The 72,089-nt window shown below is 38.5% G+C and overlaps 1 protein-coding gene across 1 annotated transcript; it reads right to left on the bottom strand.

Moving 5' to 3' along the window:
* Positions 1 to 21,950: 21,950 nt before the first annotated feature.
* On the bottom strand, positions 21,951 to 59,378 carry NAMPT (nicotinamide phosphoribosyltransferase). Its single transcript, XM_050782707.1, has 11 exons — positions 59,016 to 59,378; positions 51,277 to 51,433; positions 49,197 to 49,300; positions 46,795 to 46,923; positions 41,501 to 41,659; positions 40,787 to 40,923; positions 36,060 to 36,285; positions 34,326 to 34,445; positions 27,957 to 28,097; positions 26,617 to 26,751; positions 21,951 to 24,936 (listed from the first exon to the last, which is right to left on the bottom strand). Exons 1-11 carry the CDS (start codon positions 59,070 to 59,072, stop codon positions 24,826 to 24,828), a joined length of 1,476 nt encoding a protein of 491 aa, XP_050638664.1. The 5' UTR covers positions 59,073 to 59,378; the 3' UTR covers positions 21,951 to 24,825.
* Positions 59,379 to 72,089: the final 12,711 nt, after the last annotated feature.

Raw genomic sequence — 72,089 nt, 5'->3', positions numbered from 1 at the left:
TGGTGGTGGTATGAATATGAATATATATTTTGAGATAACAGAAATAAGGACTTTGAACCTTTACCTAAGAATATCCCAAATTAAGCAAAATATAAAATACACATTTTTTAAAGGTGAAGGAACCATATTGGAGTAGTAATTCCCAAGCTTTTCTATTTATCACAGTTATCCCAGTAGGTCCTCAGTGTGGCCTTTTCAATTCTGGTTTTTGAAAAAGCTCCACTGATGTTTCTGATAGGTTCCACTCCAATATAATAGTAATTTATGTTTTCTAATTCAACCTCTGCCAGCCCTGGCTTATCAAAATGTGATGTTATTTGTTCTCATTAAATCAAATTATTTTCAATATTATTTATAAACTACAAGCTGAACTTATTTCATTCATGCTTTTTTTTTTTTTTTTTTTTTTTTTTTTTTTTTTTTTTTTTTTTTTTGAGACAGTCTCACTCTGTTGCCCAGGCTGGAGTGCAGTGGAGTACAGCTCCCTGCAGCATTGGACTACCAGGCTCTCAAGGGATCCTCCTGCCTCAGCCTCATGAGTAGCTAGGACTACAGGGGTACACCACCACACTCAGCTAATTTATTTTATTTTTGCAGAAACAGGGTCTCGCTATATTGCCCAAGCTGGTCTTGAACTCCTGACCTCAAACGATACTCCTGTCTCAGCCTCCTAGAGCACTGAGGTTGCAGGTGTGAACTACCATGCCCAGCCTATTCAGTGCATGCTTTTTAAAAATTTAGACTAATTTACCAAATCTTAGCTAAGGTATTGTCTTGCTCACGGGCAAAGTAATTTCTTCTACCTCCCTTGTTTTTGTTTAACTCTTTAATTCTCTTATAGTTAAAAAAAATAGCCTTTAGCAGGGAATAATTTGAGAAAAATCATTTCAATGGCCATGCACGTGTGATTTTATATATGCAGCTATGTAAGTCTGGGTTTTTTTGGGTTGTGGCATCAGAATCCACCTCACATAAGCTCAAGCAGAAGATGAATGTATTGGCTCCTGTAGCTACAAAGTCCAAGGATGCAGCTGCTTTAGCTAGAGTCAGAGATTTCATTAATCACCCCACTGCCTTCATAACCTAAGCTCCCTTTTCTCCCATTGCAAATAGGTTTCCTCCATATGGCTAAGAGAAGTGGCCACCAGCAGCCTGAGATTTACAACCCACAGCTAAGCAACCCCAATAGAAAAATCTCCCTCTGAATATCTGTATATCAGCTATAGGAAAGGCTCCATTTCACATCCTAGAAAGATGTGATCCTTCTAGGGTCACATCTCACTGGTGGTGATGGTGCACAGAGATTGATGGCACCACCTAGACCACACAGAGCGGGGAGGTGCTCTTCAGAGAAAAGATACAGTCATCTGTGGAACAGGGTTTGGCACTTTTCTGCAAGGGGCCAGGCAGCAAATATTTTAGGCTTTATGAGCTACATACCATCTCTGCTGCAAATTATTCTTCTCTTACTAAGCTTGCTTAGTACTACACCGAGGAACAAGTACTGGGAGCAGAGTCAAAATTGTGCAGAAAAGGACAATAGGGACAAAGGAAAGAAGGAGAGAAGAAGAGCGAGGGGTGGGAGGTGCAGAAGCGCATATTTTAGAAAGTCTTAAGGCCACCTTTCTCATCACAAACAACAAAACAAGAAGTTGTAGAGATAGGAACCTGGAAAATCTATCCTTGGCCATCCATCCTTTGCCAGAAAAAAAAAAATTATTTCACTTAAACATAGCCACAGGAAAAAGAAAAAAGGACATGATCAATGTCCATACAAAGTTCTTATTTTTTAAAAAATGTGATAATAAGGAGCAGAAATAACATTCCTTTAGACAATGAAAGCACATAAGATGCTCACAAAAGACATGAAAACCATAACCTAATATTCTAAAACAAGCTAAAATAAAGCAAAGTGATAAAAGCTATGGAAAAACAACATAAATCAAAGGTAGAAGAACTCAGAAATGATGTGTTTGGATAGTAGGAATATTCAAAAATAGAGGTTAACAGAACTATCTTTAGAAAAAGAAATTTAAAAAATCATTTCAGGAATTAAGATTAAACTACATGAAATACTGGAGTAAATAAACATTCATTTTTTAAAAAGGAGATTAAAAGAAGGAAAATTGTAAAAATCCAAAAGAAACGAAGAGAGAATTTGAGAGAAAATAACAGCTCAGAAAGATATCCAAAGATGTTCAAACATATGTAAAACAGGAGGTCCTGAAAAAGAAAACCAATCAATGGAAAAGAGCAAATGCTAAAAAATTTTAATAAAAAAAACCCCTTATCTTAAAATATGAACCTCAAAGTGACATCTTGAAAGGACACATTGTGTTTCTGGGGGAAAATGACTCAGAACAGAATTCAATGAGACATATTCTTGTAAAATTATTGGAATTTAAAGGAAAAAAATTCTTTGGATATTCAGACAAAAGAACCAGACATTTAGAGAAAGAGAACTCAATCACCATCACACTTTTTTTTTTTGACTGCAACGGTTTATGCCAGGAGAGAAAAAATGTGAATCAATAACTTTAATCAAACTGACATTAAATTATAAATGCTTCAGACAAATTATTCTGAAGATGTGAAAATTCAGGAAATAATATTTCAAAAATCTTTCCTTGGGAATCTGTTAAAGAAGGATTTTCAGACAAAATGACTGGAGAGACATTGACATAAAGACTGTTGGTAAGCATTAAATGTCTATTAGTCTATAGAATAAAATCTAAGTGAAGATTGTAAAGTTCAGTGTGTAAGTGCGGTGCATGATGGCTGTGTGTTCTGGTAGTATAATGCAACTATCAAAACCTGAGGGAAGAATAGATTGAGTATATGAAAAACAAATTAAGTTCATAATAGATATTAACTGGGAATAAAACATTACTTCAAATTGGATGCTGGGGAATGCTCATGGTAGAAACGAATAGACAACAGTAAAAAATCAGAGCTCTAAACGTATTAAGTAAAGGTATTAGTATAAAGGTAATGGCTAGAACACAAATAGAAACCTTTCTAAATACCAAAAGATATACCCATAAACATATTTGCTTATATTAATGATATAGCAATGCAGGACTAAACAATTACACTTAAAAAATGTTTATGCTTGGAAGAGGAGGAAATGGGTAAAGGGAATAGGGATAGTAGTTAAAATTATTTGAGTATACCTTGTTTTATAGATTTGACTTTGGAACTATGTATATATTTTATCTATTTATAAAACAAAAGTAGGGTTGGGCACAGTGGCTCATGCCTAGAATCCCAGCACTTTGGGAGTCTGAGGTGGGTTGATTACTTGAGACCAGGGGTTTGAGATGAGCCTAGCCAGCATGGTGAAACCCCATCTCTACTTAAAAATACAAAAATTAGCCAGGTGTGGTGGCAGGTGCCTGTAGTCTTAGCTACTTGGGAGGCTGAGGTAGGAGAATCACTTGAACCCAGGAGGCGGAGGCTACAGTGAGCCGAGATCTCGCCACTGCACTTCAGCCTGGGCTGCAGAGCAAGACTCTGTCTTGAAAACAAACAAACAAAAAACAAAACACCAAAATAAAATTTTAAAAATCAACTCCTAAAAACCAAAAATGAAATTAAACCTCACTGCCTATCAACATAGAGGCAAACCCACATAGAGAAAGATTTTTTTTCCTTTTTCTTTTTTTTTAGTTTTAATTTTTATTAACTTTTAGGTTTGGGGGTACGTATGAAGGTTTGTTACAGTGGTAAACATATGTCATGGGAGTTTGTTATACATATTACTGCATCATCCAGATATTAAGCCCAGTGTCCAAGTTATCTTTTCTGCTCCTCTCCCTCCCCCACCTCCCCCATCAAGTAGACCCCAGTGTCTGTTGTTTCCTTCTTTGTGTTCATAAGTTCTTATGTAGCTCCCACTTATAAGTGAGAACATGTGGTATTTGGTTTTCTGTTCCTGCATTAGTTTGCTAAGAGTAATAGCCTCCAGACTCATCCACGTTCCTGCAAAAGACATAATCTTGTTCTTTTTTATGGCTGCATAGTATTCCATGGTGTATGTGTACCACATTTTCTTCATCCAATCTGTCATTGATGGGCATTTAGGTTGATTCCATGCCTTTGCTATTGTGAATAGTGCTGTAATGGACATTCACGTACATGATTTCTATTCCTCTGGGTATATACCCAGTAATGGGATTGCTGTGTTGAATGGTAGTTTTCCTTTTAGCTCTTTGAGGAATTACCGTACTGCTTCCCACAATGGTTGAATTAATTTACATTCCCATCAACAGTGTGTAAGTGTTCCCTTTTCTCCACAACCTCACCAGCATCTGTTGTTTTTTTGACTTTTTAAACAATAGCCATTTTGACTGGTGTGAGATGGTATCTAATTGTGGTTTTAATTTGCACTTCTCTAATGATCAGTGATGTTAAGCTTTATTTCATATGCCTGTTGGCCACATGTATGCCTTCTTTTGAGAAGTGTCTGTTCATGTCCTTTGCCCACTTTTTAATGGGGCTGTTTTTCTCTTGTAAATTTAAGTTCCTTATGGATGAGGGATATTAGACCTTTGTCAGATGCATAGTTTGCAAATATTTTCTCCCATTCTGTAGGTTGTCTGTTCACTCTTGATAATTTATTTTGCTGTACAGAAACTTGTAAGTTTAATTAGATGTCACTTGTCAATGTTTGCTTTTGTTGTGATTGCTTTTGGTGTCTTTATCATGAAATCTTTGCCCATTTCAATGTCCAGGATGTTATTGCCTAGGTTGTCTTCCAGGGTTTTTATAGTTTCGGGTTTTACATTTAAGTCTTTAATCTATCTTAGTTGATTTTTGTGTGTGGTATAAGGAAGGAGTCCAGCTTCAATCTTCTGTATATGGTTAGCCAGTTATCCCAGCACCATTTATTGAATAGGGAGTCTATTCCCCGTTGCTTGTTTTTGTCAGCTTTGTCAAAGATCAGATGGTTGTAGATGTGTGGCCTTATTTCTGGGCTCTCTGTTCTGTTTCATTGGTGTATGTGCCTGTTTTTATATCAGTATCATGCTGTTTTGGTTACTGTAGTCTTCTAGTATAGTTTGAAGTCAGGGAATGTGATGTCTCTAACTTTGTTCTTATTGCTTAGGATTGCCTTGGCTATTTGGGCTCTTTTTTGATTGCATATGAATTTTAGTTTTAGAAATAGAAATAGTTTTTTCTATTAATAGTTCTGTAAAGAACGTTGGTGGTGGTTTGACAGGAACAGCATTGAATCTATACATTGCTTTGGACAGTGTAGTCATTTTAATGATTTTGAGTCTTCCTACCTGTGAGCCTGGGATGTTTTTCCATTTGTTTGTATCTTCTCTGATTTCTTGGAGCAGTCTTTTGTAATTCTCATTGTAGAAATCTTTCATTTCCCTGGTTAGCTGTATTCCTAGGTATTTTACACTTTTTGTGGCAGTTATGAATGGGATTGCCTTTCTGATTTGGCTCTCGGTTTGGCTGTTGATGGTGTATAGAAATGCTAGCGATTTTTGTACATTAATTTTGTATCCTGTAACTTTGCTGAAGTTGTTTATCAGCTAGAGGACCTTTTGGGCCGAGACTATGCGGTTTTCTTTTTTCTTTTTTGAGACAGAGCCTCGCCCTGTTCCCCAGGCTGCAGTGCAATGGTGCGATCTCAGCTCACTGCAACCCCCGCCTCTTAGGTTCAAGCGATTCTCCTGCCTCAGCATCCCAAGTAGCTGAGATTACAGGTGCCCACTACCACGCCAGGCTAATTTTTTTGGTATTTTTTGTAGAGATGGGGTTTCACCATGTTGGCCAGGCTGGTCTCAAACTTCTGACCTCAGGTGATCCACCTGCCTCAGCCTCCCAAAGTGCTGGGATTACAGGCGTGAGCCACCACGCCCGGCCCGGAGTTTTCTGATACAGCATCTTGTCATCTGCAAACAGAGATAGTTTGATTTCCTGTCTTCCTATTTGGATGCCCTTTCTTTCTTTCTTTTGCCTGTTTGCTCTGGCTGGGACTTCCAATACTACGTTGAATAAAAGTGATGAGAGAGGGCATCCTTATCTTGTGCAGGTTTTCAAGGGGAATGCTTCCAGCTTTTGCCCATTCAGTATAATGTTGGCTGTGGGTTTGTCATAGATGGCTCTTATTATTTTGAGGTATGTTCCTTCGATACCTAGTTTATAATATAATATAAAGGGGTGTTGAATTTTATCGAAAGTTTTTCTGTGTCTATTGAGATAATTATTTGGTTTTTGCCTTTAGTTCTGTTTATCTCATGACTCACATTTATTGATTTGTGTATGTTGAACCAATCTTACATCCTGGGGCCTACTTGATCATGGTGCATTAGCTTTTAGATGTGCTGCTGGATTCAGTTTGCAAATATTTTGTTGAGAATTTTTAAATTGAAATTCAAGGATAATGGCCTGAAGTTTTATTTTTTTTGTACTGTCTCTGCCAGGTTTTGGTATAAAGATGACACTGGCTTCATAGAATGAGTTGGGGAGGAGTCCCACTCCTAAATTTTTGGGGATAGTTTCTGTAGGAAAGGTACCAGCTCTTCTTTGTACATCCGATATAATTCAGCTGTGAATCCGTCAGGTCCTGGGCTTTTTTTTTTGGTAGTAGGCTATTACTGATTCAATTTCAGAGCTTGTTATTGGTCTGTTTAGGGCATCAATTTCTTCCTGGCTCGGTCTTTGGAGGGTGTATGTGTTTAGGAATTTATCCATCTCTTCTGCATAGAGTTGTTCATAATAGTTTCTGATGGTTGTTTTATTTCTGTGGGGTCAGTAGTAACATTCCCGTCATCATTTCTAATTGTGTTTATTTGGATTTTCTCTCTTTTCTTCTGTCCAGCTAGTGGCCTATCTTATTAATTAAACGAACAAACAAACAAACAAACAAAAAACTCCTGGATTTGTTGACCTTTTGAATGGTTTTTCATACCACAGTACTTTGACTGTATATTTCCAGTGAGATAAACTCTAAGGATAAAAGGAAGTGTAAAATATTGTATTTTCAATGATTATATCATTGGCAGCAATATTGGTATTGTTATTCTAACTCTGTTTTTTATGTATGGAAGAATAAAACAAAATTTATGTGTATATATATACTTTTTCTTTTGTTTTTTTGAGACAGGGTCTCGCTCTGTTGCCCAGATTGGAGTACAGTGGCATCATCTTTGCTCACTACAGCCTCTGCTTCCCAGGCTCAAGCGATCCTCCCACCTGAGCCTCCCAAGTACCTGGGACTACAGGCACACACTACCACACTGGGCTAATTTTTGTACTTTTTTGTAGAGAGAGGATCTCACCATGTTGCCCAGGCTGGTCTCAAACTCATGAGCTCAAGCATCCTCCTTCCTCGGCCTCCCAAATTGCTGGGATTACAGGCATGAGCCACTGTGCCTGGTTGCTAAATAACAATTTTGATGGTATTACTGAGAACAGGATTTTTGACAAGGGAGAAAGGAAATTAAGTGAAATCAATGAGGTAGCTATCAATGAGCTTAAGTAAAAATCCAGCATTTTGGGTATTAATATTAATTTGATATAATTTTTCATTTAAAAAATGTTCAGAATCCCAATTTCTGGAATGGTGAAGTAGAGCCCTTCAAGATTCTTCACCTCCATAAAAGGAGTGAGAACAATGGCAAAAATCGCCAAAAATAAATGTTTTCAGAATTCTGGAAATTGAAAGCATGCAACAATTTGAGGGGTTTCATTCAATAAATATGTCTGAACAGCAAGCTTTGTTTTATTTTATTTTTTTTGAGAGAGGGTCTCACTCTGTCCCCCAGGCTGGACAGAGTTGTGTTCACAGCATACTACAGCCTCAATCTCCCAGGCTCAAGTGCTCCTCCCACCTCAGCCTCCAGAGTAGCTGAGACTTACAGGCAAGTGCCACTATGCCTAGTTAAATTATTTTTAATTTTAATTTTATTTTTAGTAGAGATGAGGTCTTGCTCTGTTGCCCAGGCTAGTCTTGAACTCCTGAGCTCAAGTGATTTTCCCACCTTAGCCTCCCAAAGTGTTAGGATTACAGGCACGAACCACCATGCCTGGCCCTAAGCTTTATGTTTTGATTTGCCATAATTTCATTCGTCTAACACCTACCCCAGGGTTACCATGTAACAGCCTCACAACTATAATAGCTATGAAAACTAGCAGCTTGGTAGGCACTGGAGGAGGCAGAACATGTTTGGGGCTCCCAAAAAGCTCATTCCTGGAGAGTTGCCACTATTTGGCCCATCTGAAAACTCTCTGGACAGATTCACTCTCAGAGCATTCCTTCTGTGACCTGACACAGAGCTCACGCTGTGTGAACAACCTTGCCCTCAGGAAATTTGTTAAAAAACGATCAACAACAATTGTTGAACAATGCAGCTGCCCGGGGCAGCAGTACCAGTTGGAACTAAGAACAGGCTGACTAAAAAAAGGAAAAACTAGGGAATGTGGCTTTCAAAACAGAATAGAGCTTTGAAAAACTTCAACATATTCCATGGAATCTAGAAGGCCACATGCTTGTGCAGGGCTGTGCATAAATCCAGGAAAGAAAGAGAAGGCTCTGTGGACCCCAAGGCTTTGCATGGGCAGGAATGAAGGCAAAGGCAATGTTGCAAAATGTCCTCTGGAGCACTGAAGCTGTGCTCAGACACACAGAGTTCTCAGCAGAGGTTAAGGGGTTGATTGGCTCAGGCATGAATAAATCTCTGTCCAGTCATTAGTTGACCACTAAGTGAAACAAGCAGAGACTTCGGGGTCCACACATGACAAAGAATACAGATTTTACAGAATTAGTCCAGAAAAGTCACTAAATAAGCACACAGCAGCAGCAATAACAATAAACAGCAATAAAAGAAAAATGCATGGACTGGGCTTGGTGGCTCATGCCTGTAATTCCAGCACTTTGGGAGGCCGAGGCAGGCAGATCATGAGGTTGGGAGATAGGGACCATCTTGGCCAACATAGTGAAACCCCATCTCTACTAAAAATACAAAAAAAAAAAAAAAAAAAAATTAGCTGGACGTGGTGGCATACACCTGTGGTCCCAGCTACTAGGGAGGCTGAGGCAGGAGAATCACTTGAACCCCGGAGGTGGAGGTTGCAGTGATCCCAGATCGCACCACTGTACTCCAGTCTAGCGACAGAGTGAGACTCCGTCTCAAGAAGGAGAAATGGTTGATGTGGGGAATCTGCTTTTCATATTTGCCACATTATATTTTTTACAATGCCTATTTTTTCAACAAAAAGTTGTAAGACATGCAAAGAAACAGGAAAGTTTTCTTAATTTGTCTACTGAAAAGACATAGAAACATTGGTCAATCCAGTAGCAATAAGCATCCCTACTGCCAAGATTGTGGTCTCTAAATAGTATTTCCTACATCAAGAAATAAAAACAGGCTGGGTGCAGTGGCTCACACTTGTAATCCCAGCACTTTGGGAGGCCGAGGCGGGGCGGATCATGAGGTCAGGAGTTGGAGACCAGCCTGGCCAATATGGTGAAACCCCGTCTCTACTAAAAATACAAAAATTAGCCAGGCATGGTGGTGCGCAACTGTAGTCCTAGCTACTCGAAAGGCTGAGGCAGGAGAATCGTTTGAACCCGGGAGGCGGAGATTGCAGTGAGCCGAGATTGTGTCACTGCACTCCAGTCTTGGCTACAGAGCGAGACTCTGCCTCAAAACAGAAACAAAAACAAAGGGTTTTTTGGAGAAATGGTTGATTGCAGGTTTGAGGAAGGAAATATACAAAATGAGAGTGAAAATTCTTGTAATACCAGAAAAAAGAAAAGTATCAAAACCAAGCACTGTCATGTTAAAAGGACTCAGAAGCCATTTGAATACACTCCAACTGACCAAAGGTGGGATGATTTGAGTTGATAAGGGTAATAATTGCAGTAGATCAAAAGTCATCAAACATAGTTAAATTTATCTGAATTCAGGTGCATCCCAAAAGAAGACCATGAGACAATGAACTGAATGCCAGTGGTTTACTTGAAAGGAGATCCCAAGAAACAACACAAGTTAGACAGCGAGAAAGTGAGACAGGGAAGGAAGAACGGCACAATGTGCATGTGACTTGAGAGCCCTCTCCTAGATGATGTAGCGTGTCTCTAAAAATTGTCCTGCCGAGGGAAGGTGAAGCCACCCCTCATGGTTAAAGTTGTCTTTTGAGGCATTGAATCTCTGTCATTTCTGGGCTGCCCATCGGTGGGCTCAGCAAGTTCCTGTAGCTTTGGAGAAAGCTCTCAAAGAAGCAAAAGGAGGGTGATATGAGAAGCTGTCAGTATGCATTGTTACTGTCCAGCACAAATGCAGGTGAAATCTGAGGTGAGCCCAGGGGATATGGGGTTGGACATCAACAGCATCTGCTAAATATCTTTGAGTTCATTATGATGATACTAAAACAAAGAAAGAAGAAGAAACACACCAGCTCATTGTTCTGAAAACCAGTAAATGCAGAGTCAGATATTTACTGTGCTTTTCCTATATGATATATACCTAGAGGAAATCATATCATTGATGAAAGAATGTTTCTTTTATGGATGTATCCCTGATAATATAGAGGAATAATGGAATTCAAATATCACCATTTTAAAACCCCAGCACTATTAATGATCTAGGCAAAGATCATAAATGTCTGCTACCATTACAAAAATAGCCAGACATCATGCACCTCTTTGTGGAAGTACACAAATGCTCCAATAAAAAGGCATTTGACCAAGCTCCTAAATTTAACTATCATTTACAGAAAATATAAGAGGTCCAAGGAACATATTAAAAAACAGGGAGACAATCGACACACTCTAGATTGCAGGAAGGTCTCCAAGACAAAAGAAACAGTTTACTTAGCAAAATAGCTGCGATGAAAGGGGAAAAAATTTTCTCTCATCTTGTTAGGGTGGCAAATATCTGAGTCTCACAGTACCAAATATGTTACCAGCGGAAGATACCTGAGTTACTGGCAGCGAATCCGTATGGGCCTGCAGCAACCCCAATTCTTGCCTCCTCAGAAGAAAGAATTAAACTGAGGGGTATAAGGCAGAAAAAGAGACCAAGGCAAGTTTCAGAGCAGGAGTGGAAGTTTATTTAAACAGCCTTTAGAACAGGAAAGAGAGGAAGAAATGCAAATGGGCACATGAAGGTCAAGTGCAGTGTTTAACCTTGATCCTAGGACTTTATAGGCTGGCCCCTTTCCCATAATTCTTCCCTTAGGGTGGGCTTCCCGCATGTGCAGTGCCCTCCTTACCCTTGGGAGGTGAGCATGCGCAGTGTGTTTAGGAAGTTGTAGTCACGCCCATCTGAGACTTTCTTCCCTTTTCAGATGGAGTGTACCCAGAAGGTCATACTCTGCCATTTTGTCTCTTAAGGCACATGCCCGGGAAGTTGTGCCTCCCTGGCATCTGCATTCAATTAACATTTTAGTGCAACAGGTGTGGACCATCAGGAAATGGCCTCTCCTTGGTCTGGCTGCCAATTTATTACTTTTAGAGAGGCAATGTGATAACTTCCGAACCATCACCCATCATTCCTAGTGGGTGGGGAAGAGCCCTTTTCTGCCCCACTCATGACCGACTAACTACCTGCCACAACATTACCCTGAAAAACAGAGAAAGCCAGATAAACTAGTTCCTTTTAGTCTTCTTAAATTAAAACAAAATATTGTTTGAAAACTCATGATTTGTTCTTTTTGGCTAGAGTTGCTTTAAGCAAAGGTGTGAATTCCTACAAACAGAGGAACTGAAAGATAGTTTTTTCTGCTGTGAGTCTCAGAGGGAAACTGTTAGGTAATCTCTTCATACATCTCTCTAGATATTCCACATGTCCAAATATATTCCATTTATCTCTACATAACTACAATTTTTCTATATATATTTAAGTCAATCAATACAAGAAAATCTTTAAAAGTTAGATTGGGTCAGGATAAATGCTGAATTGGCACCTGGGCAGTTATGACTTCGAGTCTTCCAACACTTTCCAGCTAAAGGAATTTGTCTTATGTCTATTAGGCTGCCTCCTTTCCCAGGCTGTGAGTATTGGATACTTCTAGCGCATGGCCTAAGTAAGTTCCTCCCAGTTTCCCGTGGTACTATGTACGTACACCAGAAAACTTTTGAGCAAAGTTCAAATAGGAAGGTCAAGGAGGGGAGGCAGTCTCTGGTTCTTTTTGTGCCTTATAAGTGGTTTTGCTCTTAAGAGTTGGCTGCAGACTTGTCCAGGTGTCCCCTACCTCCTTCTTTATGTTCTCTGCTCTCTTCTCTCCCACAGCCTTTGATGACCAAGGTGGCAAGCTCCATTGCTGGTCGGGGTAGCCGTTTGCTCTTTATTTCCCCATCTGGAAAGCTCTGCCTACGTGATTTCTAATTTTCAGCCCTTGCCCCAAAGCTCCTGGCAGTCAGCTGCCTGAGAAGCGGTTTGGATGAGGCTGATACCTATCTTCCTTCCCAGTTCCTTCTGCCTCCTCAGCCAACAGTCTAGGTCAGTGACTGAGGGAACTAAAAATAGCTGAACATGCTCTAGCTAGTCATTCTTTAGTGGCTGGGTCAGATGAGGCACCGGAAAAGGGAATCGTGGAACCTGATGTACAACCCCAAGAACTGCAGGTGCCTATTTACTGAAAGCCAGCGTGTGATTTTGGCAGCAGAAGAGCAATAGAATATACATTCACACACATACTCATGTGTACTTGATACTGTGCACAAGCTGCACACACAATGACCAAGCACTGCAAAACCTCATGGAGAAAATACAGTGCTACCTGCAAGTCTAGAGGCTGACAAGCATGGCTTGGAGGGACCTTCCTGGAGGAAGTGACTAGAAAACCAGATCTGGAGTGAAATGCTGAATGTGGACAGACACAGGAGAGTAAAGAGGAAAGCACTGTTTCCTACATAGTTGGTACAACAGTCAGGAAGATGAGAGTGGTGGGCTCTATGGAGTTGGACAGCCGTGCTGGAAATCTACTTTGTTCCTTACTAGCTGTGTGGCTTTGGACATGCTCCTTTACATCTGTACTCATCCATTTTTTCATCTGTGGAGTGGGGATGATGCTTACCATAGGTGGTTGTTGAGGGGATTAAGGGAGGCCATTCATATAAAGACCTCGCATGCCCACCTGGCACAGGGTTGGCACATATAAATTCTTTCCCTTCTAATCTACCTTTCTTTATATAGGAAATGGCACAGAGAGCAAGTCAGTTTATTCACTGCATTCTGAAGCGCATCTGGTTGTAGCTGGAGCCCCTAGGTTTGGCTTAGGCACCAGCTTGACTTGGGGCTTCCTGAAGAACTATGATCTTGTAAATATGAGATCAAGGTGGGTGATGCTATACTAGGTCAGTTTAGGTCAGGGTTTTTGGACTGCAGGTCATAACCATTAGTGGTTCAAGAAATCAATTTTATGATCTGAAACCAGCATTAAGAAAAAAATAGAATAGGTAGAACAGAACTGCACAGAGGAGATCCGGCAATATCAGACTGCATGGCACAAAGAGCTTCGCTAATACATGTGTGTGTATGTATGTGTGTGTCCTGGGTTGCAACGTGAACCATGTTTCTTACTGAGGCTTGTGGTCAAAAAAGTAAAAACAAAATTGTGGTCTAGAGGATGAAAGCTTTTGTTGAGGGAGTTCTAAATACTTGAAATCCAGGCCCTCTAAATGGTAAATTCCTGAAGAGTTTCATGCTGCTTGTAGCAGTTTTGAAGGCCTGTCAGGGAATTATCTACTTGGACCTTTTCTGGGTAAAGCAGATGGAAATGTTGGTCCAGAATTCCTCACAAGGTGCAGATGACTGAGAGCTGCTTGATTTGTTAAGGAGTTCCCACTGATCACTTTTGACTGTAAAAAGCACCAGCATTTGGCTCGATGTAAGGAGGTGGAGGTATGGAGTGGAAGCGGGTAGAGAATGACATGTAGCTTGACAGTGGGTGTGGTGAGAGGTAGAAGTGAGACTTCTTTTATGAAACTTCCTTTGCTCAACACATAACTCCTGAGTGTCTACCGTAGGCCAGGCCTGTGCTCAGGCCCTGGGAATACACAATAGGTGTCAGGCATTCTTCCTGCCCTCCTAGTATTTAGTGGTAGAAACCAGTAAGGGCCTGCCAAAGAAATAGTTTTATTCAGTGAGTTAAAATTTTTGCTTATCAAGATTTTTGGCCAGGCGCGGTGGCTCATGCCTGTAATCTTAGCATATTGGGAGACCAAGGCGAGCAGATCACTTGAGGTCAGGAGTTTGAGAACAGCCTGGCCAACATGGTGAAACACCATCTCTACTAAAAACACAAAAATTAGCCAGGTGTGGTGGCACGTGCCTGTAATCCCAGCTACTCAGGAGACTGAGAGGCAGGAGAATCACTGAAACCCGGGAGGTGGAGGCTGCAGTGAGCCAAGATGGCACCACTGCACTCCAGTCTGGGTGACAGAGTGAAAAAAAAGATTTTAAGTATCCCTGGGCATAATATGGGACTGCAATATGCTTTTAAACTATTTGTGCTATATATCATTGTTTTATTCTGTGCTCCTAGTTTAAAAACTAGTTGAGAAAGAACGAGGTATTTCTCTCTTCTACATACATACTTATGAATACACCCATACATACACAATCATACATATACATACACATATTCACACACAAAATGCTAAATTCAATTGCTTTTGGTTCTGTGGCCCTGGTTTTTCAATGGGCCAGTATTCTTTAATAGCAGAAAGCTCTCTTTGCCCACTTCAGGACTGAGAAAACCCCCTGATTCCCAGGAGTCCTGGACACCCCACTCTCTTGACTTGTAAGACCAGAATTTGTAATTTTGTTTATAGAAAGTGCTTGTTGTCATTTCTTGATAATAAAATATGTGCACATTATGAAGTATTTGGACAGGTTAATCAATTTGCAGAGGCTGGAAATGATATGCAACTGTCTCCTTTTCCCAGAGCTAAATCATTCTCCTTTTTGCTCCTGTAGGAAAAATACAGAGACCGTTCCTTCCCCAGGCAGGCTAGGGTGATGACAAGTTGTATAAACCTCACAGAACCATTCTTGGCCATCCGTTGTGCCTTGCTAAGCAGAAGGGAGAACACTACTAATGAAGTTTAGAATGGAGGTCATATGGTGTAGAAGGCACTTAGGGATGAAGTCTTGCATCCGTATTTGGATAGTGGTTTATATAGAGCAGCGGTTCTCTACTGGAGATGATATGTGTTTAAAAAATCTCTGGTGGTTTATCTGAACTACAAGGCCCTTTCCATGGTCATATATCCTGGCGTCTATCAGATTTTCAGGAGTACGTGTATGTGGTTCAGAAAAGCCCCACAGCTAATTCTGATCCTCCCCCTCCCTCCTCTCCCTACTGATACAAAAGATAAAGCACCTAAACCCTGATAAAAGATACAGAGAATGGGTGTGAAAAATATAAAAACTGGAACACTCCACAGCAGGTACTATTTCTCAGAATGCATCTTTCCCTGCACGGAACAGTCCTCTGACAGTTCTAAATGTGGCATCCTGTGCAGCATTGTGATCTGAGGGCAGACAGAGAACTCTTTGCCCGAGGCACACGTTATCCCAAAAGCTTGGTAAATAAAGCCACGGCATCGCGCTGGAACGCTCTGTCCTTTTAGAGTGCCGCACGTTGTTGGCACACTGTTCTGGAGCCCAGGGATACAATGCATTGTTTCAGCCAGCCCCAGTCAGAAACCCTGAGCAAACAAGTCATCTGACTGGAAGGAAAATGGCAGCAATTATTTCCAGGAAATTGCTCATTTAAAAATATTTCCAATCTTTTTGCATCTTGTTTTAGATGTGTCTCTTGTAAGTAGCAAATAGATTTTAAAATTTCTTTTAACTGATTTTTTTTTTTTTGTTTTTTGTTTTGAGATGGAGTTTTGCTCTTGACACCCAGGCTGGAGTGCAGTGGCATGATCTCAGCTCACTGCAACCTCTGCCTCCCGGGTTCAAGCAATTTTCTTGCCTCAGCCTCCCTAGTAGCTGGGATTACAGGCATACGCCACCAGGCCTGGCTAATTTTGTATTTTTCGTAGAAATGGGGTTTCTCCATGTTGGTCAGGCTGGTCTCGAACTCCCAACCTCAGGTGTTCCACCTGCCTCAGACACCCAAAGTGCTGCGGTTACAGGTGTGAGCCACTGCGCCTGGCCTCAACTGATTTTATGTGTGTGTGTGGGGATATATGGATCATTCACATTAGTTACACAGAATTTATGTATTATTATCTTTAATTTTTTGGTATTTGTCCCACCTGTTGTTTTGCCTGTCATTTTATTTTGAAATATTTTAACCATTCCACCACTTTTTCCTGTTAGTTTGAAAGTAACATACTTCATTTCTACATCTACTAGTGCAATAGAGTAAAATTAATCACTTTACTTCCTCCTGACAATTGAAATGTCTCAGAACACTTAATTCAATTTACCCTTCTTCTAATATATGCTGTCCTTGTATATTTTGAATATTGTTTAATTTCAATCCATAAGACATTGGTTTACAATGTTTTAGTTTGCTCATACACACTTACTACCTTGATGGCTCTTTATTCCTTCATCCTTTAGAATTCCCTTTAGTGACAGCATGCTAGTGTCGAACTTTCAGGTTGTGGTGGTCTGAAAGTGTCTTTATTTCATCTTCTTTCTGAGTTTTAGGGGAACAGCGTTCTCTCTTGGCAGTTATTTCCTTTCAGGACTTTGCACTGTCTTCTGGCTCCCAGTGTTGCTGCTGAGAGTTGAGCAGTCAGTCTCCTTCCTCAGATTACAGTCTTTTTTTCCCCTCTGGCTGCTTTTAGGATACTTTGTTACTTGTGATTTGCAGTTTCACCACAATGTATCTGGATTTAAATTATCTTGCTTGGGATTCATTGAGCTTTAATCTTTAGATTGTTGCTTCTCATCCGTTCACGTAAATCCTGAACCCTTCTCTCTTAAAATATAGCCTCTACTCCACTTTCTCTTTCCTCTTCTTCCATTGCTCTGATTAGACATATGTGAGGCCTTCTGTTTCATGTTGCTTAACTTTCATTCCATTTGCTTTGTGTTGCATTCTGAATTTCTTCTGATCTGCCTTCAAAGTCATTGGTGCCCTTTATAGCTGTCTAATCTGGTTGTTAATTTCAATTACGGAACTTTTTGTTTTCACAAATTCTATTAATCCCTGTAGCAAATTTGTAAGGCCTTTTAAAAATTTTCCTGTTAGCTGCAGATAGATATTTAAGCGTACGCTTCATTTTTCTTTCTTTTTTTTTTTTTTTTAGGCAGAGCCTCACTCTGTCACCCAGGCTGGAGTGCAGTGGCGCAATCTCAGCTCACTGCAACCTCCGCCTCCCCAGTTCAAGTGATTCTCCTGCCTCAGCCTCTCCAGTAGCTGGAATTACAGGTGTGCGCCACCACATCCGGCTAATTTTTGTATTTTTAGTAGAGACAGGGTCGCACCATGTTGGCCTCAAACTCCTGACCTCAAGTGATCCTCCCGCCTCGACCCCCGCAGAGTGCTGGGATTACAGACGTGGGCCACGGCAGCTGGCCTCATTAAAAAAAAAAAGCACAATGATTTTATGTTTCATAATTTCAGTATCTGAACCCTTTGTGAATCATTTTTCTGCTGCTCTCATTCATGGTGTCTTGTTGCCTATGTGATTATTCTGTGAGCTGTTCATTTTCCGTAGAAAATTATTTTGGGAATTCTTTGGGGTGTAGGATGAAAGTATCCCTTCAGGGAGAATTTGCATTTACTTCTGTCGGGCATTTAGGGAACCCTGGACTCTGCCAGTCCAGTTTAATTGAAGTTTATAGTTTAAGGTTTCTGTAATATGTAGGGGAGGTAAATTTGGACTGCAAGGGCCAGCTTGCAATGTCAATTTCTTAGATTTTTCTTGATTTGCTCAAGCTAAAGCAACTCTTCTTGCAGTTCCTCAGAGGTGTGGGGACAGAGTAGCACTGGTTCATCCTCCTCCTGAAGCGGAGCCTTTTGGGAGACCTGCTTTATGGCAGGAGAGTCTTTGATTTCTGTTCATCATGTCCTTTCAGGCCCTAAAAAGTGAAGCTCATAGTCCCCAGGTTTGGTAAATACTCTAGGGCAAAAGCATCGTCAATGCCTGGTTACCTCTTGGGGTTCCATTTTCACTTGGATTTGACCTAGCCTGTTTATATTTCTGGAAACAGAATTTTCTAGTTATAAGAAAGAGAACCTTCTAGTTATAAAAATACAGAGAAAGTTTTTGTCAAAAGCTTGGTGTTGCTGGTTTGTACAGAAGATTCCTGGGTTTATTCTTAATCTTCTTTCATCATATGGCCAGATTTCTTAATTTCACTTCCTAAGCTTGTTTCTCCACCTACAAAAAAAGGCATTTAAAATAGCCACTAAGTTTGAAATCTGCATCAGTGAAGTCTGTAGAATCTTTGAAAGTGGAATTAAAATTATATTTATGTTGACTTGTTCCAAAAACAATTTAAATTAAAACCTTAAAATTATTAAGACTACTACTAGAAGTTCAGACAGAGAGGAACATTTGCTAGAAACAGCCCTGACATCTAATCTCTGCTCTGTCATTAACTTAAGAGTTCTCAATTAGGTGCCTGTGAAATGAACCTCCTCAAATTTTAGGCAAATTTGTTGTTTATTCACAAGTGAGAATTTTTCTGAGAGGAGAGGCACAGCTCTCATCAAATTCTCAGAAGCCTAAGACCCAAGAAAAATTAGGAACTACTGAACTACATACAGGGTAACCTCAGGCAAATACCTTCTCTATACCATAGCTTTCTAATCTGTGTTTTGATGAAACACCTGTACTTCATGAATTTAAGAATTAAAAAAGACAGTAATATGTGAATATCCTTTAACATGTTCAGGGTACTTGCATTACAGAGAAGTTATCAAAACACCTTAAAAGTGTTTATTTTAATGACATTCATTTACTCAGCAGACATTTCAATGTCTACTATGTGCTGATGAAGGAAATATAGATGAATGTCTCATATAGGACACAGACCTTTAGACCGTAAATGCTAGAGATACATTCAACACCTACAGAGGCCAGAGGAAGGGCATGTGAAGTGGGGATGGCAGGTGAGTTGTTGAAGGCCTCTTGGAGGTGTTATCACCTAAATTGCGTCCACCTTAAGGCATTGTCACCTAAAATAAGTACCACCTACAGGGAAGGCATTCCTGGCCGAGGAGTTAGAATACACAAAGGCAGAGAAACGCAGAAAACGGTGTACAGAATGTGTGCATGTGTGAGTCTAAGGTACAGCAAATCAGTGATGCTGGACAGGAAATGGAGTGGACATGAGGCTATATACGCAGCACAGGCCAGATCGGGACGGGTCAGGCTGGATACTGAGCAGCATCCTGCAGGCTAAAGGAACACTGAGGTGCTTTCAGCAGGGGACTGACACTGATTTTGTTAGAATACTCTGGTAGCAGAGTGGAGGGAGGCTGGATTGGAGTTACAAAAACTAATTAGATAATTTCTGTATTACAAGTTGAAGTAATACAGAAATTACTTTCTGAAATGCTTGGGACCAGAAGTGTTTTAGATTTCAGATTTTGGAATATTTGCATTTACTTACTGGTTGAGCATCCCTAATTAGAAAATCTGAAATCCAAAATGCTTCAAAGGACATTTCCTTTGAGTGTCATGTAGGCATTCAAAACTTAATTGCATGTTTTGGAGTTTTTCAGATTTTGGATCTGGGATGCTCAGCCTGTACTTCAGGAAGAAATTTGAGAGCCTGAAGTAAGAGTTGGAGAGGACACAGATTATACATTACTCAGTAGGTAAATCAATAGGATTATGTGGCCGATTAAATGTATAGGGTAATGGAGAGGGAAGTTTCATGTTGGGGGCTGGCTGAGCTGCCAAATGAGAGAATCAAAATAAATACAGTAAGTTCTGGGGGAATATGGTAAGCTTGGATTTGTTGCATCTGAGTAGAAACCTATCACTGACAGGTAGAATAATCATTCTATTTTGAAGTCTAGGCTGGAGACATAAATGCATGGAGGCTGTAGTAGATAGCTCACAGCTGACACCACGTGAATGGCTGACAACAGCCAAGATGAACATGGAGATAAACGGGACATGCCAACATTTAAAAGTGTGTGAAGAAGAGACCAAGAGAGAAGGGACAGTCCATAGGGATTAGAAGACGCAAAAACATCATAGAAGAAAGTAGTAAATAAATGAATTGTTAGTAGTGGCAAATGCAGGAGAGCCCTCAGATAATATAATAACTAAATTTATTCATTGGGCAATTAGAAGGTCACTGCTTTGCCCAATAAGGGGTGAGAACCAGATGGAAGATGACTGAATGGGAGTTGAGGCAGTAAATGGAGAGAAGTCTGATGTAAATGGGAGAAGGGAGGCTAGAGCTGGTGTTATCAAGGGAGTTCTTTAAAAAGGGTGTGAGAAAAAGGAACATGTTTGTTAGCTGAAGAGGAAGGGACAGAAAGTGAGAGGCTCAGAGATCTGGTAGAACTCCTCTGGCGAGTCAGGAAGACCTAATCAGAATTAAATGTGTAGCCAATTCTAGAGAGTTTGTAAGCGAGATCGTTAATCCATCTCTATAAAAATTACAACATGCATTCCCTACTTCATGTCAAAGAAATAATAGCTCAGTATCCAATTACAGAATTAAAAAAATAAATAAAGCAGGTCAGGATAACTGTGTTTCTAACTGAATTCTGTTGCTAACCATGAAGAATGGCGCTTCTCTGGGGTGAACATAAATGAATGAGTAATAAACCATGTACAAGTGGGATCTGGCCTCTGACTTCACAGAACACCCAAGTAGACACCTGCTCCCATCTTCTCCTTTCTTCTAGAATAGAAGGACCCCTATCATTTAAGGCCAATACCCTACCAAGTGCTTTGGATCTTACCTTTCTCCACCGTCTCTGGAACACCAAATCATCACTGATCTCTTTTTGCTTTTATTTTCAACTCCTTCCTCTTTCCTGGACCTTTTTCAGAGGTAAGGCTACAGCTAGAAGGACAAAGATACTATTGCCTCACTCTCTCCTCCCTTTTCACACCCCACATTCAAAGAGGTATATAAGGAAGCTTCTTTCAGAAATGAGCCTCTTCTACTATCTGGAAAGGAACATGTCTAAGGCACCAATTATTTCCAGGTGGCTAAATCCAGTAGCTGTTTTAAATTCTTCACCCTATTTGATCTCTCGGCAGCATTCAACACCTGGGCTGAAAAATGTTTCCTCTGGCTTTTGAGACTTTACTCCTGGTTGGAACTTTCATCTCTTTAGCTATGCTTGTCATTTGGTCTGCTCATGTTCTGCCACTTAACCTTCAAGAGTTACTCATGGTTTAGCCCTAGATTCTCTTTATACTCTATAGCAGAGATCAGCACTTTTCCTGTAAAGGGCCTCACAGTAAATTATTTTAGTTTTTGCAGCCATAATTTCTCTGTTGCGACTAATCAGTGTTGCCACTGTGGCATGAAAATAGCCAAAGGCAATAACTAAATAAATGGGTGTGGCTATGTTCCAATAAAATTATTTACAAAAACAGATGGTGGGCTGGATTTGGCCCATGGCCTGGGGTTTGCCAACTCCTGCTCTATATTCTCCCTAGAAAAGTATCCTTTACTGTGTGCTTCCAATGACCTTGTGCTTCCAAAGATGTATACCTTCCAAGGTATACATCAGTCATACCTTGAGGCCCTTCTATCCACAAACCTGTATCATCAATTGCCTACTTAATACCTGCATTTAGATGTGTCAAAGGCATCTCAAGCCTTACCACAGGAATCATGCTCTTTTCTCTCAAATCTGGTGTCCCTCCAGTGTTCTTCCTTAGTAAGAGGCACTGTCATCTATACAGTTGCACAAAGCAGAAAAGAGGAGTCAGCTTTGACACTTGCCCTTCTCTCATCTTCTAATTCTTTGAACTGGAGGAATACTTAAAACAGGTAGGCCTGAAAATGGCATTACTTGAAGCACACAAATTTAACACTTCACTAATAGAGCTAAACTTTATTTCCATGTTTATTACATGTTTATAACTTGATGTTGAGTACATATTAGAATAGACTTAACATACAACTTGGGAGAAAAGCTGACATTCTCCACTGACTGGGTTAAAAAGGAATGTAAAACTACAACTACTTAGGTTTGAGTTCTAAATTATGGCAAACAGAACAATAAATACCTTGCCATTTTTCTTTCTAATTTTCCAAGATAGATTTCATTATAAAAATTGTTTGATAACAATTTAAGAAGGGAAAATAAGGGATACTCATAAAAACCATTTTACTTTAATTATAGGGTACAAGTAAGAGTCTTAACACAGAAATCCTACCTCCTATTTAAAATATAAATACTTGATGATATAATGAATCAAGGGGGATTAATTAATGTCAGTTTAAAATCTAATGACTTAAATCCGTAAATGCCATTTGCTTTTATCGGGAAGAGTTAGGCTGATTTAAGGGTGACACACAGCAGAGTTCTACTTGACATTCACGTTAACCGTTTGGTGCTCAGAATGGAGATGGCCAAATACCAAGTGCTTAGTGACAGAAAGTCAGAATTAATCAGTTCCAAGTGACTAAGAGCCAATAGAATTAATCTCCATCTCCTGATTTATGGTTGTGAACAAATGGATAGCTTTTTTCACTGCAAGTTTCAAAGTTAAACTCTATTCTGAAGCTGCTGAAATTCACAGAACACAGAGAATACTGTCTGTAGAATAATTTCAATGTTTAAATGGTTTAAATACAAAATTACGGGTGATTATCAAAACTATTACTGGTAATAGTTTCTTTTGATTCTTTACACGCCCCTTAGCACATTTTGTGAAGAAATGTGTGTTCTTTTTAATACTCATCATTACTCAAATACATTAAAAAATCATTTTAAAATTATTTTCTACCATAGATTACAGAAGGCTCTTACTAAAAGTGAATAATGCTTATTGTTCTCACTAAATGTTTAAAGCATCATCTGAAAAACATATTCTTTCTAATACCACTTACAAAAAACATTTAATGAAGATAACTCACTTCTAATTAGGTTATTCTAGTGATAAAATATTTTCTCAGGTAACTATTTAAAACATGATTTATGGCTTTTCAATTTTTAAAATTTCACATTTAATGTCATGTTAAAACTTTTCTAAATCAGTCTTCCAGAATCAGATTCTTAAATGAGAAAAAAAGAGGACAAAAGAGGAAAATTCCTTATCAACTATTTAGCCTCCTCCCTTCCCTAGAAACCAATATTTCCCTTTAAATGCAAGGCACACTCCTTTTCTTAGAACAGAGATCAGGAAACTTTTTGTGTGATTTTGTGTAAAGGGCAGGTAAATAAACATTTTGGGCTTTATGATTCTCATTTGGCTTCTTATGATTCTCATTTGGCTTCTACTGCAGCTGTTTACCTTTGGCTGGAGTAGTGGGAAAGCAGCCATAGACAATCTGCATTTATAAAAAGGAGTCCGAATTTGGCCTTTGGGCCATAGTTGGCCAACCGCTGCCTCAGAAGAACAGAGTTAAATATATAAAAGAATCATTCGAAAGAAACTGGTCTCTAGATGTGATGTCTGATTCAGAATCTAGTAGCTAATCACTCTATAACATTTTGATGTCAAGCACTTTGAATTTAGCCAACTTAAGATTCTTCTATTGAAACACGTCATGCTTTTCACTGGAGATAATTTATCTTCATTTAAGAATGTGCTTCAGTATTACTTATTGAGGGGATTCAGTTTAAAATTAACAAATGATGTCCATACAATTTAATATCCAATTTAATTTTTAAAAAACTTAATAAAAAATATAACAGAATCAAAACATTTAAGATAAGTACACTCACTACCCACTCCAGTAATTCATTTAAGTCATACCAACTATAGAATATGAAAAATAAATTCAGAAGTGTAATTACTTTAAAATACATTACTTCCACTTTTGTCAGTATTTTACATTTATGTATATATTCTATAGTGGAAGCAGAAATTCTCTCTAAAAACATTATCTCCTTAAAATCTTGAGGTGCATATTAGAGCCACAGGCAATCTCTGACATACAAAATTGCAGTACAGGCCTTTCAAATTTGGCATTTCACTGGTACAATACAACGACCAAGATATATAATAACTGTACAGTGCCTAGACATTCCAGTAAGAACCATTATTTTCTTTAATGTAGAATGATTAATACATATTCTACAAGGGGCAGTGAGGTTAGTAATTCTACAGGGTATGTCCTGACATAATTTTCAAATTGTACAATAACACAAACAACTTTGTTAAGGCCATGTTTTATTTGCTGATTAATGGACAAAAGGCAATGTAATTTATTTTCAAGTATTTTCTTGAAAGTCTGTGCTCATAAAAATCATGAAAAGTTGGAAAGACTGTTAAATCACTGAAACTTTAAATATATCTTACACAATCTTGTTTGTACAAAAATACAAGTTAAATATAAACATAAAGCAATCATGGTAATTTTATGCAAATCTGTTTTATGTGATCAGTTATATATAAAAGTTTCTCAGTTCTGTTATTTGTGAAAAGATCAATACCACATTGAGTGACTACCTACTGGCAAAAGGCCCTAAAAAGCTTACTTTAGCACTGATCTTTTACATGGTTAAGTGCATTTCCTATTTTGATATCACCTAAACACTGGAAAAAAAAAAAAAGGGCAGTATGTCCATAAACCAACAAATAATTTGGCTGCAATGTATCATAAAACACAAAGAAACCCCACACATCTGTACAATGAACATTATGTATTACATACACACAGGTGTATGTGTGTGTGCATGCACATATACACACACACACACACACAAAAACACCCAGTCATAAAACAAAGCCTAATGAGGTGCTGCTTCCAGTTCAATATTCAGCTGTGCATTTTTTCTTACTTCATCAAATGAATAGCTTTTTGTCACCTTGCCATTCTTGAAGACAGTATGAAGAAGATCCTGCATAAATGGAAATTTCATGATTAGATTACATTATGAAGCAAAATACCTGAATCCTGGTGTGATGAATTAGACCAACCAATCAAATACACAACAGATGCCAATGGTGTTCAAATTGTGAGATGATTTGATGCATAGAAAATGCTAGTGGACCAAGGTAGTATCTAAAATGGCCAATCACTGAGTTGCCTGGTATGTAGAAATATTTAACTTTTATGAAAAGGAATGACCTCAATACCACATTCTTAAACCAGTTTTCTTAAAGGAAAATCAAGAAACCTAGCTGACCAATCTTTTTTTCTTTTTTTCCTTCAAGTTGAAGGAAGATGCCTGGGTGTCAAGGAGAACTGTGGCTGTCACTGACAATCACTCTGATGGTGCAGCAAAAAAGCCTGGTAAACCTTGCTTTGTTCCTGGCCAACAAACTCAACAGTGATTAAACTTATCAACTGGAAGTTTAATAAATTTGCTAGTCACTAAATTTGGTCTAAAAAACCCACAAAAAGCCCAAAACCAATCCCAAAACAGAAACAAAGAAAAATAGGTATTGCGTTCTTGACTAACGCACAGTGACTGGGTTAAAGTTTCTGTTTACACTAAAAAAGTTGATGATAAAGGTAATCCACTTCATCTATACAGAGTAGCAAAGACAGACTGAAGAAATTAAATTCCCTTTGGGTCTGGTAAAGCTTATCTGCTTCTGGTTTCTCTCCGAAAAGTCCACAGAAGTAATCTCAATTTTCCATCTAGTCTGAAGATTGAGGTGCATATGACATTACTAGTATTTTTGTCATCGTGTTGCTTCAAACCACAGTGCTTTAGCTGTAGCATTTTCTTTCATAAATTTAAATATAAGGGAATACTAGTTCCTACTCTTAAATCAAATTGCCTAGATGATTATAAATTGATTTTCTAGTTTATTCTAGTATCATTCACATACTCTTTTTTAAAAATCACACTTAGATTTTTACTTTTAGTTTGAAGTGAGTTTAGCTCATCTGGGATAAACTAAATCTGCCAAAATCTTAGTAGGTACAAGAGTTATTTTTTCATTAACGGTAACAAAATTATTTCAATTCTGGCTCAAAACATTAAAAAATATAAAAGTAACATGTTATAAGCAGCAATTGTGATGTTGTATAAAGAATCAAAATAGGACGTAATAGTACATTCATGTTTAGTATTTTTTCTGATAATATGAATATTCATAAATAGTTCTGTCTAAAGTTTTTTTGATCAAGTGGCTTAAAAACCAAAATTTTTTTAACTCGAGTTCACAAATATAAATGTACTTTTGTATGCTAAAGACCATTAGATCATTTGAATCAGAAAACTTGGTTAAATCAAGGTTTCACCATTTATTATGTAATCCAAATCAAGTCACCTTGTTTTCACATTTTATATTAAGATAACACAGTTTGCTTTTAGATAAAGTATATACAAACTTGCTGTCAATCACTATACTTACGAAATATTTCTCCCTGTGTATACACAGGCCCCATGTTTATGACGTAGAAACTTGTTTTGTATCTTATTTTGGTAGGCCAGGTCAGCAATTGGACATTTTATAATAAAATATAATACTTTGTCTTCCACAAAAACAATAACATAAGAACCTCCTTTCTTATTAATTGGTGAGCCAACCTACTACTGTTGAAAAAAAACAGCATAGATACATACATGACCATATTCCTCAAGGTCTCCTTTTCCTTCCTCCAGTGTAACAAAATTCCCTGCTGGCGTCCTGTGTAAAGATAATCGGCCCTTTTTGGACCTTTTGTTGGGATCAGCAACTGGGTCCTTGAAGACATTAATCTGAAATCCAAATTAAGAAAGTTAGAGAAATAGAAGACTAATCATCAGAAATGTCTAAACACTCCCTTACAAGAAAGCATATACATAATTTACATTTAAGTTTTAAGAACTTAATAGGTGTAATTGAACCAATCCACATCTGGCTTTTAGAAACATAACACTTTAACCTGTTTTGAAGGATAGTCATTTGTAATAAAGAAAAAGTATGACATCTTGGATATCCTTTTTGCCACTGAAGAACACCTAATACTCCATTTGTAGGAAGTCTGTGAGCATTCTAACACGTGACCCTTAAGGTATCTCTTTTTATATTACAAACTGCCTTTAAACTGATAGTAAGCAAAGCACGTACATGCTGTTGAAAAAAAGCCCAACTATACCAACTATGCCAAAACCACACACACAATCTTTGGAGAGGGAACAAGAATATTTCTAAGGTAAAGGCTTTCCTATTTCATAACGTATCCCTCTTTTGGTACTTTTTACTTTTGCCTTGTTATTGTCAGAAGCAAAAGACTTAGAGAACCTCAGGAGAGCAGAGTGTTTCTGCATCAGAAAGGTAGGCAGCAAAGCCACAGAAACAAGAGGCAATGGAACAAGCAGCAACAAATCAGTCAATCCCAGAACTCTCCAAAGAACGATGGAAGAGTAAAGCAGGGAATCAACTCAGGTGTTCTCAATTCTTAGCATCCTCCTGCCTCTGTCCCTTGCTCTATAGAATCTCCAGCTCTCAAGACGTTACAAAGAAGCGAGGGGGTGGTGGTTCAGTTGCCTAGCTGTTCTATGGCTACTAGAATATGATTGTGGTATAACAATCCAAACCTCATATTCTACCTTCCTAAAACAGTTTGGTCAGTGATTATATACTTGCTTGTCTTTAATATATGATGGCTAGGTAAGCTGATGTTCCCAAATATTACTTTTTGATCCAAAGGTATAAACGAAGGCAGTGGGAAATGACTGACCTGTATTATCTCTCTTAAATGTTTTTCCTTATTGGTCTTACTTTTTCCGAATCTGTCTCCTTATGTCTGTTATTACCTAATATCTCCCTTCTCCTTGTTTCTGAGTTAAGGTCAGCAACACCCAACAACATATTAACAGTCCAGGGCCACATCAATCTTTGACAATTGCACTCAATAACCACATTCTACCTAGATATATAAGGAAGGTACTAACACAGAATTAATTAAAAGGTGACATACCCCAAGGCCATTAGTTACAACGTAACTACACTTGAAGGAACAATTCAAGAGATCTCTTGTTAACTTCTGTAGCAAAGCTCCACCAGAACCGAAGGAAACATTTTCAATACTCCACTTTTTTTGTTTCATGCCTTCTACAATCTAGAAGATTAAAACCAAACAAAACCAAACAAAACCTTACTTTGGAAGACAATGGAGATTATTTTCAAAGGACAATATTGATGAAGCATCCAAGAGCTGTTTTATAACACAGTCAATAAATAGATAATCATAGCCTGCATTTTGTTTTTAAAGACCCACCCACCCCCAAAAGATGGATATGTGTGGAAGAAGAGGATTTCATTCATAGTTTCTGAATCTGTATTACTGTCACTGTGGTTCTGGTAGGATTCAGGGAGTGAAGGAAATGAGAGAAAGTGAGAAAAAAATAGCTATAAATATCTAAGACTACTTGAGTCAACTTCTCTCATTCACCTCTTTAAGTTATTGTCCAGATGTCAGCAACAAAAGCAATGGGAGCCAATTTACTAGACTCTAGGAATGACTGTAATCATCACAAATAAGTCACAATACACCATATGATTACACGTCATATATAATGGAACATGTAAGAATCAAAAGATATTGGTGGCAAAAGAATATAAAATACTTCTCCTATATAACAGTTGATATACTGGTAGAGTCATTTTATTATGGCTGGTGCACCAGTGCCAGAAACAAAATTATGGACAGATGCTCTGGGTGTTAAGATTTATTACTGTATTATTTTTGGGAGAATGATTAGTTATAAACCAGCTAGACAGACCTGTATGAACAGTTCTAAAAGAGTTCTTTCAAGGGACATACAACTTTAAAGATGTGTTTATTATCAATGTCATTTGTATTTCTTTCACCAAAGTCAAGTTTATTTACCTAGCACCTGCCTTCTTATTTAACATATTCAATTAGTTTGATGACAGAATGTGGCAAGTGAAGTTTGGTAACCATTTATTTCATGAGAATAGTCGAACAGGAAGTAACTGGAAACGCTGGCACTGTTTTAGTTAAACAGAACTTTCAGAAGTTATTAGGAAATCTTAACAGCCTCATGTGTATCAAAGTTACCACATTCTCACCAAATAGTCCCAATTTGACTTTTTTTTTTTCAACATTGCAAAGGAAAAAACCCAACAAATCCCAAGCAACTTCATTTTTTAAACAAATCTACATTTAGAAATGCAACTTTCTTTTTAAATGCCAACCATCTAATTTGAATCAAGATGAATCTAGAAGAATCAAGATGAAAACATACAAAACTTATTTAAAAGTGATTCCTTTAGGATGTACACAAATCCAGTCTCAGTCTCATGTCTTTATTGTACCTGAACCTAAAGGTACCCAAAGCCCCTGAATTTAGGTTTTCCTTTAAATTTGTGAACAAAGTGAATTTCAATACAGAAGAAATGCAAAGAGTAGAACAGAAAAGGGGAAGAAAGGGAAACAGGTAGATGGAGGGTAAGGTAAAATATAGAGAAAAGAGTTTCTGACCGGTCACCTCATTTTAGATATGCTTCAGAAGCAAAAACAAAATGAGGAAATAACAAAGAACAGTATCATCTAATATCATATCACTGTATTTCAGGCTAACTTTCTTTACCAAAAGTTTTAAAATTTAGACAATTTGGAGTTAAAGTGAATTTTGAGTCTGGGAAGAAAAACATTTAATACATGTGAGACTTGAAAGAAAGCTTCCTCTTGCCAACTCTGAGAATGCAATACTATGTTAATGTTTTAATAAATCACTCGAATAGAGGTTTCAATGATACCCAAGAAGATTGAATCCATAACTGAAACACAACAGAAAAAGTAGACACTCTGTATTTTGTCCAACATGAGAGATTTTTATTTTCCTAAATAAGCAGTTTCATTTTGGTACACAGTGCAAAGTGAAAAACCTAGAGCAGGGTTACACTGTAAACCTCATGGGATGTCACAGGGGTGACAGGTTGAGTAGCAAAGTCCAAGAGTGAGGCTGACAGTCAAAGAAGAAAGTAATTGTTCCAAACAAAGCAGATTTTTCATTTTATCAAAACTACAGCATCTAATTTAGTGTACGTACAGAGCAAAACTGAATTCTTTTTCCTGCTTCTAAGAACATATTTTTCATACCAATGTAAAGAAATTACAAGTACAGATGTTCCCAAACATACAATGGTTCAACTTAACAATGGTGTAAAAGTCATTTGCATTCAGTGGAACATCAATAAATTACTTGAGATATTCAACACTTTACTATAAAATAGGTTTTGTGTTAGAGGACTACTCAACTGTAGGCTAGTAAGTGTTCTGAGCACCTGTAGGGTAAGCGAGGCTAAACTACGAGGTGTAGGTTAGGAATAATAAATGCATTTTCCACTTAATATTTTCAACTTAAAAGTGGGTTTATTGAGATGCAACCCCATGCTAACTTGAGAGGAACATCTGTATTATCCTTTAGGTACACCTATAGGCCCAGCTTTTTTTTTCTTTTAAAGACATTTTTCTGGCCGGGCGCAGTGGCTCATGCCTGTAATCCCAGCACTTTGGGGGACTGAGGCAGGCAGATCACCTGAGGTCAGCAGTTCGAGACCAGCCTGGCTAACATGGTGAAACCCCTTTTGTACTAAAAATACAAAAAATTATGGGCGTGGTGGCACACGCCTGTAATCCTAGCCACCCGAGAAGCAGAGGTTGCAGCGAGCTGAGATCGTGCCATTGCACTTCAGCTTGGGCAACAAGAGTGAACTACGTCTCAAAAAAAAAAAAGAGACATTTTTCCTTCCTGAGTACATCTGCATTAACACAAAACGATTCAATGCCCTATTTGTTCTGTTTAAGTTTCACTAATGCCAAAGAGTATTTATCTCAATATTTAATTCTTGTTTATGTAGTTTTTATTCATGTACAGTTTTGGGCTGATTCTCAACTATAAAGATGCACATACGGGCTGGGAATGGTGGCTCACACCTGTAATCTCAGCACTTTGGGAGGCTTGAGTCAAGGAGATTTTGAGGCCAGCCTGGGAAACAGCGAGATCCCCATCTCTACAAAACATAATACTTCTCACTCCCAAATCAATCTTTGGAAAACTGTAATTTGGGAACTGACCTTACTTTACCACCACCGAACTTTCAAACAGAAAAAATCCTGTGTTTCATAGCTGTAGATACCATCTGAGATTGGTATACATCAAAATGTCAGTGGTTTCTGAATGTGGACGGCCTCCATTATGTTAGTGATATTCTACAGAGTATTTTAGATGTTAGTTATGATGAAATTATGGCTCCTAGGAACTTTATTTAGTAAACAAGAGGCAAAAATTTTAAGACAATACAGACATACTTTGAAAATACTGTGGGCTTGCTTCCAGACCACTGCAATAAAGCAAGTCAGGGGAATTTTTTGGTTTCCTCCTGCATATAAAACTTATGTTTACACTACATTGTAGTCTATTAAGTGTGCAATAGCATTATGTCTTAAAAATACTTTATTGCTAAATAATGCTAATGGTCACTTGAGCCTGAGTCATCTTTTTGTTGGTGGAGGCCCTTGCACTGTTGATGGCTGCTGACTGATCAGGGTTGCTGAAGGTTGGGTGGCTGTGGCAATGTCTTAAAATGACAACAATGAAGTCTGTCGCATCAATTGACTCTTCCGATCACGAAAGATTTATCTGTAGCATGCGATGCTGTTTGGTATAATAGCATTCACCCACACAAGAACTTCTTTCAAAATTGGAGTGCATCTTCTCAAATCCTGCTTTGGTTTTATCAACCAATTTTATTGATATTCGAAAGTCCTTTGTTGTCATTTCAACGATGTTACAGCATCTCTGCTAGAAGTAGATTTCATCTCAAGAAATCACTTTCTTTATCCATCAATATGAAGCAAATCCTCATCTGTTCAAATTTAATCATGAGACTGCAGCAATTCAGTCATACCTTCAGGCTCCACTTCTAATTCTAGTTATCTAGCTATTTCTACCACATTTGTAGTTACTTCCTCCACTGAAGTCTTAAAGTCAAATCAAGACTCAGTTATCCGTGAGGGTTAGAATCAATTTCTTCCAAATTCCTATTAATGCTGACATTTTAACATCCTCCCATGAAGCCTGTTCTTAAACGGCATGTAGAATGGTGAATCCTTTTCAGCTATACACTTAAGACTATATTTCATCTTTTTTCTTTTTTTGCTGAGATGGAGTTTTGCTCTGTTGCCCAGGCTGGAGTGCAGTGGCAGGATCTTGGTGCACTGCAGCCTTCGCCTCCCGGGTTCAGGCAATTCTCTTGCCTCAGCGTCCTGAGTAGCTGGGACTACAGGCACGCATCGCCCCGCCCGGCTAATTTTTGTATTTTTAGTAGAGACGGGGTTTCACCGGGTTGGCCAGAAATGGTCTTGATCTCCTGACCTCGTGATCTGCCCGCCTCGGCCTCCCAAAGTGTTGGGATTACAGGCGTGAGCCACCGCACCTGGCCAAGAATATATGTCCTAAATAATAATATTTGAAATTACTCTTTGATGGATAGGCTGTTGAATGGACATTGTGTTAGCAGGCACGAAAAACAACATTAACCTCTTTGTACATCTCCATCAGATCTTAGATGCCATCTGCAATAATATTTTGAGAGCAATCTTTTTTTTTTTTTTCCCCTGAGCAGTGGGTCCAAACAGTGGGCTTAAAATATGCAGTACACTATGATGTAAACAGACATGCTGTCATCCAGGCTTTGTTGTTCCATTTATAAAGCACAGGCAGGGTAGATTCAGCAAATTCTAAGGGTCCTAGGATTTTCAGAATGATAAATGAGCACTCTCTTCCACTTAAAGTGACCAGCTGCATTATCCACTAACGAGAGTTAGCGTGTCCTTTCAAAGCAGGCGTTGACTCTTCCTCTCTAGTTATGAAAGTCCTAGATGGTACCTTCTTCCAATGGAAGGCTGTTTCCTCTACACTGACCATCTGTTGTTCAGTGTAGCCACCTGCATCAATGATTTTAGCTAGATCTTCTGGGTAACTTGCAGCAGCTTCTACATCAGCACTTGCTGCTTCATTCTGCACTCATGTTACAGAGATGGCTTCTTTCCCTAAATCACAGGAACCAACCTCTGCTAGCTTCCAATTTTTCTTCTGCAGCTTCATCACCTCTCTTAGCCTTCACAGAATTGAAACGAGGGCCTTGCTCTGCATTAGGCTTTGGCCTAAGGAAATGTTGTGGCTGGTTTGATCTTCTATTCAGACCACTCAAACTTTCTCCCTGTCATCAATAAAGCTGTTTCACTTTCTTATTCATATGTTTAGTGGAGTAGCACTTCTATTTTTCTTCAAGAACTTTTCCTTTGCATTCACAACTTGGCCTACTGTTTGCCTTAAGAGGCCTATTCTAGCTTTCAACATGCCTTCCTCACTAAACTTAATCATTTCTAGGTTTTGATTTAAAATGAGAGGGATGTGACTTTTCCATTCACTTGAACACTCAGAGGCCATTGTGGGGTTATTAACTGACCTAATTTAAATACTGTTGTGTCTCAGCGCATAGGCAGACTTGAAGTGAGCAGAGAGAGACAGGGAATAGGTAACTGGTGAAGGAGTCACACCACACACAGTATTTATCAATTAAGTTCACTGTCTTTTCTGGGTGTGCTCTGTGGTGCCCTAAAACAATTATAGTAGTAACATCGAAGATCACTCATCACCGATCACCGTAACAGATATAATGACAAAGTCTGAAATATTGTGAGAATTTACCAGTAAGTGTCACACAGACACGAAGTGAACACATGTTGGAAAAATAGCACCAACAGACTGCTCAACACAGGGTTGCCACAACCTTCAATTCGCAAAAAATGCAATGTTTGCAAAGCACAATAAAATGAGGTATGCCTGCATAACACTTACACTATTTGGCTAAAACTAATAGTGATGACAGTCAATACTTAATTTCGAAGAGGTGACAGCTATTCTATAATTTCTGAAAAAGCACCCATTAATATGAGTTTTACAGATTTGTGAAGCTCCGGTCTATGAAAACTCACACCTATGCCAGCAGAGTCAAGGTTTGGTTTTATATTCCAAGGAATATTTCTTGACTGACATTTTCTTGTTTCACAGTGATACTTCTTTAGATTCATCATTCAGGGTGGCCAATGACAACTGGAAGAGTAAGTATGGCTTGGCTGGCACTTCTGTATTTTAAACTAATATTTCTAAACTTTAAGCAATGCACAGAGATTTATACCAACATAAACACAAAGACTTAAAATTGTATTTATGTTGTGTTCTTTATCCAACAAATATAAACAAGCTTAATTATAAGAATTGCCTTATTGAAACTTTTAATATAAAACACATACCTCTTGTAAGGTATTAATATCTACTCCATCCCCTTGAATAACTCTAAGATAGGGTGGCAGCAACTTGTAGCCCTTTGAGTTCTCAGTAACAGGAAACTTCTTACCTAAAATCTCTAAAACCTATATGGAAAAATATACATGCAACATAAATAATTAAAGCTGAAAACAAGTATAAGAGCTTTTCAAAGTTAAATGATTTTGCTTTGATAATCGAGAATATAAAAAGTAACTATTTAAAAAATTTTATAACACTACGTATACGCCTTCTAAAATTTGGTCCAAACCCTTTAAAGTACATTAAAAACAAGCATGTTATTTCCTATGAAGTGAATTCACATCATAAAGTGGCTCAAACCCTTAGACCTTTCAAATTATACGGATTCAAGAAAAAAAAACCTTAATATTAGATTAAGTACATTTTAAAGAAGTATATAAAGCATTTAACAAACTCATGATTATACTTTTGATTTGGATTTATTCTGCTTGTGCCCAATGACTTTGGTTTTTGTCTGATGTAACTCCAACATGAATCCAGTTCAATCACAAAGTTCAGAGAAACTGTGATAGGCAGACACAGCATCTAGAACCCATAGTCTCTAAGTTCTCCTTTGCTCTTAAAGCCAAATTGCACAATACGCAAACCGTCTTACTAACTACTAAAAGTTTTGTACACCAATTTAAAATTTCTCAGATAAACAAAAGAGTAAATACTGACATTCTCTTCCCACAACAATCATTTCCTTTTCCTAAATAAACTGATTAAAGATTCTAACAATGAGAAAATTCCATATTGATGAAATCAGTTTCTCATAACTAGCTGTGTAGAATTTTTATGGGGTAACAGTAAAAATATGAAACCTGTCAAGTTTGCTAAAACCAAATATTGCAGGCTAAGACAAGACCTTCAGATTGGCCTATCATTTAATAGAGTAAGAAAGTGTCTCCCTTTCTTAAGGGGTAAGTACTCTATCATTAAGTATCAAACAGTGTGGTCAAGTAGCAAGGCTGCAGCCGAAAGACCTACACTGGATATCTGGCTCCTTATCTTCCATGTTGTGTGACCTTGAGCAAGTTACTTTAACCTTTCTAAGCCTCTGTTTTTTCTTCTATAACACAGACAGTAATATTTATCATTGTGTTTTTTTGTAGAGATTAAATGAAACATCTTATATAAAGCACCTAAAATATTTTTCTAGTAGTAGGCATCAAATAAGTCTGCTATTATTACTTTTTGAAGAAGATAAACCAAGTCCTTGAACATTAACAACAAAAAGCAACATTGCTACATTATGAATCAACAGTATTTCTAATGAACCTCCACTTGAGTATTTTTGAATTATTTTTATTCCACATCACCCTGTTCCTATTTCTTCTGTGCTAACAACTTCAATGGTCTAGCAGTGACTTATGCTGAAAAAGAAAGAAACTGCAAATAAGTTTGGTGCCCAAATCATAGGATTAATTAAAATGGCAATGCTGTTAAGTTTGCAGGTAAGCAGAAAAGAAAATATCTATTCAACTGTCTAACTGACAGTAAAATAATCCGTAACTCTTGGTATCCTTCTGTGCTATTACTGTGTGACCTCAGGCAAATTTATTACTCTGTCTGGGCTGCAACTCTAAAACAAAGGGGACGGTCCAGACAGCTCTGAAATTGTGTGTAAATGAAAAGTAGTGTTGATGCAACTGGGCTACACAGGCATTCTAATAATCAAGTTACATATGAAAATTTACCTTTAACACAGTGTCAAGAGGGTTTCCAGAATCAGGTCTGATTATTAGTGGTGCCTCTGTACTTCTCGATACAATTAAATGTCTTAGATCCTCACCCCATATTTTCTCACACGCATTATAAATGTCATAGCTATCGCTGACCACAGATACAGGCACTGACGAAAACTGTGTTACAATATGTTCAAAAGCATCTTTTTCATGGTCTTTCCCCCAAGCTGTTATGGTACTAGAAAACAAAATGAAAATACAGATTTACTTAGGCAGACACATGATCTATCCCTGAATCACCTTTAACCACATCTCATGTGTGCTATACCAAACCATCAACATCACAGAGGTGAGTGACTTAGTTTAACGAATACACATTGTAAGGCAAATGAATATCTGGGTCAACCACACCTTACCCAGTTAGTTTTTAACACTATTAAGTAGCCTTACTCCTCTTCAACAGTTAAGTTTCTAACCTCTTATTTTCAACCAATTATCTGTGTGTGTGTGTGTTTTGTACTCCTGAATCTACTCATTTAAAATCAGTCTAACTAAAACGCACTTGCTGAGTGCCCTTTATACTATATGTCAAGATGTCAGAATGACTACATACTCCCATTATTTTGTTAGGCAATGAGAGCACCTGGCTCTCTTCTGTGAATTTGTGAAACTATATACCAATAATAGTACAGACATACTTTTTTTTTTTTTTTTTACCTTTCAAAATCTTATACTTAGAGGCAATTATTTATACTATACTATACATACATATAGTCAACTACCAACTGTTATATCTTCAAATGGCTAGTAATAGGAAGTCATACATTTTGTTTGTAGATTATCTACTATGAATTAATATATGCCCAGGGAATAAGAATTCAAATACTTAGTTTAAGCCAAACATAATTAAGATGGAAAATAAAGTATGAGAGTTTCTACTGGATAAGAATGGTTATAGTGATTTTTGCAATGTCCTTAATTTCAGTTCTTTTTACAGGATAGATTCATATTTAATATGTAATCATAGATTGGGTTTCACTTATTTGAAATGCTTGGACCGGAAGTATTCTGAATTTCAAATTTTTTCAGATTTTGGAATATGTACATTATACTTATCAGGTAAGCATCCCCAGTTCTGAAATCTGAAATGCTCCAATGAGCATTTCCTTTGAGCAAAAAGTTTCAGATTTTGGAGCATTTTGGATTCGGGATGCTCAACCTGTATAAATATTTGTTAATATATAATGTAAATAATTTTAAAAGATCTCAAACAACTTAATAATTTTGAAAATTACCATTGCATTATGCCAAGCAATTGGTCATTCTCCCTAATTTTCTAGTCTGTCTCTAATCTGTTCTCCTCAGGAAATAATAAAAAGATAGCACATTCATTTATTATAAAGCCCAACTAGGTATAAGTTTAACTTATAACTGAAGAGTCAGACTTTATGTCTGAAATTATCACTTTATACAACGTGTGTGTTTTTCTTTTTAAAGGACTAGAGTTATAACCTTTTCCCATACTGTCAATGGTACACCTGGGGTAGTGCAGCATGTACATTTCAAGATTGTAAAGACTACTACCCAGAATCCAAAATTGAGAGAGAACCTGTTTATATAAAACTCATTAGTGAACACTCTTCTTAACAGCTACAGAGGCTGCCAGTAGCTATGTCGATTGTCTACTTCATGCATCTGTAGGCTAAATGAAAATTAAGATATGACTGAAGAGAAGCTCCTCTTCATATTCAGATCTGCAACCTTCCTCTTTAAAAAGGAGAGAATTAAGATCAGTGAATACCAATACTGGAGAACTTTACAATGTATGAAGTAACTCCTACAGTTAAGGGGTCATTGCTTATAATGTTGTATCAACAAGTCATCTAACAATCTAGTTGTATCATGTCTAGCAATTTTCCTGATGCTTTCTTTCTCTTGACTTCAATGACATCTCCCATGTTTCACCTTTTTTCCCCCCATTTCTATGGTTCCCTTTTCAGTCTTCCCCAGATGCTGTGCTCTCCTTCTTCAATCTAACATGTCAAATGGCAGTATTTCTCATGGTTCTAACTTAGGCACTTGTCTTCTGTAACATCTTGTGTGAAACACTCAAAAGCTTAAAAAAAAAAAAAAAAAAGTCCCTGCATGAGAGTTTCCAGTATGTGTATCTTAGCCTCTGTTTTTCTTCCGGGCTTTGGATCTACTTTGTTAGATGGAAAGTTGAATATCTTCATCTCAGCGTCCCACAGACACTTGCTCTGGCACCCTCTGTCTAGTCCAATCATAACCTCTATTAGTCTAGTACAGTATTTGATATATGAAGATCATAAATAATCATCAATGAATTCTACCAATGCCATAAATCCTAATTTCAAGCACCAAATTAAATTTGATAACTTTCCAAAGTTTGAGAAAAAAAGCTTCTGTAATTAAGTATTTCTAGGTGCAGACTCGTCTATTAAGATACATATGATAATGGTAAACCTCTAAATGTATAGAGTTCTCTATTTTAAAGTTATTTTAGATGTTAGCTCATTTATCATCAACGACCTTGTCATGTTGGAGATGTAAAACTTCAGCTCCTCCTTTTGTTTGGTTGGATGGAGGAAATGAAGAACAGAGAGATAAGTGACTTGAGAGAGATAAGTGACTTGCCCAAGGCCACCCACTATGTCAGCCGGAAGGTAACCCAGATTTCCCAACTTTCAGTCCAGTCCTCTTTTTGCTATACTATGCTGTTGTTTAAAAGACATTCTATTAAGAACATGTGAAGCATTTGTATATATTAAGGAGTCAAATTTTACAAATGCAATGAATATGAGACCATAAAAATAAAATGGATTTTTATCCCATGCCCACATACAGTATCCTTTTCATTTTGACAAGAAAGTCCTGAAGAAGATAGCCCTAAAGAAGATATTATCTTTGTTCTCCTTATCATGATGTTACTACTTTGAAATAACTATCAGTGGAGAGTCTAATATGTGCGTACTACATTAGAGTTTTAAAAGATGTATATACATCTAAGGTCAAACAAAAAATAACTCTTAAAACTTTTTGACACTCTTATTTTCCCAGTTTCCTAGTCTTGAAAGTTGTTTGTAAAAGGTTCAACAAGGCCTTACTAATACAATGCTCATAAACATCGGCTGAATCTATTTTCTACTGAGTCCCAACTCAAATCACCAACTAAATCACCAACTTTGAGCAATTTTATCTCCCAAGCCATTGCTCATCTTTACCTATTTCTTTCCATTTATTTAGTACCTTAGTCTGGGCTTCATCACCTTAAGACTGTTGGAATAGCTTCCTATAAAGACTACCTTCTGGTTTTTCCTTTTTTCAATCCATAGGATAGATATCCTGCTATAAAAAAGTCCCTAAGATATTTATCTCATAACATCACGTCTTTGCTCAAAAATATCAGTGTCTGCTTCCATTTGAAAATGCCTAATTTAAAATAACCTAGCACGACGTGCACATAGTTAACATTCCATGCCAAAATATGAGGGCCCTTTCTAACCTGAATCTGTCTTCTCGGTCTCCCCTATGCTCCCGACAAAATCTGTGTTTCAGCCCTTATTCTCTCAACACATTCACTCTCTCCCTATTCTTGCCCTTTCACCACAATGCTTGACACAAGATAAGCATGCAATAAATATTTACTCAGAGAATGAGTAAGTGCCCAATGTTGGCTATTAAATTTTACCAATCCTTCAAGAAGTGAAGATTTTGCATATTTCTATAAAAGCTTTCTTGATCCTGCTAGTGAAATATGATCCTTCCTTTCCTATAGGAATATGATTCTTCCTCTCCTTCCCTTGCAACACTAAAGCATTTTAATTGTACCTTCTTCCAAGGAGTTAACCAACCAAGCAGACTATTACTAGTGTATTATTCTCATCCTGAGGATAGGGTCAGTTTTTAAAAAATATCCTTCTATCCCTTGTTGCATCCAGTAGACTGCCTTGCATGACCACCAGCCAACTAATATGCCTCAAATAGTAGTACCAATAAAGCTTAGCCTGATTCTAAACTCACTGTTGGTTTTAGCACTCTGCAATTTTAAGTATTAGCAGAACTTAAATATTCCCTAATGATTATAGTAAATAATTTTGTTATAAAAACCAGTGATAAGGTTTGACAAACATTTTAAAAACCTGATTTACTTTTAACAAAGTTAGCTCTAGGACCAGAGCGGCCGCAGTTTAGATTATAATTTTTTTCTTGGGTAACTGGAGATGGTTTAGTGAGAGCAAACAAGGAAGCATAAAAAGAATCTGAACACCCTTTCTTTCCTCAATAGGTCCTGCTTTCTCATCTGCAACTGAAGATACTGTACAGATGATAATTTGTAGGGCAAATATAGATAAGGTCATGTAGGAGGACAGGGAAAAGGCAAAAAGTGGCTGGTACTTACAGTGAGTGCTTCTAAATTTAATGAATAAAATCTATCTACATATGACAATACAGTCATTGAAAAAAAATTCCTTAAAACTTCTATGGCAATATAAGTGTTGGAAAAAAGCTCTTATACTGTTTCTTCTAGGATGGATAAAATTTCTCTACCTCTCTAAGACTAATGTTTACACTTCTGTATAAATACTGAATTTAGGTTGCTCAAGTTCATGAAGATTTATTGTAGGTACCTGGCTCTGCAGTTAAGTAAAATGTCACTGAGTTACACACACACGAGTGAAAACATTTAGTAGTTTTAGAAAACAAACAGAATTTTTTACCTGTGTTCTGCTGCTGGAACAGAATAGCCTGGAACAGGATCTTTCGTTCCATAATATTTTTTAATTAGAGCAATTCCTGCTACTGTATCTGTTCCTTTGAAGTTAACCAAATGAGCAGATGCTCCTATGCCAGCAGTCTGGAAAATCAATCATAAACCAAAATCCAAAAAAGAAAAAGAAAAACCCACATTAATAATAAGACCAGGATGCAGTCAACCACATTTAAGGTATATAGCATAGCTCCCATGAGAATTGTCTTTATTCTTAGGAAAGTATTTATCAGCGATAACAGTTCCTAATGACAAAGATTCAGTTTTTCCTAAATATTTAAAAAATCAACTATTATCTCCTCAAAGAGACCTAGTTAACAGTGTCCCACCCCCACTTTTTATCACTCTCTCTTCCCTTACCCTGCCTTGAGCTTCTTTATGGCATTATTTCACACCTGATATATTTATTATATCTGTTTCTGTCTATCCATCTGTCCATCCATCTAATATATAAAGGACAGGGACATCTGTTGAAGGACATATCCCATGTACCCTGAACATAGTAGTAGGTACTAAATACGTATCTGTTGGTTGAATCTTTGGAATTTCAAAATGTGGCCTACTTAGAACCAAGATCAATCTCAGTAACATCCCCAAAAGTTTATAGTGGTACTCTAATCAACAATCCACACTACATTAAATGAGGTTGGTTTCAGTTACTTACCTCTTGGGAAGAGACTCCTCTGTAGCCAAAATCATGTAACTTGTATTCCAGACCATCTAAGTTACCAGAAGTTTCTAACAAATATTTGGCCAATATTTTCTTCTGCTCTCTAGAATTTGTGGCCACTGTGATTGGATACCAGGACTGAACAAGAATAGTCTGTAGTAACAAAATTAATCACAAATATTAAGACATAAAATACTGCATTCTTTCTGAGGAAAATCCTAGTTTTTTTTTTTTTTTTGGAGGTATGTCCTGAACTTCCATATTATTAACTAGACACACAACTGCACAGTAGGATGCCTGCCGTGTGCACTCCAGATATAGTACATAGCTCAGCTCTCAAATCAGCAACAAAGAGGATAAGCACACCAGGCCCACATAGCAGAGAACTTCACATTACCAAGTTTCTATACAAAGCTCCAAAGAAGCAAATAATATTTTGAAAGGCTATGTGATAAAAGGAAAAATTTTTTACAAGTTTCATTCTGTCATGGATCAACAGTTTATAAAGTACACTGAAACTTGGATGTTGAGGCAATGTCAAATTGCCCCAAGTTTCTAAATGCTTACTCTTCATTTCTGTACTTAATGCGGACTTGGATCAAACAGGGCATGGACCAGCACTGGTCCGTGGACTGCATTTTGATTAGTATTGGTCTAAAGCAGTTGTTCATTTACTCCTCAAGGTAGTCTCAGATCTAATTTTCTCTTGGATTCAATATGACAACTAAATTATATACTTGAGGCACTTTAGCTTACTACTAGAAAATTCTATTTACTGAGTTATGGTTATGTGCTTAGCTTTTATCAAATATATAAGTATTTGATAAAATACTTATGTAAGTTACAGGAAACACTTCTGCTTATGTTGTATAATCAAGGTCACTGTCTACTTTGTAATTCAGTGACTATTAAGTTCCCAAAAGAGAAAACTGAAAGAATTGTTGGGTTCCTACTTTCTGATGAGAACAGTTCCTTGATTTCCCCTTTTTTCTTGGTTGTCAGGAAGCTCCACAGAAAAGTCTGTCTAATCGCAGCAACCATAATAATTATCATGGGTTAGAAATTCACTTCTTCATTCTAAGATCATAATTTTCTATTTTCATTTTATAAACCAGATAGTATGCCATTAGAAGCAGCTTCAAATCTGTTTGAAAAAGAGCTGCTAAGATGTCTGTGCTGAACCAAAAAGATATTTATTAACTAAATTTTACAAAGCAAGCTTTTACTGAATACCAGCTAAGTGATACATAAATAAAACAAAAAGATTAACCTTGAACTTGCCAATCTAGTCACCTTTTTAAAAAACCCTGTAGCATTAGACTCCTGTGACTGATTAAATATGGCCTTTGCAGCTCTTCTCATCAAGAGATGGAATCTACTTTCTAATCTCTTCATTCTGTGCTGCCCTTATGACTGGCTTTTGACAAACAGAATGTGGAGAAAGTCATGTGTGACTCCCAAGCCCCAGTTTCAAGATGTTTTGCAGCTTCTACTCTCATTCTCTTCGAACCCCAAGACTACCATGCTCTGAAGAAGCCTCTTACGGAGTGAGACCTGGTAGTCCCAGCTATCTGAGCTGAGGCCCCAGACACGGGAATGAGGCCATTAGACTGTCCAGCCCTGGCTGAACCCTTAGCTAAATGCACATGCGTATGTCTAAGCAAGACCAACAGACGATCATCCAGTCAACCACAGAATCAGGAGAAATAACAGTTGTTTTAAGCCATTAAGTTTTGGGGTAGTTTGTTACACAATAGAAAATTGGTACAATTCTTAAACTCTATAACCAATCACCTCCAACATCTGACCATTCTGCTTCTGAAATTACTCTTTCAATTCCACTGCCAAGGCCCATGATTATCGTACCTTTAATCTTTAGCCTCTCTAATTATTCCTCATATTGCCACTGGTTATCATTCTAAAATAAATTTTTTTTTTTTTTTTTTTTTTTAGGTTGCATCTTTCCTTAAAAGCCTTTAACAGTCATCTACTGTCCATGGGGCAGGGGTGGAGCTGATTCATACAGAATTTGAGAATCTTCCAGAATCTTGCCTTGTTTACCATCTAAAGGTTTATCTTCTACATTTTTCACTTTTATGCTGCAGTCCCCATAGGACTATTTGTCATCCTAAGAACACTGTGCCTTCTCCTTATTAAAAGCTTATTTTCCATTTCATGATTCCTTTAGACAGAATTACCTATTTTCTGCTGCCAACTTGCACTAATTCTTAATGATATTAGTGATTAGTTCAGAATGAATCGTCACCTCTCCCTCAAAGGCCCTTTAAGTGAGACATCTTACTCTAACCTCTGTGCCCAGCATTTTTTTGGGTACACAGCTGGTACTTAAATCAATATTCACTTGTTGAATTTAAGTCAATCAGCTCTTACATTTAATTCAACTCAAATACTGATATTGTCTAGGAGTATGAGAAAGATATAAAACATAATGTGAAAAACTCTAGTTGAGTTATAAAGGTAGAAGATTGACCTTACCCCTCGAAAAATGCCAGGGAAGGAGAGAAATAACTATGAGACACAGTGATCCTTCACATCACCGTTTCCTTTCCATAGTCCAACAAAATCAGCTTAAATTATACTCTTAATAAAATCACTCCCCTTTTAAAAAGATCACTGTAGGTGTAAGCAAGGGAAAAAAAGGCAAGTTAGTTTGGGTTAATCCAAGGTCTAATAAAGTAGGCCTTGTTGGAAACTTTTCCAAAATAGCAATTTGCCCACACAAATCAAAATTATTAGTTGAAACTAAGACTAAAGGAAGTAAACCTGTAAATTTCCTTCCGGAAGTGTTATTACAATGCTCTCATGCAGGATGCAGGATAAAGGCTTTAAAGAATGAGAAATGGGATGGTACAGCAGAAAGGGCACTGCACCTACTCTGTTCACCAGTCCATCTCTCAGGACGCAATTTCCCCATCTGTGAAATGACATTTGGTCAGTATAATCGTTTTTAAAATCAACTTTCCTTTTCTTCTTAATAGTAGAAAGGTCTTGTTTTGCTTTTTGGTGGAAGAAAGGGATAAGTTTAGCCCACTATGCTGGTTCCTCAGCCCCCTTGTAAGCCTGAGACACCTCTGCAGAACTCCTAGGTGCTCTTAAAATTGTTATGAAATGTGAGAGGACTAAGGTTTCTTCTGGCACCAATATTGAAATAAAGCAACTCAATTTCAGTATTTTAGAATTCTGTGTGCTACTAACAGGTGAATAACAATCAATAGTTATTAATAACTGAAAATACAGTGGGAAAGAAAACTGAAAGAAATACTATTTGATGCTATTACTGAAAATGTTTTAAATCAAGATCTGTTTAAAGAATATTTTCAAATTTGAAAATAACAAGTTTGTTGGGGATGGGAACAGATTTCAAATACAAGGTGGTAAACTTAAGGTTGGGGATTGATAAGAGTAGGATGAATTTCCTCTGTCCCCACAAGAGATGCAAAATATCTATGAAGAAGTCTATTCTGGAGATCTGATATGCAGAATAAACACATTTTAAAAAATAGGATCTGTCAGAAACTACAATAAGGGATAGACAGTATCAGACTATAAGTTTTTATGCTTTAGCTATAAATGCCTATTTAGGACGGAAATAACTTAATATATATTAGTATAAAAAAGGTAAACTCAATATAAATTGTTTCAGGTTATAAGCAAAAAAAAGCAAGGGTCTATGTACTACTAAAAAAACAGTATCGAACAGTCCCATACTAGATTTATGTTTAATAACTTTTAAAAATATTTATATATTTGGTAAACTGCTTTAAAATAATTGATTTTTTTTTTTTTTTACTTTATGGTTTCCTAGTTGGATACACCCAAAATAAGTTTTTTATTAAAAATTTATTTAAATGTTTTAAAAATTTTATTTTAAAAAATTTACTTTTAAGGCCAAAGAAAACTGTACAAGGAAGCAAGGTGAAATCATATCTAATTCTCTACTTCCATAAATATCTGCTTTAGGAAAGTTTAATTAGACATAAGGAAGAGTACTTACTGACTAAATCCCCAGTCAGACAACTAAAAAGAACAATATGAAAAAGGTTAATCCATAGATGACAAATTTTCTAAGTTAGGTTTACCCGGTTGGGATCTTTGGCATTTAAGGTAAAAGGCTAGCCTAGATGACATGCACAACTCTTCTACTCTTGTGTTTTTGTAACACCATCCCCTCAAAATCAAATATTTGCCAGTACAAACACTATTTACAGCTCTACAGAAACCAGTAAAATATATTCTCTTTTACGGTTCACAGCTAATAGTTTTAGTATATGGTATAGACTATTTAAACCCTTTATTTAACTGTACCTATTTTTTTTTAGTCTATTATTAGTTAATGGCCCATCAAAAGTCTATTAATTTTCTGTCAACTTAGCAAAATGTGTTTCAAACATATTCTTGGACCTCTTATATTTCAATGTTTTTTCAATTTTTTAAGTGAGCCTCAAATGTACTATTTTACAATATAATAGCAAATAGCAAATTACTTTAACCAACAAACTAATTAGTCAGTTCTAAGAACTAAGTAAATGCCACCAGATAGTAAGGTGTTATTTCTATAGTTACTTTCGAGGGTATATTTCCTCTCACAGATTAAATCTATGATTAAACTGTTCAGAAGTCAAGTAGAGTATTATTATCAAAACTCTGACCATGTGAAAACATATGACTACTTAGGTATACATACAAGAAAAACAAAAAAAGGCTTGCAGTATAAACCCAAAGCCCAAAATGTACCCTTCCTGAGAAATTAAACAATATGAATAGCAACTCTTGTTTATATTTAGATGAGACACTGAAAAGTAACAGATGGTAGATCCCAGGACCTAAACTGATTCAAGAAAAATGAAGAAAGTAGTTACTAAAAGTTGGAACAAAGTTCCTTTAGTCTAACTTGAACATTTATCATTCATTGAATGTTGTAAGTTACTAGAAATGCTGTTATAAGTTTGCTCTAAGATAATACACATTTAAAATGGCAATGAATTAGATGAAAGGATAAGTTTTAAGCCAACTAAGTTTTGAAAACAATCACTCTCAATAATTTGATTTAAACAAAATCTCAGAACATTCTATTCTACTAGAAGAAACCTTAAAGATTAGTCTGTCATTTTATAGATGAGGAAATTGAAGCCTGGAAAGGTTAAGTAAATTATAGGAGATTATATATATAGCTTTATTAGTAACAAATTCTAAACTGTAATCTCAGTTCAATGGTCTTTATTCAATTAATGTTAAATAAGAATTAAAAAAACAAAAAAGCAATTTACCTCAATCCAATTTGTAAGCCAGTAACACTCTGGATCTGTGTTTTCCACCGTGAAGAGAACATTTCCTCTGGGAATGACAGAGCCCTCAGGAACAGCTTTTACTTCTATTGGAAGATGCCCATCATATTTCTGGCAGGAGAAAATGATAAATTTATTTATTCAACAGATGACACTCAATTACCTGCTGTTTTACTAAAGGTTCTTTACATTTTATAGAATCTAAATTTACTGTCATTGAAATTGCAATTGTAGATGTTACCGTAATCTAGTCAGAATGTCCTTATCCTTCTAAAAACTAGTTAAAATTATTAACATAGGTACTGATATTGTTAAGTTTAATGATGACATGTGCTTCTGCTAAGAACATTTATCACTACAAGTGACAGAAAATTCCAAACTGATCAAAACAAAACTGTTGCTTTTTCCCTGCTCTTTCAGAAAACGAAAAAGGATGCGTTTATTCCAACATATTCTAAAAGTATTCCAAGAACACTATCTTTATTTTAAATTCGTCATTTTCACAAAATAAAGGCTGCAGACTGAAAGATAAAGGACGGTTATTAAAGAACAAAAGAAAACAAAACGAGAGAGGAGGAGAGCTAGGGAAATCCCTGCAGAAGAAACAAAATAGGTTCCCTCTTTATTCTGGTGGTGGATATGAAACTATGAGACAGACCAAACGCAGAATCTTGGCAATTAACACTCAAGTCTGACTTAACTGACTTCCTCTTAATGCAATAATTGCCTCCAAAATTAAAAATTAGGCTGAAGATTATTTGTTATGTGACACTGTGCCTCCCTTTTAAAGCTAAAAGCTGTACCTAACTATTCACTAGGAAGGCAAGCTGCTTCAGAAATCCTGATAATTTATTTATGTGATTTGGGACAAGGTAATTAAATAAAAGAAAAATCTGTTTAAAAGAAGCACTGGAGGCACAGTGTATAGCAAAAAGAACATTGCCCTACAGGTTCTAGTTTGGACTCAAAAGCACTGGGGAGACCTTGGGCAAGTCACTTGCCATCTCTAGGTCTCAGATTCTGTTTGTAAAATGGGGTTAGACCAGATTATCTCTAGAGAACCTTTAGTTCCCCAAGATTTTCTGATCATATAATCAAACGACTTACAGCCCTGGCCACTGGACAGTATAGTAATAAGCATAGCACGTAAACTTATTACTGTACTTATGCTTACAACAAACCTCATAGAAGAGAAATGGAGCAAGTGCAGGTGATAGCTCACAGATTCTACTGACCTTATTTAAGATTTGGGAAAAGTGCAGCGCAGAGCGCTTACCTGGCTTTTTCAAGACCCATAAGTACCAAATAGTATAGCTCAGTATTGTCATATAGGCATGAAAGTTAAAGTATTTCTAATTATTCTATGTTTGACAGTCTGTTCAATGTAAGAAACTTTCATTTGTGAGACTTAAAGTAACACTCAACATCAAGATACACCAATAGATTCCATTCCCAACTGATCACTGTAATAAAAGGAAACCACCACGGGATATTCAACTCTTATAATTATATTACCATGTCTTTGAGTGCCTTGATATCTAAGCAATAAATTCAAACATACTAGATATAAATATAATACAGTCAAGACTACTAAAAATCAACTTTGTGGATCAGCACCAAGCCATTCTCACTATTCAGTGAGAAACTTCCCAGAACTGTGTGTAGTGATAGACTCACAGCATCTATTTTCAGTCAAGAAAACAGACCTACATTTTGAAACTGCCAAATAACCATGCTCTTTCCTACCTATAGTGTATTTTCAAGAATGAATTCTTTCTCAAAAATGTTATTTAAGTTATAATTCATTTTTATTAATTAGACTTGCTGTAGATTCTATATGCTAATGATGTAACATGGGGAATGTGGGGAGAGGGATAACATGTCAACCTTAACTTTTCAAAAGGATGTCTAAAATAGTCATTATATTCAGATCACAAACAAAAAAGAACTGTAATGATACTCTAATCTCCTATTCAATTCTGGCTGGGGATAGTGGCTCACACCTGTAATCCCAGCACTTCGGGAGGCCAAGGTGGGCAGATTACTTGAAGTCAGGAGTTCGCGACCAGCCTGGCCAACATGGTAAAACCCCATCTCTACTAAAAATACAAAAATTAGCCAGGTGTGGTGGTGTGTGCCTGTAGTCCCAGCTACTCATGAGGCTACGGCAGCAGAATAGCTTGAACCTAGGAAGCGGAGGTTGCAGTGAGCCAAGACTGTGCCACACTGCACTCCAGCCTGGGTGACAGAGTGAGACTTTGTCTCAAAAAAAAAAAAAAAAAAAAAAAAAAAAAAAAAAAAAAAAACAGAAACAAATTCTTTTGCAAGAAGTTTTGAACTAAAAGAAAAACCAAAACAGACCAAAAATTGAAACCATCTTTTACCTCAAGAATGTAGTTCCATCCCTTTTCATTAAAGACATCATCTTGGAAATGTTCTTTGTAGACCTCTTTGGCTTCCTGGATTTTCTCTTTGGTTACTACTTTACCTAAAAGAATATACACGTCCTGTTTACATTTCTAAAGGTGCATTCTGTGAGTTGCTGAACTGTCATAGAATTAATAACTTTGGCTATTTCACCCATTCTATGGATTAAAAATATAACTAAGAGGTTAAATGACTCACCCAGAATCAACAGCAGAGTCAGAAAAGGAGTTTGTACTTCTAATCACTCAAAGTATAAATGTTAATTTATTGTAAAAGCAGATGTGTAATAGAAAACACTATTACTTGCATAGCTTTTAAAAATTATATTAATTTTTTCTCTCGATTAATTTTGGTACTTTTCAACTCTGAGATGACTCAAAAGCTTCTTACATCCAAATGAACCTTCTCACTTCGTTCGTAAAGAATGTGGCATCTTCAGGGTTGATAAGCCAGTAATTTCCACGATTACTAAATGTTTGCCCCCACAAACAACACACTTTTAATTAACTTTTCTTATCCGTAAATGAGGATAAAGTCGAGTACCCACTTATATGATGGTTGTGAGAACAAAATGAGTTAAGACATATGAACCACTTACAATAATGCTGGCCTAGAATAGGTAATCAATACATTTTAGTTATAATTAATAATAATATTTTACAAAGTTCTTAAGTTGTATGGCTAAATTAAAGTGTGCTATCAGTCTCTGGTAACTTAATACAAGTTAACTAGTAAACTCATTTGAAACATCTTGGGGCCAGGCATGGTGGCTCATGTCTGTAATCCCAGCATTTTGGGAGGCCAAGGCAGGCAGATCACTTGAGAACTCAAAAGTCTGAGAGGAGCCTGGCCCACATGGTGAAACCCTGTCTCTACAAAAAATACAAAAAGTAGCCAGGCATGGTGGTGTGAGCCTGTGGTCCCAGTTACTTGAGAGGCCGAGCAGGGAGGATCGCTGGAGCCTGGGAGACGGAGGCTGCAGACAGCCAAGATTGCGCCACCGCACTCCAGCCTGGGTGACTGAGTGAGACCCTGTCTAAAACAAAACAAAAAAACTTTTGTATTAACTTTGGTATTCTTGCCACTAATAATTACTTCTGATATCTAGCTAGGTTTTCAGTAGTATAAGACTATCTGAACTGCCTAATCTTAAAAGAGTCAATATTATAGAAAAGAGTTATTTGCCTAAAATTCAGCTTACTCTGTATTCAATTCTGAAATTATGTTTAATTCAAAAGGTTAGAGATAAACTTTTCCAACATGTATAATGTGTTTGGGAACTGTTTTCCCCCTAGAAACACCATTACAAAAATGGATTAGAAATGGCCTTTCAAATAAGAAAGCACAGAAATTGTTTGGGGGATTTTTGTTTTAATATGCATTTACAACTAAGTCCAGAGACACAGGTAGTTTTTAAAAATGGGTTTTTAAAAGAAACTGGCTAATATAAAAACATTCTAATTATGATTGCTACCATAATTCAAAAGGAGTTTCCAGTTCAGTAACAAATCCTTTACTTTGAATTAATAACTAAAGTATAAGAAACCAGATTAGCCTCCAAAAATTACCGACTTTTCTAAACTCATTTCAAAACTTTTATTTCGGCCAGGCACGGTGGCTCACGCCTGTAATCACAGCACTTTGGGAGGTGGAGACGGGTGGATCACCTGAGGTCGGAAGATCAAGACCAGCCTAACCAACATGGAGAAACCCCATCTCTACTAAAAATACAAAATTAGCTGGGTGTGGTGGGGCATGACTGTAATCCCAGCTACTCGGGAGGCTGAGGCAGGAGAATTGCTTGAATCCACGAGGTGGAGGTTGCAGTGAGCTGAGACTGTGCCATTGCACTCTAGCCTGGGCAACAAGAGCAAAACTCGGTTTCCAAAAAAACAAAAAACCTTTTATTTCAGAAAACTTTTCTCATACTTAGAACATCAAACACAAACACACCAAATTATAAGATTTAATGCATCCAAATTAACAGATTTGTTAGAGTAATAAGCAGTGTTTAAAATATACTAGGAAAAGTAGTACCTTTTAAGTACTTATTAAGAATGTACTGCAACCCATAAAATACTGTTTCCTCGTATTTCACCTTCCTTAATTTGGAGTTTTCTGTCTTCTTTTCACGGCATTCAAAGTAGGAATAAACTTTGCTTGTGTTGGGTGGATACTGTTTATAGTGAGTAACCTATGTAAAGAAAAACACTTCTGTTAGAAAACACCGATGAGCAGACTATAAATCACAACAGAAAAGGATTGAAGTTACTCCAAAACCAGAGAAACTATACTTCTTGTTTGCTATTAACCAGTTTCTTTCCCTGGCTATATCAAACAAAAAATAAGTATCTTACTAAGATATTTTCATAGTTCAGTATCTTAAAACCACAGGAGAGCATTAAATCTTACATACAAGCACATTAAACCTACTACAAGGCCTCTAGGTTGGAAAAGTATTTCATTTGGTTTTGGGGAATAGTCCCTTCATTCAGGCGAAGAGAGAGAGAAGCAGCTGCCTAATGGGCAAAAGAATGAACTGAAAGACAGCAGAATTTGGTACTATTAATATCTCAATGCAATATGTTCCAAAAGTCAATGACTTATCATGACTACCTTACTTGTATATAGTGACACTATGAAAACCTGGATGACAGCAACAGCAGCGGCAGCAAAGGAAAAAAAATCCTGTTTTGTAATCTCTTTTTCTCAAATCACCCACCTAATTGGAAAATAAATTCTTATACAATGAAACATAAAATCCTTGTGAGTTTAAAATATGAAGAGGTCTTCCTTAAGCACAAAATTCTTTTCCATGAACTTGGGTAAGAGCCACTACGTAAAAAATTTATCTGCTTTTGTTTTAAGAAAAAGCAAAAAGTGAGTGTTCATTATACTTTGAATTTATTTCCATGTTTTAACCATATTAAAACATTTTACCAATAAAAAATAAAGTGGAAGAATAATGTGTATTTTCCCAATTTCAAGACTAAGAATAATAGTGCCTTAAGGTATAGGGTGAATCATGGCAATGGTGGAATAAATCTTTGCAGACCATTTTTCATGAGTGATCACTGTGAACATAAACCATTTTTCCTGTTTAGCTTTGATCTCAAGTTTAGGAAAGTCAATGCTGTCTTTGGGTACACAGTCTCAATCTCAGTAAAACTTGGCTCTATCCTCAAGAATCTTCATAGCTTAGTACAAGAATCCTAAGACGAATATATTCCCATTGATGTTTCTGAATGAATGTGCTGTTTCCTTGCCAATGGTAGCATACTTGCAATTCTACAAAAATAGCCCCTAATGCAGCACACAGACAACCTTGGAGGTAAATCTTTATAGTAACAGGTGATCTGAGAGTTTAAGTCAAGCAGGAGACCAGGAGCTTTCTGTTTTCCTCAGGTATAATAGATAGCAATATACTAAAAGGTACAGGGAAGTCTCATCAAAACCTAGAAGTATATGTCAGGGCTTATTAAGGTTAGAATCCAGGGGCTGATCCCACTTTAATAAAATTTAAGAAGTAGCTAAGCAAGATAGCTAATACAGAATCTACAGCAATGAAATTTATGTCAATTCACTAAAATGCAAAAACAAATATATTTACGAATGAGTCTGTAGTAATAAATATGACCACTACTTCAACTACTTATGAAACTGAAGAAAAAGACACCTCTACCTAAAAACACACCCAAGATGTATCTAAAAATTAAAATATCCAGTTTACAATGTAAATAACTCCAACTTCTTTAGTGGGACTAAGTAGTGAGGTAGAAGAAAAGCACACATGATGAAGTAAAACTTGAAAAAAGGTGTGGATCTTATAGCACAAGTTTCTAAGTCTGATTCATAGTTTTATTTCTCAATAGTTTGACCCTTACTGTTCAGATACTTAATGGTGCATTCTATATCAGATTTAAAATTACTAGAAGGCAAGTTATTTTCTTTTTCTGAGAAAATGAAGAGTCAAATCTAAATGGAAATGTCTCTAAGCTATTTAGCTCCATAACTCCGTCTAAAAGTATACTAAAAATTTTCCTTTATACAAATACAGCTCCAATTCTGGACAATAATTAAATATTTACAATTTTAAAGCTTCCGCTATGTTCTCTAATTACAGTACTTTAAAACCTACCTTTACTTAGAATGCCTTTTCTGAAAACAAATATTTAAAATACAAAACTGTCTAAACTGCTTCATTAGAAACAAAGTATGAACTCTAAAAATCTTTGGAGAACCTTAAGAGTATTGTTTTAGAATATAGCCAACGAATCTAAGTTATCTAGGCAAACTTGCAGATAATTAGCCAAGAAACACCATTTATTAACCATCTACTAACACTTAACAAGTTTACAAAAGAATACAGAGCATGTTTAGGTCTACTTATAGAGGCATATGTACATGTTGTTTAATGGGAAAATGTTTTTAAAGCAGAGCTTTTTAAGAAAATATTTCTAACAATATACTCAAAAGGATTTATAATGATTCTAGTTTTGCTAGTTTACTGTCCTCTTCATTTCACTTTCTCCTAAACAGGCCATTTTGAATCTTCACCAGAACATGGAATAATATAGCATAAATTCAAATCAACTGTTATTTTATAAATACTTCATTCACAAATACATATTCTGTACCTACTTCAGACACCGAGGATGAGAAAGAAAACAGACTGACATGGTCTCTATTTTCACAGGACTAATAAGTGCTGAAGAAGGAAGAAAAAAAATACATAAACCAAGTAATTTCAGATCAAGATAGATGCTATGAAAATGTAAGAGAATGATGGGCTAGAGGGGACCAAGAAGACTTCTTTGAGAAGGTGACATATGAGCAAGACCTAAATGACAAGGGGACAGGAAATGCTTTGGCATAAGGGACAGAACAGAAGGCAGGCCAGTGTGGTAGGTACTCAAAAGTATGGTGGCAGGGTGGGGACAGTAAGTACACAATAAGGTCAGAGGTAGGCAGAAATGAGATCATATAAGGCTTACAGGCTACCCCAAGGAGCCTGGATTTTATGCCAAGTGCAATGGAAAGCCATTATGCTTTAAGCTGGGGTGAATATGACATGATTCACCTTTTAAAAGGATCAGCCTGGTGGTGGGGTGGATAAGAATGGATTATAGGGTGACTAAAGAGTGCAGGAGTTAGGGGCTATTAGGTTAGATAGGAGAATTCGCCCAGTGTTTTTGGAGGTAAAGGGGAACTAGGCTGGTAAATTGGATGTGGAACATAATGAGGGGGAAGAATTAATACATCCTACATTTTTGGTTTGAGCAACTGCATTAATAATAGTGCCATTTATGGAGATGGGGAAGGCTGTCAAATGGTAGGGAAATGAAGTGCTGAATTTTAAATGTTAAGTAATACCAACAAAAAGTTTCATAGTATTCTAAAGTAAACACAAAAAGAAAGCTCTTAAATCATGTTAACTTTTTAGCACTGACTTGACTTCTATTACTAAAGAAAATGGTTCTGCAATAAATACAAAATTATTCAGCAGATGTAAACAAAACAAAATACCTAATAAGATCCTAGCAAACCTTACCAGTGAAAATGCTTCCTAAACTGGCATGGCCCTCCTGCTGCTAAAAGACCACCTGAACATCAATACATATGTGGTAAAGAACTGGCCGGACACGGTGGCTCATGCCTGTAATCCCAGCACTTTGGGAGGCCAAGACAGGTGGATCATGAGGTCGGGAGATTGAGACCATACTGGCTAACATGGTGAAACCCTGTCTCTACTAAAAATACAAAAAACTAGCCAGGTGTGGTGGCACGTGCTTTTAGTCCCAGCTACTCAGGAGGCTGAGGCAGGAGAATCGCTTGAACTCGGGAGGTGGAGGTTGTAGTCAGCTGAGATTGCACCACTGCACTCCAGCCTGGGCAACAGAGTGAGACTCCATCTCAAAAAAAAAGAAAAAAAGAACAGGCACACACAGAAAAATGTAGTTATTTTAACATAACTCTCTAGTTGTGTGATTAATTTACTTCATGAAAGGATAAACTTCTAAAAATTATTACATACTAAATAACAATAACTGGTATTATTTTAATGTCTAAAACAAAAAGGGTCTAGCCCTAAGTCAAATAATAGACAGCTTTTTCCATTAAGGAGTGCTGGCCAACCAAGTGTATCAAAAAATTCTATTCCCAAGGCTAAATATCCTTGTTCCAAGTATGACAGTTTAAAAAAAAAGGTATGAGATATGACACATATATTTTAGTTGAACAGAATCCTTTTGGGGGAAGAAAGCCTAGTTTTCTCTAGATGCTTCTCTAGATGTTCCACAGGGCTGATTTGATGTCTTAGAGTTGATTTGAAGATCTTTCCTCCCACGATGGGATCACATGATCAAATGCAAGTACTACTACCTTACTTTTTCAGTTATACTTTTAACTGCTAAAAAATCACAAGCCAACATTTAAAAAATGAGCTGTATATGTAAGATCACATGGGATAACATACCCAAGGTCACAGGGCAAGTTATGTTAGCTATATAATATCTAAGGGCAATCAGAAGAGGATACACTCTGCCCAACACTGGCTAAGACTTACTGCTGCTTCAAAGCCAATGTGCTACAAACAGCAAAAACCGCAACCCAGTCTTCTTTTCAGTATTATTTAAGATTTCTTAAGCCCTGGAAATCTGTTGCCCCCAAAAATAATTCACTGCTATTTGGCTTTGAAGCAATACTCACTCATAAATATGACTTAAGGATTTTGGGTTATATTATTTGGGGAAGGAGAGAAATTGTAAAACCACCTATAATCATATTGCCTCTTCCCTTAAAACCTCTTGCATTGAGTTTCTAATGACTTGTATCTCTTTTGCCACACCTTTAAACCAGATTTCATTACCTCACAATGAGAACACCGCTTAATTATTAATGACCTAAATTAATCTCCCTATGAAGTATATTCATTTATATATATTTTATTTATGTTGCTCAAGTTTTTCCTATAATTTATAACATAAAACAATGGAAAAATTAAATAAATGGACAATGTCACATATATCTTTATGAAAGCATAGTCTCTGGAGTACAAGCTGCAACAGTACCCCACTCATGAGGCTCAGGTTGCCTCGGGAGCCACTGTGACAATACCGAAGCATCCGTTCAGAAGCAGTGAAGGACAAGCGACAAAAATTTGTTATTCGGCCGTTGGAGGAAGCAAAATTTTCTTTTTTTGAATAAAAGGTGCCTTGAATTCCTAATCACCAAATATAAATTGCACATCTCTTTGAAATTTCTATGAAATCAACTTCCCTCCATCCTGGATTTCAAAATACTACTTATCTTTGTCTTCTTTTATAATACCCAATAGGTGACCAATATTTATTAAATGAGTGGTTAAAACTATGCTGAATTCTAGATAACCAGCTTACAGATGACCCTTTGAGAAGCAACCTACACAGGACAGCACATTTCCTAACTAATGGGTAATGCGGTTTAAACTGTGTCCCTTCTTAATTCTAACAAGAACCAGGATGAAAACAGAGGAACCACATTTGTCTGTGTCCTTAATTCCTTCCTATATACAATAAAGTATGAGGTTACAGAAGTGAATGTATATACTTCAAATGCTCCTTTGGTCCAAATTGTTCTGGACTCTCTTGACAGGATACAAGACAAAACAAAATTCCCATTGTCATGTGCTTGGCTACCATACCATCTACTCGCAAAATAACTTTTGTAGTGCTTAGGCAATCAATTATTCTTCCTTCAGTTTTAGATGAAATCAACAATATTTTGCTCTCTTCATCAACACATTTAAAACTACTAGAGTTCCCAATTTTGGCCAATAGTTTGTAAGCATTGATAAGGATATGTAACATTCTCATGTAATTTCTAAGTAAGTTTCATTACTCCTAACCTCAAGATTATCATTTTTGTTCTTTTGGCTAGATAAAAAGACATAAATGTAAAACAGGTTATAAGGACCCCTAAAAACATAAGGGAAATGAAACTTAAGACTTAAATGTGACTGTGGAATACACAATCTATTTCAGCATACTGCGGTAAGCCACTGGTATAAAACGTTATCAACTTGATTGAATCCCCTAGAGGTGACTTTTGGGGAAAAAAATGAAAAATCTAAGATGAAAATATTCTGAAGTTTCATATTATAAAGGAGATAAAACATACCAGCCTAACTTGAAAGTTTACTTCAAAAGTAAACTTTACTAAATAGGTGCAAATTCTAATAGTGCAATTAAGTATGGCTCACTAGATGAGAAACCTTTAAGGTAATTCACTATTCTAACTAAAAGCACCCCAGAAAACTGATGTTAAAGTAATTTTACATTCCTTATGTATAATGGTTAGAGGAACTGCAAACGAAAGGAAGTTGCACTCCTCTTTGTTTTTAAAATTTAGACCAATCAACCTCCCTTTACATTTGGCTAACATGTAAAAAAAAAATCTGACATTTTAGATTTAGTTAAGAAAAAAATTCTACAAAACTACGAATGAGGCTATTCTAAAATCACTATTTAAAATTTTGAAAACACTATGATTGAACCAAGAGAACACAACAGGAGGTTTTAGGACCAAGTAAAGGACCATAGTTAGGGTATTATCACGTACACTTGACAATGTTATCAAGGATCATACTTGATAGTGTTCGGATTTTGCAATACTTTAAACTTGCATCTAAAAGACAACTTGTTGATGGATCTTGGCTCGATTTCAACAATCTAAATATATAAACACCATTTTAAGCTGATTGGAAAGAAACAGACAAAATTTAAGTAAAATGGAATTCTCTAAAATACTTTCTCGGAATATCAAAGGAGGGCTAAAAACAAAGGAAAAAAAGAATCAAAACAAAAACATGAGAGTACTATGTTTTACCACTGTATTCCAAAACCACTATGTTGCTCAACTAAAATTTACTTTACCTCTTCCCTTTACTACCGCGTGCTTCCTATCAACTGAATGTGGCAGCTACCCACGCAAAGTGTTCAAAGGGCATGTGAACGCAACGTTGTGACATTCCCTCTCCACAAGTTCTCTAGGGTTAAAACTACAGTTCCTTTAAATCCTCGTGTTTCACTTTCCTTTTCACAGAAATCCTAGTGACCCTAAAGCAGTTAAGAGAAGGTCGGTCTCTACACCCAGGGATAAGGAGCACGAGCAATCACTAGGTGCGAAGGAGTTTGAAACGGAACCCGGCAGAGTGGGATAGGGGAATCCAGTACGGCTACTGGGGCCAGGCAAGTGTCCGCCGCGCCGGAGCAGCAGACAGAGGACCGCAGCTGCTCCGGCGCCCGTGCCAGGACTTCTCCCACCTCGCCCCCTGGAAGACTTACCTGCCCAGCCAGGGGCGAGCGCGCCGGGCCGGCTCGGCGGGGAAAGCCCCGCTCACTCTCCACTGCGGGTCCCCGGGGCCGTTACCTAACTGGTCCCAGCTCCAGGCCAAGAGGCCGCGCTTCAGGGGAGGGCGTGCACTCGCCGGCGACGCCCAAGCCCCGAGCACCGGAGCCCGGGAGTCCGCTGGGGCCCGCCTCAGCCCCCCGCCGCGCCCCCGCCGCCGCGCGTCCCCAGGCCCCGCCTCCACCGCCCAGCCCTCCATCCTCCTCCAGCCACCTTCTGCCCACTGCGGCGCCTCCTCACCTGCCCCAGCCGCCGCCGCCGCCCGCGCCTCCCCCGGGCCTCCCCGCGCCGCGACCCTAGCCCCAGTCCCAGCCGCCCCCGCCCCCGAGCCGCGCGCTCGCCTCCAGCGCGCCCCGCTCCTCGTCACCTGCCCCCGCCCCGAGCTTTACCTTGTAGGAGTCTGTGGCCAGGAGGATGTTGAACTCGGCTTCTGCCGCAGCATTCATCTCGGGCCGGAGGGCAGGGGCCGCGCGCCGCGAACTCCCCGGCGCGGCTGCGAGGAAGGAGAAAAATGGGCTTCACCGCGCTCCGTTGCTTAAGTCACTGCTCGGTCGGAGGAGGAGGGGGAGAGGAGGGGGAAACGGAGAGAGGGGAGGGGTCAGTGGAGGGCGGGCCCAGGAGCCGTGACGCGGTGCGGGTGACGGCGGCAGCAGCTCGCGTGCTCGCAGTCTGGGATCTCTGGAGGCCTCGCCACCTCGGTTCCCCCGCCCTCACCCCATCACCCTCGCGGGGCCGAGAAAGGGCGGGGCGCGGCCGCGCGTGCGCAGTGCGCAGGGGGCGGGGCGGGGAGGAGGACGTGAGGCACGCGCTCTTCCTCCGAGACGCCAGCCCCGGGAAGCTGGAGGCAGCGGGGCCGCCTCGGCGCGTGACCTGGGCCCTCGCCCGAGTTCGAGTTCCCGGCCCGGGCGCGGGAGGGCGGGGCCTGGAGGGGGCGTTCTCAGCCTCGGCCCTCCCAGAGGAGCCGGTTCGCCCGCCCCTCCTGGGACCTGGCCGGTTTTCTGAGTCCTCCTGAAGTCACACCACCCGGCTGGAGGGCCAGGAGCCTCCTACTCCCCATCTCCCCGTCCACCACGCGCAGTTACTCACCTTTGTCTCCAGCCTGGATTAAGGATCCAGCCTTTCGCTTCCATCCCTCTTGTCCCTCCTGATCCTCCTGACCCTGTCTTTAAGATCCCAGGAGCTGCGGTGAGGAGTGAGGCTGAGGGGCCCCTTTCATCTGACGCAGCGACTCCGCTTTCCTCCGGCGGCTCTGTCTATGGCTGAGCTCTTTGATCCTTTGAGGGATGGTTTGACTTTCCCCGAGCAAAGAGCCTGTGTTGAATAGCGGGGATGGAATTCAGTCCTCACAGACAATGAGAGGACAAGACCTAATTGAACCGAGTATTGCCGGGAAGGAAAAGGCAACGGGCCAAGCCTTTGACAGGGTGCGAAACTGACTTTTACCATCGTTATAGTCTTTAAATCCTGGAAAACGAGTTGACAACCCCCAAATAAAGAAGTGTAATGACGTCGGATGACTTCACCCAAATACAGACCATTCCAAGAAAGACTTGCGCAGTTATCATGCATGGTTGCGTTTTTGCATAAAACGAAGATTCCCTTTGTCCGCATGTTTAATAGCTTAAAAGTAAAATGAGGTTTTTATCGGATACAAGTAGCCAGGAAAAAGTGATACAGTGAAAACGATTACAGGATCTTTGTAGACTTGTCTTTCAAGTTATTAGAAGTCTTATTCTATCTGGTGGCAGTGATGGTGATGGTGGTAGTGGAACTTGTGAATTGAGATTCATCTCGGAACGGGAGGCACGGCTGAGACTTCTAATAAAGACAACTTCAGTGTACACTGTGTCTTGAAGTCAGTACCTATTTTTGACAATCACGTCCATCTACACGTAGATACAATACAGGGCAAAGATCATGGAAGTGGAAGGTATCCCCAAGTACTCACCAATGTAGTAAATACTAATACACTTAGAATTATTTTCAGCAACGAGGTTTGAAACAAGAGGGCTTATTTATTTATTGGTTGATCTTCCCTGTGTTTTACTGGGGAAAATTATTTGTACAAGCATTTAAACAAATTATTATTATTTTGAAACAGAGCCTCGCTCTCTCGCTCAGGCTGGAGTGCAGTGGCGCGATCTCAACTCACTGCAAGCTCTGCCTCCCGGGTTCACACCATGCTCCTGCTTCAGCTTCTCGAGTAGCTAGGACTACAGGCGCCCGCCACCACGCCGGACCAATGTTTTGTATTTTTGGTAGAGATGGGATTTCACTGTGTTAGCCAGGATGGTCTTGATTTCCTGACCTCATGATCCTCCCGCCTTGGCCTCCCAAAGTGCTGGGATTACAGATTTGAGCCACCGCGCCCGGCCTCAACAAATTATTTTTTAATATTTGATTTTGGGAGGTCTTTTTATATTACTTGAAGGAGTACAATTCAAAGAAGGAAAAAGATCTTTTTTGTCCTCAATTTGGTGTTTCTTCCTTCATTTAAAATTTATATAACCTACTTTACTTATAGTACAAATTCTTATTTGTTTAGCTTCCTGGAATTCATGTATCTATAAATGACCACTGTTCTATGCTGCTTTATGGAGAAAAGAAAGTAGGGTTCTGATTATAATGTGGGCTTTGTTTATGGTAGTATTTTTTTCAAGATGCAAAATTTGATCTTGCAATCTTTGAGTTGAATTTGCAGTTTTAAAATAAAAAGGTCTTGGCCGGGCACGGTGGCTCACGCCTGTAATCCCAGCACTTTGGGAGGCTGAGGCGGGTGGCTCACGAGGTCAGGAGATTGAGACCATCCTGGCTAACACGGTGAAACCCAGTATCTACTAAAAATATAAAAAATTAGCTGGGCGTGGTGGCGGGCGCCTGTAGTCCCAGCTACTCGGGAGGCTGAGGCAGGAGAATGGTGTGAACTCGGGAGGTGCAGCTTTAAGTGAGCCAAGATTGCGCGACTGCATTCCAGCCTGGGGTGACAGAGTGAGACTCTGTCTCAAATAATAATAATAATAATAATAATAATAATAATAATAATAAAAAGGTCTTATATCTGTGCAAATAAAAAATATTATTGTATCGACATTGCTTGTTAAATTAAGGAGTGAAGCCTGCACACGTATTAGTAATACGATTCCTCACAGTAGTCTACAGAGGAAAAAAATGACAATGAAGTCATGTTACCAATAGGACAATCATCATTTGCCTGAGATAGAAATAGGCACATTTCTCTATGTAACTACATGCTTAAGTTGGACCAATTCAGAATTAATTGGGGTTTAGAACTATGAAATTATCACTGAAAACAGAGCCAAGATTTCATTTTGAAATGGCCTCCCCTGAAAGACAATTTAACAGCTAGCATTTAAGGTTAGATGTGGTGGCTCACGCCTATAATCCCAGCACTTTGGGAGGCTGAGACAGGCCGATTGCTTGAGCCCAGGATTTCGAGACCAGCCTGGGCAACATAGTGAAAACCCGTCTCCACAAAAAATACAAAAATTAGCTGGGCGTGGTGGCGTGTGCCTTTAGTCTCAGCTTCTCTGAAAGGAGGATGAGGTGGGAGGATTGCCCGAGCCCGGGGAGGTTGTAGCATGTAAAGGACCTGAGAAACTGTTTTTCATAGGTCACAACAACATGACAAATAATAACACGTAGACTCAAACGGGCCCCGTCGCTTGATTCAAAGCCCTGTTTATACCATTAGCAGTCAGGCACTGCCAATTGGGCATGCAGCTCCTTGTATCTCTCCCTCAGAGTGCTATGAAAGACCTAGGGCTTATATATTTGTTCAGGCAAAGTGAGTGTATCTGTGCCACTCCTGTTACCACACACCCTTGCAGACAGCCGCGGCTGCATCTTTATATTTCAGTTGCCTCAGATACTACAATCTGACCTGAATTGACCTCAGTAAAAAACATTGGCGAAGTAGGCATGGAACTCACCTGCCTGCAACCCTTAACAATGGTCTTATCCATCTCCCTTTATCATCTCCTCTAGACTCGCCAATTAGCAACAATTGTCACAAAGACAAATGTAAAAAGAGAGCTTTGAAAAATTAAACTTGAACTTTTTTTCTTATTCAAACTTCCAAGGCCCTTTGGGAACCTTCCAGAGTTTTAATTTCCTAGGAAAAGGCCTCATCCACAGAAAGACATGGTCTTCATAGATTCAATGATTTATCAGTGCTATATTCCATAATGACTCAGTCAGCTAAGCCTGTACAACCACACAAAGAGACGCACAGGAAACTATGGAGTCCTCGTCTAAAGGTACAAAAGTGATAGAGCAACTGTCATCCACACACGGTAAAAATGAGTGCACATGTATAGACTGTCCACAGACATTCCACTGCAAAATGTAATTATACCCTTTCTATGGTGTCTTTGTAGTCTGCACTCTCCTAACCAGCAATGCTGAGTCGATCATGTATCTGATGTGAAACTGTCTTCAAATCTCACACAGGACGTCTATCGGAATCTATGTTTGCTGCATGGCAAGTCTCGATTTTCCCATCTCTATTAGTTGTGTTTTTGTTTTCCGTTAAATTCAAGTATACATTTTTCTAATTCCAACTAAATTCAATGGGAAATAAAGATAAGCAAAAATAAAAGGTTTAAATTCACCTTTAAAAGTAAGGTAAATGTGCACATTATGATGCTACATGTGGGGATTCAGATGTCATCATTTTGCTAATTTTGCTAATGGCCACTTATTCAAAATTCGCTATCCCAAATCAGTGACTGAGAGAATAAGACCGTTTGAAGTATATAGACATGTCAAGAGCTTTGAAATCAGTGTTTTCCTAAATGAGGTCTGCTTATCACTGATGTACATGAAATACCTATCAGTGGTACTAAGATACATGTTTTTGTCTTTAATAATTATGTATTTATCTTAAATGAGTTTTGTTTTGTTTGCTTTTTGAGATGGAGTCTCACTCTATCACCCAGGCTGGAGTGCTGTGGCATGATCTCGGCTCACTGCAACCTCTACTTTCCAGGTTCAAGCAATTCTTGTGCCTCAGCCTCTTGAGTAGCTGGGACTACAGGCACGCACCACTATGCTTGGCTAACTTTTATACTTTTAGTAGAGAAGGGGTTTCACCATGTTGACCAGGCTGGTCTTGAACTCTTGACCTCAAGTGATCCGCTCACCTTGGCCTCCCAAAACGCTGGGATTACAGGCATGAGCCACTGCCTCTAGCCTCTAATGAGAATTTAAAAATGTAACTAGCACATAAAACCTGATTTTTTGTGGGAGGGGTATTATTACTTAGGATGAAGCTGAAAGATGTGGGCACTCAGACTGGTGAACTTTACTATTTCTTTTCCTTACCCTTCCCTAGCCTCTGTGCTGTTTTCACATCCTCCATATAAGACTGGTTTTCTTGAGGAAGCTGAACATGAAAGGCTATATACTGTCTGATTCCATTTTTCTGAAGTTCTGGAAAGGGCAAAGGTATAATGAAAGAGAGCAGATCAGTGGTTGTCTGAGACTGGGATTATGAGAAGCAGAACGACTGCAAAGAGGTCTGAGGAAATTTTTGGGGTGATGAGGATGATATATGTGGTTATACAACTGTACGCATTTGTCAAAATTCATTGAATTCTGAGCTTAAAATTGGTGAATAGCATACACATTAGATCTTAATAAAACGGAACTAAAAAAAGACTGATTTTCTTGTAATCATTTTAAATATTTCCCCCTCTTCTCCCATTTTGTTTCCTCTGTTTCCATTCTCATCTTCTGTTGTTACCATGTTGCTTTACATGATAGGGGATGAGCGCCATTTTTGCCCTCCTCCAAGGAAGGATAGTTCTTGAAGTTGCTGAATGTTTTCAGATGCCAAAAGGAGTCTGAAAAATCCTGCTATTGAGTAGGAAGCAGAAAAGGGAACAATCTCAATATGACTCAATTCAAGACGAATGTATGAACACCTAGTATACAGACAGTACCATACAAAGAAGCACTGGAGGACTTTAAAAAGAAACGTTATATTTTCATCAGCTCTTTTTTCCAAGCAAGTGTGAAATGACTGGGGTCTGGAGTAGGGAGGGGGAGACACAACAGTATAGGTAGTTAATTCATTATTCCCAGGAAACTCAGCATTTGAGTCAATCAATATAAAGCTGCACATGGACATAACCCATGACTACAGGCACAGTGTCTTAGGAACAATTAAGACCTCGATAATCATAAACCAGTCCCCACCCAGTTTCCACACCCTGGACTCTTCTAGATCAAGAACTGCCCCACCTATGAAACCTTAAACTGCAGCAGTGCATTTCTTGATCAGTTCATCCTGCCTTTCTAGGTCATTCACTCCCCTCCCAATACACCTCAACTTAGCTCCCAAGACTTTTGTCTCTTGCTCAGCATTTGCCCACATGACTTTCCTTCCTTTCTTATTGCCTAGCCAGACCCTATTCCTTCATATTGTCAACATCATCTCTGGCTCCTGTGTCTCCTAGCCCTCCGGCCCCCCAGATCCTTACCTTTTTTGCTCTTAGAGTATCCGGGAGACTAAGCACTGATAGGGAACATAGCCATGAGGTTGCCAACCACAGTGACACATGTAATGCTGACAGGCAATCCATTTATTTCCCCTATTCAGCTTTCCTTCTCTTTTTGTTTAGTGGTGATTTGAAATATTTACCCTTCTCCTCAAACTCCTTACCTTCAAACAACTTTCTCTCAGCAGATGATGTAGTCCCCTATGCCAGTAAGAAAAACCAAGGCCATCAGGTGGAAATTCTCTAAACTGTAATATCTACAAGACCAAAGGTCTGTCTTATCTAGAGGTCTATGAGAAAAGTGTAGCACCAGGCACAAAGTAGGAGCTTACTCAATATTTATTGAATGAATGAAGGAGCAACTTTTTCACCAGCAAAAGCAGGATGGCCCAGTAGTAGATTTTATTGTTTGCCCACAGTCAAAGCCCCTGTCTACTGGGTTGTTCTCCATATTCATAGGCCCTCTCTATGTCCCTGTTCTGGTGAACTCAGACATGAACGTGGGAGTTGCTCCGGCCATGAAATGTGTACCGAGATAGTGTTTCCCTTCCCAGCAGCAGCTTTAAGAGCTTGTGCATGGTTTGGCATTCTCTCTTTTCCTTCTGCCACCAAGACTGCAGTATTCCGGATAGGAGCCGATACTTTCACTTAAATCCTGAAATGTGGACAACATGGAATCAAGTCAGAGCCAACCACTTCTGGACGTGGGTATGAGGGAGAAAGAAATCTTTTCTGTTGTAAGCCACAGAGATTGTGGGATTGTTGCCACAGTATGACCTGGTTAACCTTGACAGGTACAGGGCTCCACACACACTGTATTCTTTCGTCTCCTGGCTTAGGAAGCAAAGTGTTCCTCCTTTTGCCACAGGTTAATCTCCCCAACCCCCAGCAGTCTCATTGGGTCACTTCCCTCAGTTGTCACTTCTCTCTTCTGAACTTTCAAGCACTCCCTTTCTGTTGACTTCTCCTTAGCACATAGACGTATTTGAATATCTCCCATCTTAACAAAACCAAATGAATAATCAAACTCTTCTTAGACACCACTTCCTTTTCCAGTTATCACAACTTCTATTTTTCCAAAAAAGAGGTTTCCACCTCCCATCTGTACTTTCTTTTCTTACCTATTTTCTTAGTCTATGTGGCTGTGGCACTGACACTTTGGCCATACAAGTGAGACAGCCAGGTGAGGGGGCGTCCCTGGAGAAACTCCGACCAGCCTGCCCACTGAGGTGGAGCCTTGGGAAGTTTACATCCTTTGCAGTGGGGAGACTCTGACCTTGCGAGAGTCCCGGTTTCCCACTTTTCTCCCTTTTCACCCAATAAAACCCTGTCTTACTCACCATTCAAATTGTCTGAGAGCCTGAATCTTCATGACTGTGAGACAAAGAATGCCATCTTTAGCTGAACTAAGGAAAAGTCTTGCAACGCAAGCTGACAGACCCAATGGTTATATTTTGCAGATATTGACTAGTAACACCAAGAAAAAAAATAGTTTGTTGTCTTTGCCTCTTCTAACCATTATTCCTCATTTTTTTCCTCTGAAACCAGGGTAAGAGAGCATTTTCTCCAAAGGAAAGCTGAACCTACTATTACTTCATGGTAGTACAGCATGGAGCTTGGTTGTAGGTTCCAGGAGAAATCACTGTTGCTTACCTCAAAATTTACACACACAATGTGGAGTCCTAGGCCTAGGCCATGCACCTCTTTCTTTCCAGATGGTTCATCTATAACATCTGTCAATCAGAGGGTAGGGGACATTGTGTATCCCATATTTGTCTGGGATGTTAATCATATTAGACTGTCCTGGGGCCACGTATCAGTCCCAAAATACTTTTCTCTATTATTCATAGAATGTTGGGGGCTCCTCATGCAAAGAAGGATGCCCGTGGCCTGATCTGAAATTCGGAATTTTGGAGTTAGACAAATGGACTGGATTCTCCACAGATATGTTACACTATAAGTTGCATGTAAGGAAATTGATCTGCTCTTCAAATTTATTTAAACTCAGTAAGAACGAACATGGCACTATCCTAAAAACTGACAGCATGTCTGTACATACTGTTTAATTAAAATAACCCAACGTAATTAAAGCCCCTGGCTCTTGCCAAGGGTTTTTAAATGTTCTCTTCTGCTCAACTGCACCTATGATGCTATAGACACATAATCATCATTCGAGATTTTCTTTTATTTCCCCAGGTCATAACAACTTTGTGGAACAATTTGTTTAACAAACATAATGGTTTAGGACTTAAAGTCCTCTCTTTCCCTTCCAAATTATCCCAGCCCCTCTGATACAGTCTGGATTTGTGTCTCTGCCCAAATTTCATGTTGAATTGTAATCCCCAGTGTCGGAGGAGGGGCCTGGTGGGAGGTGATTGGATTATGGGGGTGGATTTTTCCCCCTGCTGTTCTCATGATAGTGAGTGAATTCTCACAAGATCTGGTTGTTTAAAAGTGTGCAGCACCTCCTCTCTTCTCTCTCCCTCCTGCTCCAGCCACATAAGACCTGCCTACTTCCCTTTTGACTTCTGCCATGATGCTAAGTCTCCTGAGGCCTCCACAGCTGTATTTTCTGTGCAATCTGCAGAACCATGAGCCAATTACAGCTTTTATTTATAAATCATCGGTCTCAGGTAGTTCTTTATAGCAGTGTGAGAATGGACTAATATACCCTCCCTTCTCACTGTCTCTAAGACAGGGGTTCCCAATCTCTGAGCTGTGGATTGGTACTCGTCAGTGGCCTGTTAGGGACCCTGTGGCGGGCGTACCCCAGGAGGTGAGCAATAGGCAAACAAGCACTACTGCCTGAGCTCTGCCTCCTGTCAGATCAACTGCATTAGATTCACTTAGGAGCATGACCCCTATTGTGAACTGTGCATGCAGGGGGTCTAGGATGCATGCAGCATATGAGAATCTAATGCCTGATGATCTGAGGTGGAACAGTTTCATCCTGAAACCATCTAACCCTCCACCCCCACCCCATCCTGCCCACTGTGGAAAAATTGCCTTCCACAAAACCAGTCCCTCGTGCCAAAAAGGTGGGAGGCTGCTGCTCTGAGACTCATTTCAATGCATTGATTGCTTTTGGATCTGGGGGTCATTCTCATTGCTGTTTATTCTGATGCAGGGTGGCCTCTTCTAGCCTGACTGCCATCCTTCTGCAGCCACATTTCCTACAGCTGTGCTCATCTGGTAGTTTCATGCTTTGCAAATTGTAGTGCTGGGTAAGGCTCTTAGTCCATCAGTGATTGTTGCTCTTAAACACATTTCAAAAGTATCTGGTTTTAATGCTTTTCTCACCTCAGATACTTAGGACAACTTTCCAAGAATTTACCTAGAGGATATTTGAATGGTAGCAACCTGTTTTAATAAAAAGGTCCTTCCTCACTTTTCTGTTACGATACTTTTGGTTGTGAGTAACACAACAGCTCTTTAAAAGTAGTGGCTGAAGGAATAGGGATTTAATTTCCTCCACGACGGGAAGTCTTGAGGTAGGCTTTTCTAGGGTGGGGTTAGTAACTCAAAAATATCAGGATTCTTGGCTCTTTCCCATTTTTTTCCTTTTGTTATCCTCAATGTATTGAAGATTTGTCCGTGTGTGGTCACAAGATACCTACCATAGCTCTAAGCATCATGGCTCACACAAAAACACAGAAGCAAGAAGGGAAAGTGGTGTTTTGTTTCATGTACATCTCTCTCTCTTTTTATTAGGTGTGAAAAACTTTCCCAGAAGCCTCTAGCATATTTCCCTTGGGCCCTACTGGCCAGTATTGGATATACACCCATGCTGTATCTGCAAGGGCAGCTGAACAGGGAGAAAGCTGGCATATTTAGTCTCTATGATGGGAGGAAAGCTCTGCCAGCAAGGAAGAAGGGAGTTAGGAATGGCCATTGTGTGAGCAACATCAATGAATACCGCATCACTGCCAACTAGGATCCCAGGTGCCTTGGGTGTCTCCTGCCTCAGAGTGAATTCTATGTCTAAATAAAGGAACCTGCCCCTACACTTGGCCTCTCATGTCCCCTTTGTTAGGAAGCAATAATCTCACCTTTCCAGACAGTTCCACCATTCGCAAAGACCTCTTAATAATTTCTTCCCACAGCCTAAGGCAGTCTTAATGCAAATAGAACTCCTAGTGACTTTCCTGGTACTCCAGAATCAACCTGAGCAGGATATGTAGATTAATATCCTACTTCTTCATTCTTCTGTCCTCCCATCCCCCCACCCAATTTTTGCTAATTTAAAGCAACAGAAAGTCATGTTTACTCCTTACGCAGGCTCAGAAAAAATGTGTATGGGCTAGCAAAAATGTTTGTACTTTTTTCCAGGGTGATCATTAATATCTCTGAGGAGTAACAACAAGACGACTTACTCTCAAATACACTTATTGACCTAATCTCATTTCTTTATAACCTTACATCATGTGCTCATTATATCATTATACAGAATCTAAAACAGTATCAGCTCTCATGTTGTCAATAACTGTTGTTAGGTACAATCTAAATAAATCCTTTTTAACATATCCTGACTAGATTTTCAAAACTTAATGTTGGTGAAACCCTGTCTCTACTAAAAATACCAAAAAAATTAGCTGGGTGTGGTAGCGTGCACCTGTAGTCCCAGCTACTTGGGAGGCTGAGGCAGGAGAATCACTTGAACCTGGGAGGCAGAGGTTGCAGTGAGCCGAGATTGTGCCACTGCACTCCAGCCTGGCGACAGAGCGAGACTGTGTCTCAACAAACAAACAAACAAACAAAAAAACTTAATGTGAACTCTTTTTGTCATTACTACCATCTGAAAGCATTTATTAGGCATCTAATTCCATGTGGTACTATCCTGGCTCGTATATAAAACAAAGCAATGCAACAAATTTTGCCTAGGAGTTTAACATCAAATGTACACAGAGTAATTAATAGACTTAAAAATTCACAATTATCAACTGACAAAGAGGGAGGGCAAGCTCAGGCTGGTCTCAAAGTGGTGGCACATCTCGGAAAGGGCTTTATGCAATTTCATTAATATCTCTTGAGCACTTACATGCTCAAGACCCTGTTGGGCCTATAGAGATTGATGTGATAAAAATCTCTGCCTTCTAGGGGCAAATAATCTTATAGGGAAACATATATTGCCCAAGAATAAGTTTTCCTCCTTCTAAAGGACAGTTTCTATCCCCTCAGGTATACTTTAGCCTTGCTCTGCTGAAATCTTACCTTGAACCATTGCTCACTTTGTCACTTCTAGCAGCCTGTGATACACAGGCTGTATTTTCCTTTGAGGTCGTGATGCTATGTTTGCAAGGGCCTTTTGGCAGGGAAAGATGGGACAGGCTTTGCTTCTTTTAAGGCCATGTCCTTCCTTAGATCACATTCCCCCTCATAAATTATGGATTAAGATGCAGTTATACTTAGTTGGCTGTCACAAAACCCAAAAACACAGTGGCTTCAGTAACATTTAACTTACTTTGAGAATAAACAGTGCAAGAATGGCATAATGGTTCAGGAATCTATGCTCTGTCTTTTTCCTGTGCCATTCTGAACTCTAGGCCTTCATGCTGTGGTCTAAGTTGGCTGCTCCAAACTTTGCATAAATATGGCTGCTGTGTGCAGCATAGACTATAGCAGGTAAGGGAGAAAGCATGGAAATGAGTCAAGTCATCATTGTAGCCTATGTGAGAGAGGATGATGGCTTAGACTAAGATGATAGATGTGGAAAGAGAAAGAAATGGGCAGATCTAAGATATTTGGAAGTAGCACCAACAGGATTTGTTGAGACATAAGATGTGTGTGGGACCATGAGGGGAGATTCATGAGGGTTGTGCAGAGGGAAGAATGCAATCAATGATGACTTTTAGGTTCTGGCTTTAACTACTGGGTGATTCCATTAAATGAGTTGTGGGAAAGGAGAGATTTAGGGGATCAAATCAAGTGTTCAATGTAGGCATTTTAAGCTTGAGATTCCTATCAATTATGAGAATACCTGCTTGCTTACTGAATTTTTGACTATTATCTGGATTTCTCCTTCCTATGTCCTAATGCCTAAATGGGTGCTCAATCCCAAAGGCTTCCATAATTAGGAATAAATCTATGCCCCTATCCATTCTTCAGATTTGTTGCTGGAATTTCCTGGCTATATGTTTTCAGACCAGAGTTTGTAGCTCTCAATTTCCCCAGCTCCATTCTGCATGGTGCTGGGTTCCCATTTCCCTCTCTCTTCCTGACCCTGTGTTTCTGCAGTCATAGGATGCCTTGGGACCAAGTCAACACAAGTCAAGCTTTTGGGAAGAGACTAATGATTTTTTCAAATGAAAGAAGATCTTGGAAATTTTTGTCTTGTATAATTTTCTTTCTTTTTTTTTTTTTTTTGGTGTTGTCCATTCATTGGGTATAGGCAAATTAAATAAATACATTTTTAGAAAATGGCCAAACAGCAAATAAATGTTAATAAGTTGGTATTTATTATTGATAATTTCCTATTTTGATAATAAATGTCTATTGCAAATGAAGGCAGAAGCAAAAGGGAAGCTACTGTGTTCTTTATATAAAAAAATATATTAAGGGCATCTTCATGGCCTTAGAGCATGCAGATATAGTTCTATCGGGTTGCTCAAAGCTCATCAAGACTGAGAAATGCTAACTAAACTGGCAAGCAACTGATTGGTTTTTTTGAGGGAAAATTTAAGAAATTGTAATGTAGACCAGGTGCGGTGGCTCACGCCAGTAATCCCAGCACTTTGGGAGGCTGAGGCGAGTGGATCACGAGGTCAGGAGACCGAGACCATCCTGGCCAACATGGTGAAACCCTGTCTCTACGAAAATACAAAAAATTAGCCACGCATGGTGGTGCATGCCTGTAATCCAGCTACTCGGGAGGCTGAGGCAGGGGAATCACTTGAACCCAGGAGGTGGAGATTGCAGTGAGACGAGATCGCACCATTGCACTCC

Source organism: Macaca thibetana, chromosome 3 (assembly GCF_024542745.1).
Source record: "Macaca thibetana thibetana isolate TM-01 chromosome 3, ASM2454274v1, whole genome shotgun sequence".
NCBI lineage: Eukaryota > Metazoa > Chordata > Mammalia > Primates > Cercopithecidae > Macaca > Macaca thibetana.
This window is presented reverse-complemented; position numbering and strand designations above follow the sequence as displayed.

Bases quoted from the DNA above. Each gene is read 5' to 3' on its own strand.
- NAMPT (XM_050782707.1), bottom strand. From the start codon at position 59,072: ATGAATGCTGCGGCAGAAGCCGAGTTCAACATCCTCCTGGCCACAGAC. The intron at 51,434-59,015 runs GTAAAGCTCGGG...TTCTTTACATAG, and splicing joins TGGCCACAGACTCCTACAAG to GTTACTCACTATAAACAGTA. The intron at 26,752-27,956 runs GTATGTCACCTT...TTTGGATTTCAG, and splicing joins TTGTAACTAATGGCCTTGGG to ATTAATGTCTTCAAGGACCC.